Below are 53,007 nucleotides of genomic sequence, written 5' to 3'. Positions count from 1 at the left end.
AGAAAAAAAAATAAAAAAATAAAAAAATACCCTATTTTCCCTAATTTACTTACAAATACGTGCACTGATGATATCAATATCTAGAGTTATGTGGAAAAACAGTGGTGTAAATCACAGTAATTTAGAGAAGAATGGAAGTAGCCACTCAGTTCTATAGCCCCAAGATATTGCTGCAAGGGGCACACCAAGGGCCACTAGACAGTGGTGGTGATCCCTTGTTTTGGCTTCATTTTGAAGTAACTCTTCCAGAGCTAGAGCTTTGGCCAGGTCACAGGGAGAAAAATGCTGTGGTAAGATCTGCCTTACTTGTTTCTAAAACTGTGATTTTACCTCACTGTAAGTAAGACCTGTATATATTACAGAGTTGTTGATTCAAACAAAAACTAAAATGATTCAACACCACCTCACAAAATAACACATGATTAGCTAAAAATATTGCTTCTACCATCACAGCTGAGAGGACAGCAGGTGTTTTGCCAGGATAGCTACCTCCAAGGCCAAAACAGCTGTGTCATCAAAAACTGGTACCACAGACCTGACTAAAGTCTGAATTTCTGTTAGTGAGATAAAATTACAATAAAAACAAAACTTTTTAAAATTTACCATAAGATGAAGACTCTAACCTTAGGGGAAAGCAGTTGATCATACAGTAAACTTAAATATGACTTTTCTCACAGCTTTCACTTCCAACTAGCTTATGAGTGTTATTTATTTCAAGGTTAAAAAGACTAAAAAAAAAGGAACCTAATATCTCAGCATTTAGGTCACCTATTGCATTCTGTATACATATTTTATCTGTCTCCCATGTGTGGATTCTTGTGAAGGTCCTGGCAAAAGGTGTCTAAAAACAGCAAGAACATCATCAACAGGCTACAGTCAGTTATTACAGAAGCTCGCACTGTCCTGGGTTCACCTTAGAAACACGTGTCAATTTGAAAGCTCTTAAAATTACTACTGTAATTTGTAGCTTAACTTTTCTGCTACAGACACACTCGACTGCACATTCAGGTGTTTGCAGAACTGAATACAAGTTTAAGCTCTTTAAAATATTTTACTAAATATGTTAAATTTATTTCAGACTTTGCAACTTTCCAATCCTATAATCATTAAATGATAAATACTAAAAAAAAATACACATCAGCAAAAAACTCATTCTGTGGTCAGGTAATTTGAAAACCATTGCTACCCCATGCTTTTCCCTAGCATAAGAGTAAAAGTTAAAGAATTTGCCTACAACACAAATTTTCTGCTGAATAGACTGTACACCCCCTCGGTTTCATCCATCATTTATGTTGATCCTATGCCAATGTTACTTAACTGGCATAAATCAAATTACTGCTGACTTATATTCCACATAAGGAAAACTCAGTCACTCTTTTAACTCTCACACCATGCACAGCAAGTTTATGCCAACTGGTTTAGAAGCCGCCTAAATCATTAGGATTTGTATTAGAGATCTTCAAGGATAACAGGCTATTACACTGTTTAGTAGCTACTAAATGGTCCTAAATACCAGCTGTAGACCACTGACTGTTAGACTTTGTGTGTATAGTGGAATTCCCAGGGTGTGCACAAGGAAGTAAACTTAAACTAGGAGATACAAAACAAACTAGGGACATTAGCTATCCATGCTTTAACCCAAAATAATCGTGTATATGTCATATGAGTGACCAGAGCTATGAAGGAAATGTCGGGTTCTAGGAATATCTCATCACTTGATATGATGAGGGTCCAACCCGCAGGGAGCAGCTGGCCCTCATGGTGCCCTTACAGCATTTACCTGTAACTAATTAAATTCAAACAAACTATCACCTCCAGAAGGATTTCCAGTCCTGCTCACAACTCTGTAGATTTTATGTGAGCAGACAGGAAAGGGATCCTGTTACATAAGTGTCCTATATAAACATGAAGATAAAAAGCACACATGCTGCATTAATACTTTAGTTTGGGTAACCCCTTCCCAGTATTTGCTTGCTTATACCCCTATTCAGCACTTTTTGCATTGATTGCAACACGCTGGTTGCCAAGTTCTTCTGTCAGCCTGTGTACTACAAACAACAAATATGAACACTTTCACAACTTAGCTAGCTGTCACACATATTTATAGAAAATAACAGGGTCTATTTTCTGTACAGTTCTATTTCCTGCCTGTGTGTCTATCTCAAAGAAGTTTTCATTCCTCATTACTTGTTTTCAAAAATTTGATTTGGCTGAATTGCTGCATTCTTGAAACGCATTATACTTTTCCTAGTGGGAATCCAAGCAGCTCACATCTACTAGTCTACATTTTTTCTTTATTCTTCTCTAATTTTGAGTCAGCTCTTTCCATCCAAAACACAGGGACACAAAGGATCTGACAGTTATAGCTAGAGCTTCTCTCACACCTTGGCTTCCAAACACCCAGACTTCAAGGAATTCTTCCATGCTTGGCAAAGAGCAGGCTTGTCACATTTCACAATACAACACTAAAACTTCTGTAACCTTCGTCCATTTCTGCCAAGGCAGCCCAAATACTACCTTTCACACTTGCCTGCTGTGTATTCTTTGCACAGACCAGGTGTCTTCGATCAGTAGCAACTACAACAAAGGTGCAACAGTAAGGCAAATGTTAAGTGTCCTAATGACACTAATAAGGGTCTTGTCTTGACCAAATTTGTTTTAATACATACTGGAATCTTTACTGGTCTCCCTCATAGCTGATGTCCAGCAAGGAGAGCAAACTGCCCACAGATAGGTCCACATAATCTTCTCCAGTCAGTGTTGTTCTAACAACAAGCTCAGCCTCCTGGAAGCCATCCTCGTTCCACTAACTCTTATCCTACAGCTATTTCTGTACACTTGCAAGTTCAGTGCATTCTAGCTAACACCTTCATTTCCCAACATCAGTGACAGCAACCAGCACCACTACACCAACAAAAAACACCTGAAAAATCAGCAATGATCACATAATCATCCTAAGAACAACAGATCACATATATAAAACCAGCGCAGAAAGAAAGAGCTATCATAAACTTGAAGCTTATGACTACCACTTTCTTAAACTACCTCAGAAGAAGCAAAGGAAAACATCTGTGTATCTCCTCTGAGGTAAGGCTATCACACTTGGGCAGCTGAAGACTGCAGCAATTTAGACTTCACCTGATTTCAACGTTCAGCATTTGAAATACAAAAGTCATACAGGGACACAGGGGACTGAAACGACAGATTTAGAACAGTTAATCTAAATGCAGTTTCCAACCAAAGAGACAAACTTGAAGCACAAACAGTTCTGCATGCAACATTGCCATGCTCACAGATGCTAAGCCTGCACACCAATTTTATGTAGGGTGAATCTACACTGGGTTACCAGTGAAGCATTTGAGGATCTGGAGAACCTAGGATGAAATTCAGGAAAAAGAGATCCTCTGCCTCACATTTAATGTCCATGGTGTTGGACTCAATGCCTGTTCTTTGACACCAGGAAGCCCTCTAGAAGGGCCAAATGATTATGTCAAAGCTGGGGCAACCAGCAAACCGCAAAACAAATTTTGCTTTACTTAAGCTTTTTACAGGTATGGATTGTCAGAGTATGGACTACAGTTATAGGCCAGCATGGAGAAAACAAAATTTCACTCATCTAGTACGTGGCATAATCATGTCTTTTTCATCGCTCACAGAAAACAGAAGTCTGACATACAAGTCAGTGATTCAATTTGGCTTTGAAGTAGAATTATCAGTTGTTCCCCACACAAATCTCTCTGCTTTGCTTAGTCTGTTCTTGCACCACAATAATAAGAGCTCCCTAAGTTCAATACCCTAGTTAGCTCAGTCCTCTCCAAAATCCAGCGTGGTGTTGGACTACAGACATCCTGAAGTCCTTTGTAGCCTGACTGATTTTACAACTCTATAAATTCATCAATCTTGATGAGAACAAGGGGAAGGAGCAACCAACATCACATCACCTGACAGAAAGCTGACTTTCAGTTCTGAGTCATACCACTGAGTCCACATCCATACAGAGCCACATGGTAGGTCTGAGCTGCAGTGACGAGCTGAAACTACAGAGACTCAAGCTTCCCAAGTGATACACAATGCCACACTTTCTCAATCGCTCAGTCTACGCACCTAGCAGGTATATGGCACACACAGCTGATAAATCAGGGAGAAGCCAAGGAGAATCCTGCACTAGAAGTGCCCAAGTTACTCACAGAGAAAGTTACCTGAGTTACCAATAAAGAGATGAGGACTAATCCAAGAGAGCCTGCGTGTATATAATCAAAACCACATATACAGAGAAGGAGTGGGATAGTAAACTAATGCCCATGCAAGCATCAGTAGAACTACATATACTTGCACTTTACATCTGTCCTTCTCTGTTCAGCTTGTATAATTCTAAATATTTATACCATAGGATTTTTAAGGAGAGGTTTAAAAGCAAAACAAGTCCAACTTTCATCCCTTATAGGAATCAAGTGAAGCCAGTGAAGTTCAGATGGCGATTATTAAAATGTTTGACAGCTGGTGCCCCCTTATAGGGTCCCCCCTTAGCAAACTAAGAAACAAAACAGCAGTTCAAATTACACACAGATGCCTCCAGCTTTAAGAACACAAGTCGTATCTTCTGTACTGAGTAAATGTGGAAGTCTAGAAAAAACCACCACTATATGCCAACAATAGTTGTAATTGCTAAAATCTGAAAGCAGAGACCCTAGCTCAATGATTTAATGCTGCAGCTGTCATGTTTGCCTTTTGAGCTTGAATGTAATCAAAACCCTAAACAGAACACCGTGTGAGAAATTATCTCCTGCAACCATCTCATATTTTACCCTGTAAAATGACAGCATGTGCTGCTTCAAGGTCACATATACACTACTACACTGTAATAGAGTCATTGGAAAGAAACACGGTAAGAAAGTAGTATGCAGCCCCAGCCTGACTGTCTGAATTCTACCTTGAACCTTTTACATATACTTAAAATCCTTGTTTAAAGCTCAACATTTAGAAACATTGCCAATTTCACCTTATCTACTCACCTTCCCACCTCCATTCCTGGATGCAATTCACACAGAAACACAAGCTAAATTATCCATTCTCTTAGATTCACTGATTGTATACTTACAAGCTTCAGCTCCTCCACTGTAATAACCTGTTACTGCAATGGCTGCAAATAACAATAATCAAGAAAAATCAGCTGCCTATTCATTATGCCATATAACCTTTTTATTCATTTCTCTCTCACAGCTATAGAGCTTGTCCACTGTCAACTTGAAGTGCAAAAGGTTTTAACAGCTAAAAAGCCTTGCAGACCTAGTTAAGATGATAACTCAGTGTACTGAAAAAAAAAAAAAAAGAATCCTCCAATTCATATGTCAGAGAAGAGAAAGATGACTGAAATTATAAGCAGTATTTGTTGTCTAAACATTGTGTTTAGAATTTTTATTGAGGAAGAAAAACCACTGGGCACTATACAAATAAACCTGGCTCTGCCTCTGATATATTTGTGTTTTTACTGGGAAAGGTAGAGAGAGAAGGAAAGACCAGAGTAACAGAAAAACAGAAAAGTAACAACAACAAAAACCAACCCACAGACAGGACTTAGCAATTAAAAAACCAATTTGCTGCATTTAGCACCTCTGGCTGTATTCATTTAGTTCTACCTTCAGAGCTTCTAGAGCAAGTGACTCTACTCTGTTATTCCACTTCACAAAACCTCCAAACAAACTCCACTTTCCAAAAGCTCTGAACAAATGTTCTTCTCAATCTGGAAATTAATATGACAGTGATACACTGAAGCTGTATGTTGCAGGATTCCAAAATAAGGTCTTTTCCCTGTCTTATGCTTAACAATTCCATTTTATCAACATTCGTCCAGAGTCACAATGTAAGTGTATACCCTGCTGGAAAAAGGCTTCTAAACTTAACCGAAAAATTGAAAATATTTTAAAGGAATTATTAAAATTACAGTTGATTTTTCATAAAGAATTGTATTATGGCTTCAAAGGTTTGCGCTTTAAAAAAAAAAAAAATAGAAAGGTTATTCTCTACTGATTAGTTGCCCAGCTTAATTTTTATGATAGCATAATCTGTGATTGAAATTAAATGTTTTAAAGTAAGTGATACTGAAAAATGAATATAGAAAAGTTTTCCCTTTGCACTGAAATATTATTGGAAATCAATCTGAAGCACAATAAACACACTGAAGAAGAAATCAACTGCAAATTGCATAGAAAAGATTCTATTCTTGCTATCTTTTTATTTCACAGGTATAGACTAGGGTCTTCTGCCATCACACCAGACTTTCCTTTTAATCAGTGTGACTTAAAACAATATCCAGGGAATGTCAGCTGCCACTCTGTGGATGCCATCTTTCACTGAGAGAATAGGCTGCTGAACGCTGCCGATTTATAGCTTTGCATCCCACTGAAAGATGCTGAGAAATCCGCTGTAGATCCCCTTTTAAATGAACAGGAGGAATACCAGGTGACAATTTGTTATTTGTTAATGGCTTAAACAAACCTGTATTGGCATAACAGTGAATTTGTGAGTGATGTCTTTGTGTTTCTTTCTACTTTTGGGTGCCAGAGCGTGCTAAACTGGAAAACTTTTTATTATCATATGGAAAGAAATATCTTATGGAGAAAAACACCAACATGGAAGTATAAATAAGCTTGATCAGCTTAAAATGAAAAAAGGACAGATTTATGTCTATAAAGGTTACCTGTTTAGACCAGTTTATACTCTTAAAAAGCTGTATTCTTATCTAGGGGTAATGGTCTTCTGAATATATTTTCTTGACATTCTAGTTCATGAAAGCCTTTTGAATTAGACCCTGACCATGCAGCCATTAATAATTTACATACTGACTTGTCCCACTGAAGAAAAGCTTTATATATCATAGTCCACCAGAATAAACAGTTGAGAATTTTGAAAATGTGTTCAAAAGTAAATAAATAAAATTCTTAGGAAAATTTGCGCATTTTTACAAAGGTTTCCTCATAAATATTATGCTTTACACTCTTAATTGAGGCAACATTTAAAATAATGATCTTCAGTTAACCAAATGTGTTCTTGTTTGGATTTATAGGGTTAAGGTTCAAGAACAGACTTATCTACCTCAAAGTAAGCAATACAATGCCTACATTTTAGAAATCTGTCATTCAAAGAAAAATCCAAAACCTAAGTTTCTAGAAACTCTGCATATTAATAAGAAAAAGGCATACTTTTCAGAGAGGTGATATTATCTGGCAATAATGAAATTAAACTTGTAACTTAGAGAATATGTGAAGAGTAAGATGGTGCTAGATAGGTCTGGCCTTCAAGATAATGGGAGCTATTTGGGAGATTTACCCTTTATCCAGGATCACGGAAACTGCTGTCCTTGGGATGTGACATGTCCTGAAGCATGGGGGCCTTTTGTAATTACAAATCTTGAAACTTTATTATAATGTGACAACCACACTTCCAGGTACCTGAGACCCCCCTCGAATTAAGACCCCCACCTACTCAGCATGTATAGCAAAATTAAAAAACATTGTACCTTTAAATCCTTAAATCGGGAGAAAAACTAACCAATTGTAGTTAAGAAGATATAAGAATTAACCAAATATAATTAGAGAGATGGGGCAAAGAAGACAAAACTAACATTCTGAACTGTATAAATACAGGGTATGACTGCAACCAGGTATGCTAGCTTTGAGAATTACCACCTAGCATCCATCTCTGCGCAGAAGTGCAATAAAACGATATCTCAACTCTGTGTGGATTGACTTGTTGCACACCGGGTGACAAACTCCAGTTTTAGGACAACAGTGATCAACAAAGCCTTCAGGGTGAACTTAGAGACACCCAAAAATATCAAACGGGAATCACTAAATTCAAACACATATCTAAGTCTTGATTTATTCAGAGCTTAAACATGTGAAACGGGGCTGTAAATAGTCTATTACATACTCCTGTTTTCCAAACACAATTACTAGCAGAGATGATAACACCACGCTGTTTGTGTAACAGCTTACTATACAGTCAATTTTCTACAGTTTATTACACTATAAGCAAGACCACCCAGATTCAATTTGCCTGTCAGGCCCCTTCCCCAGGAGAAAGCCATGCCAGGCCGGACAGTGCCCAAGAGACTTGAGGTGTGGGGCCAGGGAGAGCGGAGAAGAGAAGAGGCAGTGGGAGAAAGAGAAATGCAAAGACACAAAACGGCTCTTGAGGCAACCCACAGGCACAAGCAGTAGCCTAGCAAAAATGGGTGTGTGACAGCTCCAACCTCAGTTTAAAGGAGAAAAGGAGGAAGCTATAATTCCATTTTATGGTAAAACAGATGAATCACATTTGGTGTGAATCCCCCTTCTAGGGAGGGACCCAAAATGGAGGCATGCTTTGTCTTCAGTTCCCTACTTGGTACAGGCAGACAATAGCTGTTCAAATCAAGGTAGTTCTGGGCATGTGCAAAACCAAAAAGCGCAGCTGAAACAACCCAAGGAGATTTCAGGGCTAAGAGCAAAGGAGCCAGGGAGCAGAGGCACTGCTGTGGTTAGGCAGTCAACACAGAGAACAAAAGGGCTAGATAAAATCTACACCATCAAGCCTATCCTTCATTTTTTTTTTTTTTGATATTTTATACCTTTTTCAGTGAATTTTACTTTTTCCAATTAAATAAGTGTTGTATGTTAGGAATAATACATATCTTTATTGACAAAAAATAGTTTAACATTCAGCTCTCAGATTTACCAAATTACTAAAAAATGTAAACACATGGACAACACACCAAAAAGCACATGCGGAATCCTGTAGGAATTCAAATGTATTCAAATTTCATCTCCCTGTATTTTATGATTGTTTTTGAAACGGGCTGCTTTAATTACTTAACATCTGTTACCCAATAACAAAAGGCATGATGTTTCCCTGTGTCATAACAAAAAGATACCTTGTGTTGCTGAATTCAGCACATATGAAGCTAAACAAGGTTAACAACCATGCTGAACCTATAGGATTGAAGGCTTGCTCTGGTCTGAAATTTGCCTCTACCTTCTGGGCCTTCAAAACAACTTCTTCATCAATGGGTGCATTGAGATAGTTCATTGATAATTCATATTTCTATATACAGAGCGGATCAAATCACTGGCAGCATGTGTGACACTCAGCTGTGTTAGTGTCCTCCAAAGTTACAGATGTATGAGTTACCAATGTGGAATGCATGTATTTGTCTTGTGTATATATTAATTTACAGTATACATTTTTCTTTCTTTCCAAAAGCCCCAATTGGGCAAAATTTTGTGTACTTCATTATTTTCATATGCTCTGAATAGTCTCTTGACTTCACTACTCAGTGTCTAGTGTTCATATCTCTTAAGGATTAGACAATAAATATTAAATTGTATAAATTATCATACATATGTTTTGTGATTTCTTCTACAGTAGTTCCTAGTAAATCAACATTTGCCAATAGTCACGTCTATATTATCAACTAATGTGCAGATTTTTCCTCTGATTCAAAGGAAACTAACTGCAACATCCAAAACAGCTCTGTATGGGCAAACCTCCCCGTTATTGCATACATAATGAATTTCATATGCTTTCAAAGTAGGGAAAAAAAATAGATTAAATTTAGAGTGAGAGTAAATAGCAATCTAAAATCAAAATATTTTAAATAATATAGCACAATCCTGAAACAAAGCACTATATAACCTGATAAATCTACTTGTGTTTTAAATTTTTAAATTTAAAGCATGCTAAGGTAAGGAAATACATTTTAATTGCCCTGCAGTTCTGTTTCGAATGTTCTTGACTATGCTGTGTTTTAAATTTCTCAAAATTAGATTAGATTAAATTGATTTTTTTTTTGTCCCTCTTCATGATAACACTATGTAGCAAATTACTAATTGGTGTAATTCACCTCATTTCCTATTAATATAGGTTTTGACACAAGATTTCAATTTTTTATTTTGCGGGCTTTCTTTTGTCATGAAGGTTTACATGTGCATACTAAACGCACTACAACTGTTGCCATTTTATCCTGCACAGGGTTGGAATGATTGGTCAAAATGAGAAAGTTTCCCAAAAGCAAGTGTAAAATCAAGAGTGCACAGAAAACTGGGAAAAGCTACTCAGATTACACAGCCTAATCCTTATTCACCAACCATGTTTGTATTTCTGGCCTTTACACTCTTGGTGTAACACATGTATAACAAGGTTATAGGAAAATATCCCATGTATTTAATATTTCTCATAATATCACTTATAAAAAATTTTACCCCTGGCTCTTCAGAAAGCTGTAGCCAAGACAATCAGTATACAAAAGAAATGCTAATTAAAGTACCTTTGGGAGGAGAAGGAAATGAAAGATATTAATCAAGAAAAAAGACAGGAGGATTTTTAGAAGTGGAAGTAAACAAGAGTGGGTTGTTGTCATTTGGGATGGGATAGAAGATTGATCTGAACTTGCACACAGAATTCAATCTCTTTTCAAGAGTCACCTTTTTTTTAACTCAAGATGGGGGTAGGTGCCTAACTTAAGGAAACTTTGGCTTAATGAAAAAGACTCAACTTGGCACATTTAATGCTACACCTTTTTTTCAGCTCTTTCCTAAACATTGAGACTAAAAATGTGTTTTGTTACTTTGTCTTTCTGTAAGTCTGTTCTATTACTGCAATTCTCTGTCTTTAGTAAATATATTTTTTCATCTTTCAATCTTGTCTAGTAGCAAAGATGCCTCTGAACTACTAACACACAAGACAGCAAGCCTCATCCATGGCTTTGGTTAGTTTTAAAAATAAGACATTGCCATGCTGAGAGCCTTGCTTTCTAACCACTCATCCCAGCCCATACAACAGGCAAAATTAGAAAAGCTGCCTGCAATCATTTTGAGGACAGGAGGTGACATTGAACATCTAAAAAGCTAGGTTGAAAGTCATAATCCCAAGGACAGACAGGTTAAATGAATGTATTCCCACTCTTCTTAATTATAAAAAATGTTTACGATGAATGGTCTATGTTACACGCTCTCAGTGGTCTTCATTCCTCAGCCTCTTTCTCCAGTTTCTTGCCACCTGACAGCAGGTTTCACCTAATGGAGTCTTATGTTCACAAACCTGTCACTACTGCCCACATCCTGGCTCTTCCAGCTTTTGAAAAAGACTGATGATAACTCTTAAACCTGATCTCTGAGGATCAGTAAGTTTGCCGTGATATGTTTGCCAGACATGGGCAGTGCAACCCACTGTTTTCCAGAACTTGTCAGTAACCAACCAAGATGTTTGTACTGGAAAAATAGAGTAAGCCTACTGTAATAAGATGCAAAAAATAAGAAGTCACTTAGTAGATTTGGAAACAATGCAATGAAATAATAAAAAATGTTGTTTACTTCAGCTCAGTTTCAGCCTCAGTTTTGTGTTTCAAATTATTTTTATATTTTTTCTGTGAACAGGAACAGTCACTGTAACATCTTTGACGCATTCTCCTAACTATTGAAAGTTAATGGTCAGCTCATCTGCTGACACAAATTAAAGACACATTCTCCTCTTGAACAGATTTTGCTTTCCCTTCCCCTGGGCCCTTTTTATGACCCAACGTTGTTAGGATGCAAATTACACTCCAGCACCAATCCCACCTGTACCCCATTTTTGCTTCCTTATACATCCTTTTTAATTAACGTTCCTGAAATTTGTCATAAAGTTGTACATCATAGAGTGCTCATGAAAAATTAATAATACTAAAACTTCCCGTTGTACTGATTATTACAATCCTCACAAATATCATGACACCAACAAATCTCACAATAGCATTAAATCTTTCAAGTGGCTAGAGATACTGGTATCACAGGGATGGGGGGAGTGAGATGGGATCCCTGTTTTTTTCCCTGCACTAACTACTCTGCAGTCGATCTGCTGGGGCCTAGGACCCAGTGCTGGGAGGCCTCCCCCAGCAGTGGACACTACAGCAAAAGTAGGGTATTGGCATCTTCCGCTTTTTAAACCACCTTTTGCAGGCATCCCCTGGTGAGAGAAGGGAGACTAAGGCTGTCCCCCAGTCATCACATCCTACTGCTATGGCCAAAGGGCCACCCTGTTAGCCCTGCAGGGTTGGGAAGAAGCTCAGGCAGAGTTGAGGAGGGCTGAGTCAGGCTCAACCCCCAAGGAAATGGCCAAGATTAATTATTAGAGATGGAGCATTTAGTGCTAACACTCACTCACTTGGGTATTGTGGCTATTTAGAATCACAATGCTGCCACAGAATCAGCATATTGCCCATCAAAAGGTTGAAATGAGCTTTAATCAGGTTTAGGGAATCTGCATTTCCCTTTTGAAATGCTGATTTCCACAGGAGAACCTCTTTTGTCTCAAGACTGAGTTGCTGGCTCTCTGAAGTTCCTACCTACCCCGACCTTCCACGCCCTGCCAGTGTGGCAGACCTTAGGGCATACATCATTACTACATTGCAACGTAAGAGCTTTTGTAACAAAAAATACCACATATACAGAATTTCTGACTGTCCTATGATTTGGGTAATGTTGCAGGACTTCTCATAGGCTGGGTTACAGACTATACCAAAATACGACAGAAAACAAAACCAGTGCTTTAGTTTCCCTCCTCTGTTAGATTTTGGGTACAGGGCTGTCACATTCCCTTTTAGCTACTGTTTTCATCATGGCAAGTTCTATCTGTCAGTTCAAGCTCAAAAAATCACCTCTTTCAAAGTAGCCACTCTTTGCCATTGTTGTCAGTGGCAATAACTCCACCATTGCTTCAGGAAGGACGCATATCTCTTAAGATACCAAAATACCAAATCCTTTTGGCCTGACTACCTCGTATTTGAAGCAGAAACTCTGTCTCGGATTCACTCAGTTTATTTCCTGATTGCTCAGTTCATTTCTTAATTGCTTGGACATGAATCTAAACTGATGTGCAGGCTCAGCAAATACTGGAGTATGTGTTTCAGAGAAGAAAATCTGAGTCCGCACTAATGCTAAGTGTAGGTGCAAGCATTTCTAATTCACAGCGGGAAGGAAGGGGACACAGAATTCTGCTTGGCTAAATCTCCCAATTTGCAGTAAAATTATATGACTGATGTCAGCAGCACAAATATCCTGCTGTCCATTATTAATAGGGATTTAACATCTCACAGAACAAAGCTATAAAGAATTTAAAGGCAAATGAACTACAGGTATTCCATTGCCAGCAATAGAGATGTACAAAACTGGTGTCAAAAAACACACAGCGCTCTCTTATTCACCAGCTTCCCCTCTTATACATGCCATCACTGACAACGGTATCTGTAGAATCTCTCAAAATGCTCACTGTTAGTAGGGGTGGCTGAATGTGGCCCACCAACAACAATAAAAAGCATATTACTTTAAAAATGAGAAATTGCAGGAAGCTGCAGGGAGAAGGAGGATTTTCTTTTAATCTTCTTGGGTCAAATAAAAGACTAAATATCAGTTGGGAATAATAATAAAAAAATACACTAAATAATTTTAAATGCCTCCAAACAGAACAAAGACACAACATTTTGCTAGTTTTTATCTTTGTGAGAAATAGAATGCGCATATATTTCATTTCTAAACCTGAGAGAAAGCAGGTCACTGGTAAAAATTTCTAAAAGCCCATTCTAAAATGAATTTTAATGCAAACTAATGATCATATCTATTAGCATACAGTATCAGAGATGCATTTTGTGCCTAGTAGCAGATGCTATAGTAATTTTGGAGAAGATACATTGCATTCTTCATGAATAACAAAGACTATGAATTCTTAAGACTGAAATTCCAATCACCAGGTGTGAAATGTCTCTGTACTAGCCACATGATAAATTCGTCTTTATATATATATTAATGATATCCAATTTATCTCACCTACCAACTCAGACTACTTCTCACTATTTCCAAATGGGTTGTCCAGTCTATATAGGTTATGATATTCCGTAAGAAATGAGCCCCTGAACTTCACTTGGGAGGCTACTTCTTTCCTATTCTGCTGTTGTGTCCTCTTTCCACTTTCTATACTACACCTTTTGCATTCCCTTCATAGAACTGTGAAACATCCTTCTCTAGGTGTCTTTTACGCCTACAGAATGGGTGTTCTTTCTTGCTGAATTATTAACAGCTGCGTTCAAACTGTTCAGATATGAGCATTGCTTTAACACTCTCATAGGTCTTAATTTCCTCCTTTTTAACCACTCCTGTTTATTTTGTCCACATTTTCTACTTAATCAGTATGTGTAACTGACATAAATTTTTTTATAACCAGACCCCAAACCAAGTAAAACTACTCCAGGATTCATCAACAAACAGGATTTTGCTTAACAGTCTCAGAGGAGGACAGGACAGACTTTGGTAGTGCTTCAGTTTAAAGAATGAAGGAAGCACATAGTTGTGGGTAAAGCCTTTAAGAGTCCAAGATTTGCAAACAATTCCTAAATACATCTAAAAACTGAACAAAATAGACACAGCTACAATTCTTTATGGATCTATCTACTCTCTTGTAATTCTGTTGTTGTATACCCTCTTCCAGGTAAAACTGGAAGAAAACTGTATGAATTCCAGATTTTTAGCCATTATTTTTTTTTCTTTTTAAGAAAAACCCCACAACCTGAAAGCTGGGAAGCTTGAGGACGTATGAGCACTTTGAACCCAAGGATCACAAAAACGGTACAAAAACATTTATATTCTCATCACAAAACTGATTCTGTCTATGTGTATCCAGTTATTTAATTTAAAGCATCCAGGTTGCACAGTCCTCTTCTTGGATACCACAGTCTGCTTCTATATGACCTGAATGGCAGGATAAGTTATACTATCCTTTGAGTGGAATTCATCTCTTCAAAGCCATCGCGCTTCAAGCTCACAAAATTAATTACCCACAATGAAAAGCGTCACCTAATAGAATTCAGTCGACTGAAGCTATTTGAGTACTGAATATGTTGTAACACACCTTTACACTTGTTATTAAATATCTCATTATAAACCAAATGTATAGTTTGAAAATCAAATTATCTCTGAAAAAGTAAAGACATTCAAACTGCATTAAAATACCCTGCTGCCAATTAATAATGTTTAGTAAACAAACCCGATTTTTTTTTAAGATTGGCTGAGTTCTTATCTTGATTACTTTCAGCATTTATTGCAAGATACAATATTCACAACAGTCTTAATCACAATTTTTTCACAGGATAACAACTTATCTTCATATACCAGAAGGCATTTTATTCTATGTCATTAAACTATTACTACTAATTCACGTTAATGCACTTAGAATTATAGAATCATAGAATGGTTTGGGTTGGAAGGGACCTTAAAGATCACCTGGTTCCAACCCCCCTGCCATGGGCAGGGACACCTTCCACTAGACCAGGTTGCTCAAAGCCTCGTCCAACCTGGCCTTGAACACCTCCAGGGATGGGGCATCCCCAACTTCTCTGCTACCTACTTGGATTGTACTACTTTTAAAAAAATTATTGTTCAATGCCCAGCTTTTGCAAAGAGAAGCATTTTTAAAATACTCATTAATGAATGTGGTTCCCTATATTCAAACTGAACATATTTGGGAATGCTGTTAATTACTGAGCACACTGTGCAGTAAAAGCCAGATCCTGGAGACCAGACATGGATTTACGGGAAGAAAGGAAGGCTGACAAGCTGTTAAAACCTGTTTCCCACCTTTGTTTGCTTAACCCAGTATTACAACCTCTTTCTCAGTCCCCCACATCATTTCACCAAAAGAAGGGAGCTGAAGAGATGGCATGACATTTGAAGTGGCAGGAAATGTATTCTCATTCCCATCTGCAGCCTTATATTGCAGTCATTTCTGCCTTAGGACCTGGTGAAAGAGGGTCTAGATCTTCTTTTTCACACTGGAGCTGTATTTACTCAGCTGTATAGATAAAGTTGATGTGAAACAGCAATGAGGTGGCGGATACTCCATGCAATTACCAGGATCTATCATAATTAACATATTGGCTATATATACCCAGTAGTAAATAGCGATGTGTAATATGAATGATGAATGTTGAATGAACGACTGAAACACGAATAAATAGACAAGACAAACAGGTGGTGCCAAAAGCCCAGCTTCCGCAGCTATATCTGTTTCAGTGGGATTACTTCAGTCTATGCCTAGCCTGGGCTTACAGATTAGAAACCCATTACTGTTTGGAGGTGCTAGGTGTGCTTCCAGACCACATCTTCCAGCTCAGTTTTGTCTGAAAGGAGTCTAGCTTGCATGCTCCACAAAACAAGATGAAACACAGTAAATGGATATGATATTCACTACAAATGCACGTGTCTAATTTGAACGGAAATCCTGATGTAGACAATGTCCTTTCATGAAAGAATCATGGTTGGATGTTCCACTCAGCAATAATAGCAGAAGAGCAGCTTTGATGTCCATGAGTTTCAATTTTTTTTTTTTTTTACTTTTTGTTTTTATTAACAGTTCTTAGTATACCATTATTCAGCTCAAAGGGGACAGGCTCTGGGAACATTTGGCTAAAATCACGACAGGCAGGCAGGTGCAGGTCCCCAAGCTGCATAAATACATCAGTCACACTTTTTCATTGTCCTGTGAAAGGACCACAAGCATCAAATTAAGGATAGTGTTGTTAGGCCTACTGGGTTGGGGTTATCTGTGGGCTCTTTGAGTTCCTTGCTTCTGGGGACTTGTTTTAGCTGTTTCAAGTGCAGGACACCATCCCTGGTTTTCCCCCACCTTATTTTCCTCTGCCTGAGGTATCTTCCCTTTATGCTCATGCTATGCAGTCTGAGCAGTTGCCGGACGTTCTGTTCTGATTCAGGTGCAGGTCAAGGCCAAGTATGGGCAACACAAAAGACTGTTGATGCCCCACCACCACTCCAAAAAGCAAGCTACATTTCTTCAGCATAAATGTCAAAAACAGCCTCAAGTATCTGACTTTTACAGAATGCTAAAAGTCATATCTAGTATTCTGCTTGGGTTTTAGAGAAAGTTGGGAGCTATGGGAATACAGGAGAAGATCTTCACTTATAATCCCTGTCCTTTTACACACTAGGAGAATGGAATGAAAGGTTCTGAATTTTATTTGTAACTTAGTAACCCACATGAAGAGAAGAGCTCTTTCACTTCCTGTATCAATCTAAATGTGTAGGACTGGACCTCAGTGATAAGCAATGATAGCTAGACCAAATGCCCATTAAAATGAAGATTCAGGAGTGAGTAAAAAACCCATACCTAATCAACTGACAAGAAACTTGCCAATTCGTCAGCATGATGTGACTATTTCAGAGCATCCCTAATTCAGGTAGTTTTGTGCTAATGTGATTACAAAGAGCTGACATAAAACCTGTTTGCAAAGGGGTTGCTAAAAGTATTACTACATCAGGTTTTCTTCTGATACCCCTCCCACACAACAGTATGGGGAATCCTGGGGACTTCTAAGACTTGAGAGATCCTTACTGCAAGGTTTGGTTCCCTCTTGAGTAAATTACAAAATTCCTCAGACTACTATCAGCTGCACCAGGGATTCAAACAATGCTAGGAAACTAAAAACAGAACCCCTAAAATGTGGTTACATATTTCAAAAGGACAAAAAAAAAAAAAAGTAGAAAAGAAAAAAGTAGTTCAACATTACTAAGTACCTTCTTTATCATCATGACGTATGATTGCATCCTGTATCATATCAGCAAGATTAAAACAAACTCGATGGTTCTTTCCATGTTTCAGCTTTTTCACGTAGCCCTCCCGTTTCTGGAAAGCTTTTTCTCGTTCGTAATATGCCTTTATTTGGTCACAGCGCATCCGCTTCACCAGCCGCTGCCGCTGGCCGAGAGGGAGGGACTCCAGCAAGCACTGCTCAATTTCCATCTCATGGGTCCGAAAAATATTACATAGCTGGAAACAGCCTGTAAGAAATTAGACAAACACATTCAGATCATGCAACAGCATGCTTTCAAATGTGCCATGAAACCTGCAACAGTTTTCTTGTTGTCCCTTCTAACCATGCTTAAATCTATCATCTGAGCTTCTCCTACTTGACTCATGCTGACTATAGAGAGTACATCTCATTATAATTTACTTTTTGGAACAAGACATAACTGATTCTATTAAATCACTGATGGAATTAGTTCATGTAAACAAATGTGAATAGAAAGGTCTAAAAGTTCAAATGTGAGATGGGCAAAATATCTAAATAATTCAATATAAATCAAGTGTCTTGCATTTGTTTACAAATAAGAGACTATTATGCAGAGAAATGCCAGTCTGATGCCCCTGCTTCCTTTTTATTCATTTTCATCTTGCTTTAGGTTAGCAAATTCCTGTTATTCAGTGAGAAGAAAAATAATCATATCATAATTCTAATTAGTTCATTAGCATGCAGTGGGTACTCAGGCGACTATCTATTAAAAACATCAAAGTCATTTCAGATTCCTAACTATGTGTATGACTTTTTTTAATTTTTTTTTTTTTTTTTTGCATTGTATAGAGCCATCCAGGTGGAATCTAATGAAACTGTCAGATACCAAAATCTTCTGGAAACCAATCACAAATGTGTCTTTGGTTCAGTTAATCCTAACATTCATACCACTCTCTTTAAGTCAGATTCCTCGTTTGTTGTCACCATTAAATCTGGTATTTTTACTGACATTGCAATAACAGTGACGTTCTTTTCCAGTATGTTCTCTGTTCCACTGAGAGCGAAGTCCGTGAGAGATCAATTGCTGCTAGTTGCTTTTCAGGGGACAGTTCTGTTACAAAAGGAGTGTAGTGGATTGTCAGATAATTTTATTGCCTGAGTCCCTGGATGTAAATCCACATCCGTCAACAATGTACTCACTAACCTACCCTAAGAACCTTTGATGTGGGGTGGCTGGAGACCACCCAATCACTTCTGAGTCTTATGGTCTACTTTATAAACACACTTAAATTTCCTTTATATGGGAGCAAGGTGCCCAAATTTGTAATTTCTGAGCACTGTCAGCAGCCCAGATGAGAGAAGTTTTCTCTCCATAGTTTGATGGAAGAGCTCTTGAAGGGGATGTAGACCCAAGTCACCTTGGCAGTTAAGAAATATCAAAATTAAGCATTACTGTGCAACTTTAATTAGGCCTGCTTTTGTCTACCCATTTTGCTAAATCTGTAATTACATCGTCAAAGGACCCCTTCCTCACTCAGGGCACTAGCCGAGTAGTGCTAAGTGACCACTTTGTTTTCTCCTTGTTGCTTGACATATGTCTAATCTGCTGAATACCATTCAAAGACTGCTCTGAAGGCATCATTAACAATTTCCTGATAGGCTTTTGTAAAGCTCACATCATCATAGCACATAAACGCTTCACAAATATTTATTTTAATTAAAAGAAGAGGGATGAAGGGGCATTCTTATCTACATGATCTACTGAAGAACCAAAAGACAATTATTTTCTTTTTAAATAACTGATTTTGAGTGTCCAATTCAATTATTCTGTATTCTTTTTTTGAAGTTTTTTGTTTTGCTTTAAAGGCATAGTAGTCTATAACTATTACGTATCATAATATCATAATAAAATAGTAACAAAGTGATAGTCCTAGGTCGCATGTCAATCACTCTATAAATTACATCTATTACACGATATATTTGTTATTTTATATTATAAATTATATATTGTATTCTACTATATATTCTATTATATAGTATATGTACTCACTATGAACTAGAACCCAATGTCTCAAACCAGACTTTCCAAAATTGGGGGGCATACATTTATGCAAAAAGTGCCCAGAGTGTCTTGTTTAGAAATGCCATAACAGAAGAATACAATACTACAGGTCAAGTTCAGTCAACTTATTTTAACATATATAAAAAAAAAAAGCTACCCTTTCCCTATAATTTCTGTTCCTTTCTTAGCATGCCCTTCTAGTTAGAAGAAAATGAGTTATCAAACTAAAAAATTGGAAACAATTATTGGCTTGCATTAAGCCAAAACACAAACCCTTTCTTTTTGCACATCAAAAGCCAACAACTCCTTCTCAATAACTTTCTGTATAAAACAAAATTTCCATTTGACCTTTAATGATATGTGTGATTTCTAAACACATCTCAGAAAAGACAAGGAAATGAAAGGGTAGCTCTGTAAAGCTGCAGAAGACGTGACTTTATTCCCTGCTTCAGTCCTAGTGTTCAGAGAATTCAATCAAATAGAAGACCCGCACTCAGACCATCCTTGGGCAACAGCATCTCCTTTCTGTCACAATAGGACTGGGGAATGAGCAAACTTCAAATCTTCCCTATTAGAATTGTTCTGCTTTGTATGAAATATTTCAGTACCCATACCTTAAGCCTACACAGTATTTTTGGCTTGTAAGACTCTAAATCTGTAAGACTTCTAAATCTGGATATAGTGCCTGCCAGCCAGGCTTGCAGCCTCAGAGGGAAATCCAGCTCGCTGTATGAAACCACGTTTGACAATGCAGCTAAGAGTCCAGCTGTACGAGTTTCACCTCTGCTCTGTTCCTTCTCTTTTATTAAGGGAAGAAGGAACAGCCAAGTACTTGGGCTCCAACAGGCTACTACTGAAGTTGCTGTCTATATCTGGAAAACTCAGCTGAGGGTGAGAATTGTTGCTGTTCTAGTCTTAGCTGTCAAACAGCGTTATTTGCTGACAACAGACTTTAACGGTATCTTTGCTTTTCCTCAGCTCAGCTCTGTGTAGCCTCTGCTCTGAGGAGGAACTGTCAGTGTTCACTGCCACACCGCAACTGAGACTGGTGCAAACTGTAGGACACCTTTGCTGTCACAGTGCTCTGCTCCTCCAGGGTGAGAAATCAAACAAATTAGCTCAATGTCTTGGTCAAACAGAGCAGAGCAAAGACGAGCTCATACAGCCACATTCTAGTTTCAGGAAGGATATGGCTGGCTTAGTGACCTCTGCCTCTCCACTGGGTAACTTTCAGCCTGCATGAGTGACAGTTTATTTGCTCCATGAAGAACAAGTCTGGCTTGACTGCCAGATCTGGCCTCACATGGTGGTCTCCAACGTGTGCCCAGAGTCAAATAATTCAGGCAGACTGAGAAGAGGCTCCTAATCCACTTGGGCACTGGTCTCAGCTGAGAAGTAGTAAATTGCAGATGGGATTTCTTCTCTCAGCCCATGTGGAACCTGATACATCCCAGATGAGATCAGTATCTGACTATGGATACAATAGCTGTAGGTCAGCAGCCTTATTAGATTAAGCCTGGATTAAACAACATAGTATAAATGCAGACAAGGAAAACTCTCTGAATTAATCTTTCAGATGCTCACCTTTAAAGCATGCAATGCTCAATCCCACTTGTAGAACCAGGCAGATCTCTGCTCTGACTGTGGTGACCTACTGAGCACTGGGAACTGCTGAGGCACAAGAGGCAGAGCTTCCTGGCTATCACCCCGGACTCAAACCCAGGAGGGTTATAGACATGCTTCTGGAGGAAATTCTGGGGATCGCTTAGTGCCGCTTTAAGCAGGGGGTTAATCAACATCAGATCAGGTAACCGTGTCTTGTCTAACTGAGTTTTGAAAACCTCCATCAGCGGATTCTCCAAATTCTCTGCATAACCTGTTCCACTGCTGCACTGCCTTCTATCAAAAATGCGTTTGGTTTTTTTGGTGGCCATTACCCGTTGTTACAACTCACTACTGAGAAGAGTTCAGCTTTGTCATTTCTGTAATTATGTTGGTAGCCTTCTGCTGCCCTCACTCCACTTCCTCAATGTCTATTTTACACTGGGGGAACCCAGACTACACACATACTTGCAGATGCAGCTTCACTAGCCCCAGGTAGAAGCGATGACTTCCCCTCAGTCTGCTGGCCACTTTCCTACTATAGCCTACTATGTGGTTTGCTTTATTTACAGCCAGCGTGCAGGGCTGGCTCCCATTCAGTTTTGTGTCTGCTGTAACCCCTGCATCCTCTGCAGCAGGGCTGCAGCTCAAGTCAGTCAGTTCCCAGCCTGTAACAATGCATCAGATTAAGCTGTCTCAGGAGTGAAAATATGCACTTCCCTTGTTGAACTGCCCAAAATTTCTGTCAACCCAATCCTCAGGATTAAGCTCTATCATTCAAAGTATGCCAACCACTCTGCCCTAATTGAGCACTGCCAATAACATCAACAGCTTCAGCTGTAAAGGAAACCTCCAGGAAAAGATAGCTGCTAAAATCCACAACTTCATTAGGCGTATGTAAACTGTTACTGTTTAGAGATTGACAACTCAGCTACAGCCAGGCTCAAAAGAGAAGCTATTAGGGCCTCCTAAAGAGTAACACGTGCATCAGGTCTGCCCATCCTTTTCTCTTCCATAAATGAGAAAAGCAGCACAAACCACCATACTGAACTTGTACAAGAATCTTGTATGGGACCCATTCAAATAGCAGAAGTTATATGGAAAACATGATCTCAACCAAAGCACTTTTTGAGTACACTAGTCAGGAGACAGCATGGTAACATGAGGAAAGGTCGTGGGTAGGGAAAAAGGTTGCCTTCTGAATCAATTTGCATAAAAGTTTATATCTCGTCATATGAGATCTCATATTTGAAGATTATTTCACATGGTTCTTGCCTCAGTGTATGACAAATTACACTCATGTACAATGATTCGATAAGGTCACTATGACTGTCATGGTATATTGCACTGGATAACTCATTAGCAGTGTCTCCATCAAAACACTGAAAACGCTTACCAGGCTATTATATATTTAATGAGATGCCCTGGACCGAAACAACTAGAACAAACATGATTGTTGGTATCTGGTTTTAAGATCTGTATTTTCTATATAAGCACACAATATAAAAACCGTTACGAAACACTGAAATATCAAAACCAGAGATCCTTTTATTATGTCACTTTGGTTATAAATTAGCACAGGACAAGAGAAGTCACTACCACCATAATTAACAGCAAAAAAAATAATGTGTCAAGGATGCTTACTAGAGTAGAGCTGCTTCACTGACTGGGGCCACCCTAAACTACTAGAAAGAGAAGAATCATTACTACACAACAACCTGTTCATAAGATTGTAGCAATTCACTCACAATTAGACAGAGTGCCAATTGCATTACAAGACAAATAATGAGCTTGATCCTGCCTGCATAAACAAGAGGCTTTTGAGTAAAGAGGAACTGCTTGCTTTGAATTGTCACCAGTTCTCACTGTGAAGGTGAGAGAAGAAACATTTTGTGGCACTATAAGGACCAGCTCCTGAACAACATGAAGAGCTTATGAAGGGTGATCAGACATAAACAGAGAGGAGGAATGTGACTGCTACAGGCATTTTGTTCCATCTCCTGCAGGTGATTTCAGCCCAAATAACTTTATAGTATATAGGAACATTTTTGCCATACCTCTTTTCAGAAACCATATTGATACAGCTTTCCTTCATATTTCCATTTCTTATGGCTTTATGCCAGTTAACTTTAGTCACTTGCTCTGGCATTTAAATTGGTAGTCTAGTCATCCTAAAAAAAAATGCACCTCAGATGGTAATTCATTGCCAGGGAAAGATTAAGTTCCTATCTAATCTCAATCACGTCAGAAGGCATTTCCAGAATGTGAAGCTGAATGCCATGTTCATTCACACAGGCACTACAAAAAAGTTTGCCATGTACTGTATTTTGAATTTTCAAGTCATATAAATATTTGCTGTTTTGATTCAGAGAATTAAGTACTTCTGGACCCTGGAAATAGTACGTTTTGCAAAGTATGTCAAGTTAAAAAACTTGTCTCTTGATTAAATGCACACACACAACCAAACTGCTGACATTGCTTAATGCAGCAAGCATCTCAAATAAGGTGACACAGAATTATGGTGCATAATGCTTAAAACTGCAAATTTGCAAATACTAAGACACATGCTTACATTTGTTTATGTAAACATTCTTGTTGATTTTGATGATATTTTAAACAATGAATAATTAAGATTTTTGGTGTTTGAAGGACTGTGATTTTTACAGCATAGAAACAAAACGTAGAAGTCTTAAATTACCTGGAAATATGGCAATCTGAGATTCTGAGAATGGATCTGCTTGAGATTGCTAGTACCTAAACAATATTCTTTAAGCACCTTGATCTCATTAAAGGAAAAAGGGTAAAAAAGACTCTTAAACGTACTCTGTTTAGCTTGGGTCCTCTGGCACTGCAGCTCCAATCTTGGTCTGTTCTTGATAAAGATATTATACCAGCCCCTCTTAGTAATTACAATTAAACACCCACATTCATATTTAGATGCCTGAAATTGTCCTGAATTTCAGAAAGATTAAATATTTGAAAATTTCAAAAACTTCAGTGAACCCTTTAAGAGATAAGCATTCACTAAACAACAAAAAAAAGTGTTTTTAAATAAATACTTATTACATGACACTTTCAAAGCTGGCTAGCTAAACATATTCATAGTACTAACAAAGATACGTGGGAAAAGCATGCAGTGAGCAGCAAGTGCTTTGGCACTTACAGACCCAGATACACAGATGGTGTAAATCAGTGTAGCCTCATCCAGTTCAAAAAGCTGCATTAATTTACACTCCATGTTTGATAACAGAAATCAGACCACATACTGACCCTTTCAGTAATGCACTTTGCTGTTATACATAATGACTTTACTATATGTGATGATTTTCTGCTTCCAACAATGTATAATATTTAAATTTATTATATTAAATTAGAAATAATAATTTATCAGTATTTATGAGGCTGAACTGTAACCAGGGATACAAATACAATAGTCTAACTGAAGTTACACTGTCTGAACCACAGATAAATGCATTTTTTAGAGATGCACTCTTCAGAAATCACAAGTTATTATGTATCATCTACTGATCTTCCAGTTTTAAAAAGAAATAGTTCTTACCCACAGAAGGGGCCAGATTAGTTTAAATCCATCTCCAATTGCAATGTTAAGGTCAGTATCAAGATACTTGGATTTGAAAATCCTTTGTTCAGTGCAGGGAAAATTACTTACCATTTGAACAGCCTCTCCATTACGTTTATTAAGCTGTAACTGAAGCGTGGCGCTCATAACCACTCAGCCTGATTTTAACAGCTAAAGTGTTTTCATCAGGTCAGCAGTGCTCTGCTCACTGTAGTGACGGGCTTATTCCTTTTCTTTTTTCTTGGTTCCCCTCCCCACCCCACAAGCAGATAATCATGAGGGAGCAGTATTAATGTAAACTATTCACCTTGTAAAGAATGTAAAGAACTCAATTAATGCCAAGTCTTCAGAGAATAAATTACATTGCAGTAAAGGAGCTGATGTGCTTCTTTCCTTGGCTCCACAGAGCTTCTTTTGGGGGTAATCACAAAGTTAGAGCTCTTAAATTACACAATAGACAAAGCTTCCCTATTTTCTGCTTAACACCCAACTCTGGCTTTGCTGAAGACCAATCCTGGTCACATTCAAGCAACCATCCTCTTATAAAACCCTACTCCTGTATGCTGCTCTTCAAGAGCCTTTCAATGTGACTAGACTGGTAAACAGGAACTGCAATCAATTTCCAGCTTGATACCAAGGAAAAGTTACCCATCAGACACTATTAATCAACTCTACAGGCTTTCTGATAGACTCTATTATCTATCAGCAATTCAGCGAAGTTACAGCAGCATTCTCTAAAAATGTATTATATTTACATCAAAGAATCAGTTTGGGATCTTGCCTTCATAATGATAGAAGAGAGCCTGAATAATAATGAATCAAATACAACAGAGGGCTCTGCATTGTCATTTGTGATTTATGTCATGTAGCAGTCTGTAACATATGGATATTTTATGTTCTAGGTAAAAGTCATTAATTGTGTGCCAGCCTATTCAATGAATGCAGCCCAACTTCCTGCCCATGCATTGCCCTTCAATGTAATAAAACACAGGTTTCAAATACACACATGTAAGGGGTTCTTCCCATTTTTTAGAAACAAAAAAAAAAAAATCATTATTATTTTCTTTTGCCTGTCATGAAGCACAGGGAACTCACAGGTCTGAATGGTCTGAGAGGAACTGTGTACACCCCAAAGCAGTAATCCTCATCTGTGGATCACATCCAGAAGCTCCATGAATGCAAGCAAAACGAACAGACACTCATACCGTTTATTTTGGTAAAGCTGCTGGCTCCACATCCTCTCTACTGTTGTCATCCTTCTATACTCCCTTGGAGGATGAAACAAAGGTGCAGTCTGGATTTCCACAAACCACAGCATACCTCAAGTACTTTCTCCTGCAAACCTCAGAACCTTTTGTAAAGCAAACTAGAACACCACTGTGTGCTCTGAAGCACTGGAGTTTCCAACTGACAAAACTGCATACTCTCAGACAGGAGTAAAACATATTAACCCATTCACCTCTTTTCACATAATATTCCAGATAATTAAGCTTTTAGGAGATGAATCTCTATCCTCAATCTGGAATCACGGCTGTGTTGTAGCATCTCCAAATAATGAGTGTCCAGACAATAGGCTGAAACACTGCCTACTGCTCTTCCAGACTTTAAGGAAGGCTTTTGAGCAATTGGTCCATGAAACCAGGGATCCAGTATCCCCTTACCAAATAGAAAAAAAAAAAAAAAAAAAAAGTTTATTTTGGACAGCTCTATTCTAGTACATAAAAGAAGGGCAGGCAGCAATCTCTGGCTTGCCAGTTAAGCATTATGTACTAGCTCATGTTCACATGGTGAAGGTTCACTCGGAACAAACGAAAAATACTGAGACTGCATAGCACATGGTCCTGATTCTCCTGCAATTATCGCAGTGCTGTTGTGCTGTGAGACACAATTATCTTTTTTTTGTGGTTTCTAAATTTCACAGTGACTGAAGTGGAGACTGCACTGCAACATAGCAAAAAGGAATTTTACAACATAAACCCAAAGGTGTTTGTATATAGCAAGTAGTAGAAGAGTACATGTAGGCAGGGAACAGTACTTGAGGCTACAAAGCCTTTTGAAATAGATGGAAGATTGGACAGGGCATAGAGCACATAATTTGGGGCAGTTTCATCCTTCCTATCTATTGGGAGAGGTCTCTAGATATTGTCCACAGCCTTTGCCATAGAAAGGGCTACTTGGAACTTTTTAAAACTGAGCCAGCAAGCTAAATAACAATCCTGTAGACCATCGGAGGTCCAATGCCTTTCCCTCTTTTTTACGAAGTGTAGACAGGCCCTTTGAAGCTTTTCCTATGAATGCTGTCTAGCCACCTTATCTTTCCTTCTGCTTGCAGCAATGCAAGTGGTGCAAAGGGCAACTCTGCATGGCAATGCATGTCACTCGAGGAAGAAGAAACTTACTTGCAGGAAGCTTAAGTTTCCTTGCAATGTACTTGAGATTACTTGGTATATTCTGTGGTGAGAAATTTAATGGTTATTAAGCGAACCCTGACACCCACATAGCAGAAAAGCAATATTATAATTTCTAACCATAATGAAATAGTCGTACAACATTCCTAGGCAATGCAGTACCAAACACCTCCCACTTCTTTGAATAAATTGTGTCATGGTTCACCTGGTTTTGAAACATTTTCTTGAAACTGGGTAAGGGGTTTGGAAATTATGATGTGAAGAAAAACTAAAAGATGCACACATACACAAGTAACATAATCACACAGTCTTTGTTTCCTTAGGAAGATCAAGGCAAAATATGCTCATGTGTTTCCCAAAGATTAACAATATTATTCCTAAGGCAGCTAATTTTAATTTTTAAATAAATAGTTTAAGTCCTCATGTCAGGATCTGGAGCATTTAAAGTAACCAGAAAGCAACAGTCACCAGATTAAAACTGACTGCACTAACACATTTTTAAAGATGTATCTATATATAGACAAGTTAGAAGAAAAACTAAATTGGCTGTTTGAGCTTTAATGTAATATTTTGTTCATTTTTGGATCTATGAATTTATGTCACTCAATATTTGGTATTTCCAGAAGCAAGCAATGTATATTTGTTAGATTAATATAAAGCACTTAATAAGGCTTGTGATTCGCAAAGCCTTTGAAAAAATAACATCAGCATATTTGGTGATATTTTAACAATTTAAATTGCTATAAATCACACCAACAGCAAGTAAAACTCAAGAAGCTCCAAATCAGAAGGCACAATGAGACCAAAGACAACCTGGGCTTGCCAAATGACAATAAAAAAGATAAGAAGGAAGTCCTCTAGAAAAAAAAAAATAAATCTTTCTAGTCATTGCACAGACCTGGCTGACTTTATTTGGCTGTAAAGCAAAACTTATGAAGTTGCAACTTAGCTGTGAAGATAAGAGTTATTTCCTTACAATGTAGTAAATGGAAATGTAATAATACATTAATCTCTAGCCCACACTTTCAGATACAGGACAGAGAGGAGGGGAGGACATGCATCTGAGAACAGATGCACTGGAAAATTCTTCCTGCCATCACAGTATAATATAAAGGGCTTCTTATGCAGACCAAGGACACTCAGATCACAATAAGCGATGAAAAGCATTAGGACTGTTGCTGATACTTGTAAATCTGCAACTCTGAAGGTGCACAGTGAGGGGAAGCCAAAAATTGCAATTGCTACAACTCAAAGGTACTGAGAAAGTTCAACAGCTGCAGAAACAACCATTTTGCTGTAAATTAATGTCTGAACAAAGAAACAAAAAATCAGATTGTTTCAAAACCTGGGGCAGTTCTTTTAACACAGACATTCTCAGATATCACTATTTAGGCTGCAAATATGCCAAGGATCAAGAGGCCTACAGCATATGAGGATTACAGAAAACACAGGAGTAAAACACATAAATCAAAATTTCCAAAAGCCTGCATTCAGCAAATTTAGTAAAAACAAAAACAGAAAAAGGTGTACGTGGATTAAGACAAAGAGGATATTCAGTATCATACATCACAGATAGTCAAAAGCCAAAAGGGAAACAGTGGTTCATAGACCTAACCATAAGGACTGGCAAGCACACAGGAAAGGGAATCCTGTGCCCAATGGACTGTGGTTCTGCATACAATCTAATAATTTACAGAGATTGCTGTAAAGTAAAAGCAGATGGAAAACTAGTTTACAGTATCGTGGAGTTAACAAAAATTCTGCAGCAGGGCTAATATGTAGGTTTTTGGTCACTGTTCATCAACGGTCTGCCATCTCGGTTTTCAAATAGCGAAAGGATTGGGAACAGACTCTCCTCCTTTCTGCAGAAAGGCAACTGATCTGCAATATTGCATTAAATTCTAGACAATCAAAATGGAACAGTTCAAAAGAAACTACCACAAATGGTTCTGGGGCCTGAGGGACTGATTTATAAGGAAAGATGAAAAGAATTAAATATGCATAGCTGAGCTAAGAAGTGACTAAAGAAAGACAAGTTAAAAAAAAATTGAAGGGTGAAAGGGAAAAAGAAAGGTTATATAGCACAAAAAGGGAATTTGGAACAATAGAATCAATTTAATATAGTGTAAATTTACATAGAGTACCAAGATAAAAATAACACACATGGAGGAGATTAACAGGAAAGACTGCAAGATTTCTTGTTTGTGGTACGGGGTAGACAGCCACAAAAAAGCACCAACCTGGGCACAGCACTACATTTCTGACACTCAGAGCAGCTCAGTCACTCAGCTCTGGCACCTCCAGATGGCCCTGCAAAGTTCTGTAAAAACTATGCTCCAGTAAAGTGGAGAAGCAACCCAGGAGAATTTCTGGCATGCAGAGCTACACCATTGGCATCTGAAAGACTTATCTCCCTTGAGCTGAGGGGACAGTTACTGGGTATGCCCTAGGTCAGCCTGGGCTATGGTTAGAATAGCAAGGATGGTCGCTAGTCTGAGCTGGATCTTCACGGATAAGTGAAAATGAAAGCAGGCTGCGCAGCTGTCCCGACAACAGTGTTTACAATAGTCTGATAAGGTTACCTTCCACATCTACCATCTAGCACTATACTTGTAGTCACATAATACTATAGCACAGCTGTGTGGGCACGTATAACATGAGAAAAAGAAGTGCAGAGAATCACTATCACACTTGCTTCTGAACATGCAAAGCAATATCACTTCTGGGTTAAGTTAAAATGAGGAAATCCAGTTGACCATTTGTCTGAAGAAGAGGAAGAAGAAGAAACTGAACAGCTTCATCTCATCTGAAAAACTGAAAAAAAGTATAGTGTCAATGGATGGTCTTCTAGTCTACATGAAACTTCAAGTTTCTTCACTGAGGAAATAATTAGACAAACATAAAAAATTCTTCAAAGCCACTGAAGAAACTGAAGTAGAAATCAAAGATAAATTATTATTGCAGCTCCAACATTACCACTCACTCACAAGACAGAAAAAGTGTCTCTCTAAGACACGATAAATATATATATTCATTAGTGATTAGGAGGAATTAAGGACATCATTTAGATTGCCTTAAGAGCTATACTTTTCACAACTGTCTGTATGATTTACACATATGACTTCTGTAACTAACACTATTAGTACTGCAGCTAACAAAATTAAATAATTGTGTGCAAAGCCAAGCACCTGAAAAGCAAGGTGTTAATTTCATCTGCAATCTGAATACAAAATTTCTCCAGTTTCACATAATGAACAATACCTCTCTTTCCACAAAGACTGAAAAAAGGGGAAATTTCTACATGCGTGCCTCCCTCCTTCCTTCTCCTCAGCTTAGATGTCAACATTTACAAAACTTTTACAGGAGAAAGCTTTGATTCCTTGTATAGTAAAAGGATCACATTTGAAAGCCATCAATTAGCTTTCAAAATATGACCTTAATAAATCGCTCCATTTTCTGGGGATGTCTTTACAAGGTCCCATATATATTTTATATGTCATATTTCATAACAGGATTTGCACCAAATGGGACCACAGCAGGACTCCACCAGCCTGAGGTGATATGGCCCAGATCTCTTGCCTGTCTACATGCTCTGAATATCACTTCAATCTCTACTGAAAAGCCATACTGCAGAGACATTCATAATAGGATTTAGGGCCAAAGATACCAGACTCCATGTATTCCTTCTTCCCAGGAATAACATTTTCTTTTTTAAAATCAGCTGTGAAGTAAAAGAGAGTAAAACACACTTCCAAGTGTAAACCCTACAGGAAGATCTGTATTCTAGTTGGATAAAAACCCAGTAATAAATAACCAAATGATCTTCCACTTTTGTGCTGTGCCCTCCAGTCCACACTCCTTGCCAGTTCCCACTCTTAGTGGCCAAAGAGATTAAACTGTACTACATACCAGCTCTCTGAATCACCTTACAGATGGGGGGAGCTTGTCAGGGACAGTTGTCTTCTAGTGTACAAGCATGGCACTGGGAAGGAAAACAGAGTTGGCGATACTCCTTGCATTTGTGCTTCTGCAGGTTACAACAGATTGACCCATGTCATCTGTTACTAGAGGGTATGTCCAGCAGTCAAAATACTAGAACGTGAAGATTTCTTTTAGCAGGTCTTATTTTGCTGTCATTTGCACTTCAGGCAGATGCTTGAAAGCAAACAAATGAAAAATAGGCCTTCTAACAAACAATCCAATATTAATTTTTTAAACTGGTGGTGCTCCTTTATGATACATTAGGACAACTCTTTATTTGTTCCCAATCAAACTAAACTTCTGTTGACCTAATTGATTTCCATTTGTTTAAGAACAAATCAGAATTACTTCAACTTAAAACATTATTTGCTTTAAAATAACCATGTTTATACTGTGGCAATTTTGATGCAGTTGTTAATTTAATTATCTCCAAATATTTTCTCTTTGGTTTTACAGATTACCAACTGTGCAAAATTTACCATGATGCAGTATATTAATTTGTCTGAAATGAGAAAGAAAAGGAATTGTGATTACTTGGAGCAAGGAGTTACTTCAGAAGTGAAAATACATTCTTCAGCCTCAAAATTTTCACAAACTTTGTGAGAAAAAGTGGATATATCACTACAATTTCACATGTGTAAACAGAGACGTTTGGGGGTTTTTTGCCATTCTCTGTAATATCAGAATTCTGAAGCTTCATACATGCTGTGCCAATATGGTGAGAAAATATACTTTGACCTTTACAATCTTCTTTCATCTTATTTTCAGCATGGCTAGATTTCTTTGCTGTCGGTAGAATCACTATATTAGAAGAAAAAAGCACTCAAAATACCAAAAATATAAGAGATTGCTACATTATTTCCTTACAAGTTCACAGTAAAGTTTTCCGCAGAAAATGCTGATGCTTCTCTCTGATGACATATTTTTTACAGTGGGAAACCAAATGATAAAATGATGACATAAAAATTATTTTTGGGATGACTGTAATTTCCATGAAAAATATTATAAATAGATCCTATTTTTGTTTGAATACAAAGTTGGAAATCTTGTAGCCTTCAATTGACCATGGTTAATATTGCTCCTCTTGCTGTTATTTCAAAATGCATTTTTCCAAATACCAGTTTATATAAATCTTCATCTTAATATAATTTACAAATGCTATTCTAAGCAGTTGTAATTGTTAGGAAAGTTGTTGTCAATTGTTACTGTTAGGAAAGTTTTATTTACTTGGAGGTACACTTGACAAATTATTAGATGACCACCATTACAAAAGTGCAATGACAATTGGGCTACCGCCAGCCTGAAATATATTTTTCTAAATATCATTCCTCTGTCTAAATGCACAATAAAATACATAATTAAAAATAAATTAAAGGTTCTTTTTACCTCTTTCCTGGCATCCAGTGTCATGATTTCTAACTTTTTGATATTTAGGCAAGGTAGAAAATTAGTCAAATTAAAAAAGTAAAGTTGAGTTTCTGTCATCGTCACGTGAACCCAGGAACTGGAGAAAAAAAATAATTAAATAAATCTAGCATAATAAACTGGTACAGATATACTAGCTTTCATAGGCTGTAAATAATCTCCTTTTTCTGGAAAGTTGGCCTGCACCTACCCTGTGACTGCAGTAAGAGAGACAGAGACACAGAGTTTAACAGGAGTAAAAAGTTCTAGCTATGGCTCTACTTGTATCGAGGTCTGTGAGATAAAAATCACTTGCTCTTGATTGCAGAATTAAAAAGCAGTTTTACCTAATTTTTCAGATATCCTTCATTACATCTGAATTTTCATACTGACTAAACTTTTTTTTTTAAAAATCTGCATTAAATCTCACTGATATATCAGACTCAGATTCAGTCTGTCAAAATAGAGTAAGAAATACTGTGTATTGTATTAGCATTCTTTTTCTGCATTTTACAGTATAACCTTCTCAAACAAATACACTTCACCAAAATCTCTTTATTCCCCCAGAATGGCTTTATGCATCTTCAAGGGATCTAACAACTCCCAAGCAGTGTCTCGTCAGACATAGCTGCTCCTCTCGCTCTTTCTGGGCTCCCAGGGAAGATGACTCCTGTCTCTTCCTCCCAGCCTCATTTTCAGCAGGCAGGGTCTCTCGGTCATGCTAGGCATCTTATTTCAGTAATAATCTTCACCTTATGCCATAGGTCACAGTGTCATAAGTGTGCAAGGAAAAGGATGTTTTCCCTGCAGCCACATTGTGCTTAGCTTTCTTATTGCAGAATTAAACCAAGACACAAGAGTTAGTTGACACCATCATAAAGAACCAACCTAAGGGGACGGCTGTTGAATAAGGACTGGTACAGACATGCTGCTTCTATTTACAGCTCTCCTTCCTACCACCTGCCTAACTTTTACTTTTTTGTGCCTTGTGCTCCTCATCAGTAGCAGAGACATGTCCATGAGCACATGAGAATTCTCTGGGACACCATAAAATGGACCAAATAAATGAATACTACCTGCTGCCCAACCCTGGAACAGAAGAAAACCTGTTCATGGGAAGGAGAAAACACTTTGAAGAATTTGCTAGTTCTTTCACATCACTAGCAGTCCAGTGTGACAGAGCACCTATGTGTCACCGTTACTCGGGTCATCACACATCCTGCACACGCCACCACAGAGGAAAAGCGTTCCTGTATCAAGACCAACTAGGGGTCTCCAATTTTTCATTTCAGGTTCCTCTTATCTTCTTATTCAGTCTAAGCTACAGCAACTCGCTCTACTTAAACACAGACTAAATTTTCACAGGCTGTCTCACAGTAAGAAAGCTGACACAAAGGCATCATGTGTTTCACCCACAGGATTGCCTTTCCATCCATGGGAGAACAAAGTTCACATCCCCATCCTCCGTAAATTAAAACTAATGTATCATATCACATCTTCCCCCACCCCTTTCTAAGTTGCCTAAAATTCAGGTAGAGCTATCACTATAGCACATCTCTGAAGCCTCAGAAGGCTCTGGGGGATGTGAGAATGTCTGAGTCCCTTGGGAAAAGTGCACAGACTGGGTTTAAAGTGCTAAATTAGAGTTTGGGATGATATGCCTCTTTCCTCCGACGTTATCCTGGAACATGCTAGTGCAGTCTGTCCCGTAACCCTGGTGAAAAGGGACAGACACCACCATGGCCGAAATGCTCATCCAACTAGTAATTTAATTGAAACAGAACATGCACCAAAATGGCATGCTATGGAAAAGTGTGGTAAAATTAAATAAAATGGAAATAATAACAATAATCCACAGAATGTACTCTTCTTTCATAAATATGACAGTGATTTTGTTATCAAATACTCTGACTTAGTGTGAAAAATACTCAAGATGGCATTTGTAAATACATTACTGCTGGCTTCAGCCTTTCAAGACAAAGGTCTCTGGCATTGCAGACTGATTTTTTTTTTTTTTTAATATAAGGAAAGACCCCTGTAATATATGGATTTTTTAAATACTATGATTAGGAGGCAGCAAAAAGAAGGAATAAATCAGTACACACTACAAGATATCTGAAGAGGATACAGTAAAATTCAAAGGCCAAGTCTTTCAATGCATCTTCCAGTCTGATTAATTTTCTTCATGGACAATCCTTGCCTTGTATTGAGATGCTGAAGGTAATAAGGGATAGATGTTGGAGAGAAGTATTATATTTCTTTAATATCTTGTTTCAAATCCTGATTTAAATTCACCAATAAACATCCCACATCTTTGTAAGCATTGGTCTGTAACAAAGCACCATTCCATGTTTCATAATTCATACAAAGGAGATAAAGGAATTGGAAACAAGAGATAACCAGAAAGAATGGAAGTAGATTCTGATGTTCAGATTTGATTATCCTAATATTTAGATAAATTCACATAGCTCAGAGTTTCAACTGGTGTGACTATAACTCCTTAGCAAGGTTTTAATTCTGTTTGCATTTATGGGCCTCTACAGCATTTGCAGTGGAAATCAGACTCTTGAGTAATGAATTTTAGCCTCCTGACTAAAGTACCGGTTTTCTTATTTACCTTTGCAGATCCCTCCAAGGAAGTCCAGAGCACAGGTGGAAAACCACAGCCATAACATGTAAATTATTATATTCATGTCATAACTAGATATACAAGGGAGAGAAGATAGCAGCAAGGTGTTTCCTAATTTGCAAAATTACATTCATTTGTACAGTCTGTCACACAAATCATCAAGATAGAATAGCACCCAGCAGCTGGCAGATAACATGTGTACTCGCCTACATACCACTGTTCTCTCTTCTAAGTAGCTTATGCCAGCTGATTGCCAAGGAGAAGCTACCAGCACAGACAGGAACAGCTCTCGGCAGCAACGATACTTGGCTGCAAAAAGAAGATGGGCACTAGTAGTGACAACATGAGCCGCTCAAACAGCCAGACACGCATACAGCTTGTGTTTCAAATGCTGCAGGTGCCAGCTGAAGACAACATGATGGCTGCAGCAGGCCTTATTCCAGAGTATTACTGGGATGAAAGACCTCACTGGGCATGGCCCCAATCAGGTCTGACCATGCAGCTGCCACTGCTTAGAGCAAGAGGGCAGACTGGAGGCCTCTCAAGGTTGGACCCTTCCAACCTGAAAGATCCTATGACAACATACGAGTATGTCTCACGTTCACAACCTCCACTGGGAGCAGTGTACTAAAAAAATGAAAGAATATTAGTAAAATTGTACTAACACCATAGGAGAATAGCTATAGCCCTTCTCAGCCCAGATCTCCACACTTAATCTCTGCAGAGATTAAAAAAGCAAAGTGCAAACACATGCAAAAGCCAGGCACATAGCACTACAGTTCATAAAATACTAGCTTTAAACTACCATTAATTTGTATCTTTTAGATACTTCCCCTCTCCCCAAAGCAGACCACGAGACAGTGCTCTGCAAACACAGAGTTCAATGTCTTTTCCTTCTGATACAGGAATCAGTAGTGAAATGGATTTAAAAAACACAGCAGGGTGTGAAGCGTCACATTCCAACCCTTGTGAGGTTCAGCTGCTCTCAGCAGATCTCAGAACATTGCTGGTGCTGCCACCCTGCATGCAGCCCTGGCCCATATTTGATCCCATCTGTCTGCCAAACACAAACATCAGCAACACTATTGTCATTTTAAGTCAAATGGATGCATGACAGAAGTGTTTCTCCTTCAATAATTACGGGTGGAGATGGAAGCGCTTTTGCCAGTTCTGTATGGAGAAGCACAGGCAGCAAAAAGACCTTGCGGCAGGCTCTAGCCGGCACCCACTGTATTCCAAAGCACACTACTAGGCAGGAAAAATGCTATGTGATAAAATATCCTGATTTTGTGAGAAATTCCTAATTACAAAATTCCAAATTTGTAAAAGAGGAAACAAATAGCATAGCCAAAACTAATGCTGCACATTCACCTTTCCCTCTGTGGTGTTTTAGTCCTCCATCCCTGGCCTCTAACCCATGCAATGAACATCCCCAGTAGTCATAATTCACTTTCTTTTAATAAGAGAACCTCATGGTCATCCTCATCTCTTTCCAATTAAGGAACCTATAGTTTCATTGTAGAGTATACATATTTAATGTACTACTGAACACACACACACCCATATACATTTGCTGCAGTTTCACTTTATGAAAGTAATTCCAAAGTGAATAAAGACCAAACAATACTCTTCTGACATCTTCAAGATAGTTATTATGCCTCAAATTCATCATTTGCATTTATCAAATCTCATGACAAGCTCAAAGACTTATTGTTGGAATGCACCTTTAAAACTATGCAGTAAAACTAATCTGTGCTTCTCTGCATGAACAGGGAATTTAGGCTTTTTAATTCCCCCAATATTAAAAGCAGTTCCATACACAAGTCCAATTGAATTCAGATAAGAGGAAACTATCACAAATCATTTTTCCTTTAATTACTAAAATATTTCCAGGGCACCTTAATTTCATATTAGAACATCAAAGAACCACATCACTCATTTCTTACCTGTAAGACAGTATTTTTAAAATAGTTTAAGAAATGTCCTTGGTACACTTAAGTCATCAAAGACCACAATCTGGAGAGAAAACCTTTTACAGCAATCAGCTATTTATCATGTAAAAACAGTGACATAATACTAGAAGTCTGAAGTTTTCAAAGTCCTGCAGCAAAAAATATCCATGACTAACTACTACTGGCTGTCCAAAACAAGAATCTCAACAATAATTAATTTTTCTGATGTAAACCCAGCAATTTCCACTCAGACCCTGGATGATTTAAAAGGCAAACCCAAAAAGCTTGAAAAATGTGCAGCTAGGAAGACAAGCAGCCTTGATAAGCAGATTAAAAAAAAAAATGCTGCTAGGAATTTGTTCTGCACTGAATCAACACATTTAGCATAGATCCTAATTTAATTCCTTAAGGAGGCAGCCGGCATGATTCAAGGTTAAAAGTTCATTATTATTTTTTAAGTCTGTCACACCGAATAGCTTAATATTCTGATAAGGAGGGGATATGAACATTTGATCTACAACAGATAATGAGATGTGCTCATAATTATGAAGCTATTCTCATTTCCATTACCCTTGTAAAGTGTAAGAGCCATGTCCGAGGTTGTCCTTATAGGCATCTTTAACATAATACTATGAATGACATTTCTTTTTGGATATTATTTTCTTTGGTGATTAATTTAAACAAAAGTTTTAAAAGCTGATCAGTATGAACTTCAGAATGAGAGCTTTATCACACACACAATGAAGTTGCCTCTGAACAGATGAGAAAAAGAAACACTGTGCTCTGCCTGCATATTCACATGCAAAGTAACAACTCCCCGGCTACCACGTTGACATCATGCAGCATCTGCCTTCGACTTTTTGCATATGCATTGAAAAGACACACCTCAGAAAATGAAAAGACAGTTTTAAAATCAAAATAACCATTTTGCTACTTACAGCATTTGATAAAATGGTAATGAGACATTCTTTCATCTCAGGCTGTAGTCTTGCTACAGGTTTCAGCATTCTCTTCTGCTACAACTGTCATGCCCAGAAAATGCATTATTTAGAGCCCTTCCTCAGGTATCCAGTATACCTCAGAATACATTATTTAATGTAGTTTCCTGTTCCAGGATCTTGCAGAGGCTTCCAAGTCATCCTCACCCGACTGCTGGAGTTATGATAAACCTCTGTGCATCTTGAACCATGACTACTGCACGTGCTATTGTAGCACAGTTGATTGACACCGCTCCTAATCCCACATCCCTAGGAATAGAAAGATGTAATTGGTGTGCACTTGCAGCCACATTCTTCCAGCACTGAGGTGTGCTGCTGCACTGCGGCTCTCACAGTCCTGCCAGTTAATGGCTTTTCAATAGCTTTCAAATGGCAGCAAACTAAGCTTGATGAGTGGGCTCAAATGAAACAGCAGAACACGGGAACTCAAATTTTATTTGTGCATGCTGTTCATGTGCCAAATGTAACCAGATTCTTAGCTGGTACTAAAACAGGATTAATTTTAGTTGCCACCAGTTGCTGTGTGAATAGGAAATTGATACAGGTTGCCAAAAATAACCACCTTTTAGCATCAGAGATCATCTTTCTGTATGTTGTAAGGTAAAAATCAGCATAGAGCCCACGGCCATCTTCAGACTCTCCTGGTTCATGCCTGGGTTCATTTAAATTGAGCTAGGAAACAGGCTTGTGTGTACATTCCTTGATATGTTCTTGTTTTGTCATTCCTTTGTATTACATTGCATCTTTTCCCCAGATGGAATATTTTACGTCAGAAGAAAGAAATTGAAAGCTCTGCATGGTTTATATCATGATTACTGCATGTTATCCAATGATATTTTAATCACTGCTTGTAAGACAAAAAGCCCAAGAAAACACACCGCCAAGAACAAGTCCACACAATTATTTATCAGACTGCGGAATAACAAGTCAATGTATACTGACGCATTACCCGGTTTCAGATTAAGGGCACACAAAAGGCAGACCCGCATTGTATTTTAAACACCCAGGCTGCATCATCCTCTCTGCACAATTCCCACATTACTTTTCCAAGAACAGTCACCCAGGAATTTGGTTACTACTTCTTCGAGAAACCTACAGCAGAACTACAGCAAAATATTTTTATAAAATGAAATAATAATTTGAGAAAACTGTGCTCAGAGGAGATTTACATTTGCTTACCATGTGTCATGCTTACCACAGGCATCACTTCACTGAATGAGAGCTCGTGTAAAGGGAAACTGATAGCCCAGCAACATTTAAATATTTTATTAATCTGAAAGGTTCTTACCTACTATTTTGTATACATACCATTTTTAACAGCTACAAAGTGTTAAAGGGACTACAAAGGAAAAAATGTCTAACTCATTAGTGAGGTTGACTAATTCAGATTCTATGAACTATTCTGCAAAGTTCCCACAAAAGCAGAAAGATAAATATATTCACAGGCTTCCAGTGATCCATTAGCAAAACCCTTAGGTGAAATCTCTCAGCTCCTAGCAGACACATATTTCAAATCTGGTTTCAGGCATAATATCCACAACAATAGTTTTACAGAACTAATTATTTAGCTGTTATTTTTTACCGTGAAAACATCATTTTTTCAAAAGAAAGATAAAAAGTATCTAGAAATAACCAGGGGAAAGGGGGATAAATTATATAAACCACAATACAGTAATTACATTAGCATGGAAACTTTTTACTGCAAAGCTCAGTAGTCCAAAGTAACTAAATCTATCCAGGCTTTCTTTCACACCTATACAACACTAGGGCAATTTTGGCCATACGGCTTATAAAATAAACATACAGAGTGTTTTAAGAGGCAATGTTAGTCATAGTTCATGAGCAAGTGTCAAGTAATCTGACAAAAAGCCCTTTGAGCAATACTTTTTGGCGGAGACATTCCTGACAGGTTCATCTCTGGTGGTACTGTCAGGCAGACAGACTGCCGTGTCTAATAACATCACACTTCCACAAATCCATGCTGGTGAAAATCAGGAGGACTCTCAGTAAACACTGGTGAAGAGGAGTAATGGACAAAGGATGTTTTTCTGAAGACAGAGATAAACGGAAGAGGAAACATTTCAGATTTTGGCTTGAACAAAATGTAGAGAAAAAGTATTTAGATCTGTCTCATTTCAGATCATAATAAATATGTCTATCTAGCGAACTGCCATAGTCAAAATTTAGGATAGTGGAACTTGGTAGGATTTATGTGACAAGTTAAACTGCATATTCCATCCTGCAAGGAACGAGAGAGAATTCAACATGGTGTCATGGTTTAACCCCAACCGGTATAAGCACCACACAGGCACTCGCTCACTCCTCCCCAGTGGGATAGGGAAGAGAATCAAAAGAGTAAAAGTGAGAAAACTTATGAGTTGAGATAAAGAAAGTTTAATAGGTAAAGGAAAAGTTGCGCACGCAAGCAAAGCAGAACAAGGAATTAATTCACTACTTCCTATTAGCAGGCGGGTGTTCAGCCATCTCCAGAAAAGCAGGCTTCCATCATGCCTAATGGTTACTGGGGAAGACAAATGCCATCACTCCAAATGTTCCTTCTTGTTGCCCCACGTTTATTTGCTGAGCATTACATCATGTGGTATGGGATATCCTTTTGGTCAGTTGGGGTCAGCTATGAAACTACGAAAGTATATCTGGAAAAGCTCTAAGGGCACTGTAAAACTACTTTCTCTGAAGATAAGGAACATAGGCACGTTTTCACTCACAGCCCCACTGGTTTCAAGAAGACTATGCCATTGCTTAAGTCCTCAAAGAGCCACGAGTGTACTTGGACTGCGGGACAAAGACCGAGCTGGTATTAAACCTGGTGATAAAACATTTAATATTAATATATTTTATTTTGTCCAGCTTATCAAAAATAGAGATAAAATAGAATGAAGGTCAGAAAACAAGATACATTTAGTCCTTCTGGAAAAACGCCTTGCCACTTCTCCCCATGGAAAGAAAACAGCCACTTTCACGCTATGTACAAATCCAGCATTCAGTGAAATTACAGATTTTTTAAACAGAATCTTGGAACTGGTAAGCCATCACTAGGGTAGCTATTTGTCTTAAGATAAACACACATTTACAGATTGTCATCTCAGAGTAGACATTGTTTCCACATCTCAATTTCCAATGCTCAAAGCTTGTCTTAGAAAAAGCATCTATGAAATGTTTACTATAATAACCTAGTAAACAAAAACATTGCTTGAAATAAGGTCTTGCTGCCAAGAACTGACATGCTGTATTGTATTAATGTCATGCAAATATTTTGTTACTCTTCCAGTGTCTTCTGGTATCACAAACAACTGAACGTCTAATACGTTTATCGTCTTAGTATTTTATAATTCACAAATAACTGTAGGATTTGATAGAGAAATACAGAACTATCTGAAAGCAATTTGAATAATGAGAAAAACACCGTAACTACTGGTTTTAAAAACATGACAGATGCTCCCTGTGTATGCCATTTTCATTCAGTGTAACAAAGCTTGCTATATTCCTTCAGCTGTTACAATTTCATTGCATTACTTATGGGTTGAAGACTGCAGACAAAAAGTGGAATGCAGAGTAACATTAACATTGCTCATATATTTTGACAAGTGATACTGCTTAGCAATCAATCCTTGGCCATACCATTCAGCTGCCAGCAAGCCACTCTTCAGATAATATTTGGTAGTTGTACGCTCATCAGGAAGCTAGGGATGAGCCACAGCAGATGTAGATATTTAGCAAGAAGGACTCTATATTAATTTTCTCTACATGCATCACAGCAGAACAAAACACAGCCATTTTTCAAAATAAATTTTCAAGTGAACTGGCCTGTAAGATGGATGCAAGGCTTGCTCCATAGATAGCAGTAACAAACCAAATCTAATCACTTGATCAGAGTGTGGCTGACCCCTAGAGAACCAGACAACTTCTCTTCTCTTCTCTTCTCCCAACCTTTGCACACTTTCCTGTTTTCCCATTTCACTGGAAATGCCTTGATTTTTCAGGAAGTAGGTGATCTTCCTCCCATCCTTCTACCACTGGATCAAAACCCTTACAGAATAAGAAAAGCAAAAAAATCCTTTATCTTCTTCTCCATTTACTGCTATATCTGAATGCACATGGGTGGACTAATCCGCAATTATTTTTTAATGGATTGGAAACAGTCGATTAAAATCACAGGACATTATTACCCAGTACTGATGAAGTTTGCAAAATTACTGATAGAAGTTATGTGTCATTTGAGAGTACTACTTGCTTCCTCCCACACCCAAAATGACCATTTTTAGGCTGTGTGTAGACCTCTCTAGCAGTTCTTTAACTTGACAATATGAAGAAGCTACAATTTGTGGTGGGAGAGCCCAGAAGAGCATAATAACAAGGCAAAACACAAGAAAGAAATCCCAATAGTCTCATATATGGTTAGTACTATCTTTGGCACTGGTAATGACTCAACAATAGATTTCTTCATTACAGTCTGTATATATGTTTTTCTAAATTAGTTTTCTTTCTAGATTTGATGTAAGGATGTTACAGAGAGGAGCTGCAGACTTCTTCTATGAAAATCCCCTTATGAGACTGAAAAGAAACTGTTAAGACACATGTTAAAGTGATAAGCAGAAAAACATGACATCCATTACAACCCCCAGACACAAGAATAAATGAAAAAACAAACACAAATTTCCATGTAAAGAGTTATTATATGATCAGATAGATTTTTTTTTAAAGTTTATAATATTCAGGAAAGAAGTAGACAAATATAAGAATTCAGTTCAACATGAAAAAAGTATTGTTATCCTCCTGATAATCAGACAATGCCATGACTCACTGCATTGTATCCCTACTTTTTTTTCTTTTCTAATTGGTCTGATAGTTTTAAAACCAGGAGACAAATAATGATCACACCAGAGGATGGATAAAAAGCCAAGAATAGAACAGAGGAATTCATGTATCCTTTATCAGGGCAAATGTTACTACAATATAAATCTTTATGTATAAGTAGAGAAAACTTGAAAGGACTGCAGAAGTTATTGAGATAGAAAGTGTTCCTAATTCAGGAAAAAATAACTCAGACAGCTGAAAAAGCTGAAGAAGGAAGGGACAGAATCAGACTCTCCCAGAACTGTAGGACAGCACAGAAGATTGTGTGGTGATTGGTAATCTCAGAGACAACCCTAATATTAGCTGTTCCAAAGGAAAAAAAAAAAAAAAATTGATGTTGAAGATTTACAAGGGCTGGTGAAGTGACAGTATTTTAAATACCCAATCACGGCATCCAAAAAAACAACCAAAACCAAAACCCTTGCACCATATACAAGTGCGATAGACAAAGAACAGAATAAATTTTAGATCTAAGTTTTAACAGAAATTACAAGATACTGAGGGGAGTTCTGTAGATACAAGATGAATATTGGATAGCTTTTATTGTACTGACAATTACGATGTACATAATAGTTTCAGTATAAACACTGTCATCAAAATAGGATATTATTAAATTATATAAAAGCCTGAAAAGCAAGACTAAAATTAGACGCAGCTGGGATGGTCACTCTGATTCTGCACCTTCTCTAGTCTCTGATGGCTGTATTTATTTATTTATTTCCTCTTTTTTCTTTGTTTGCATCAATGCTTAAGGAATTCACCATTCCGATCATAGAGACCAGGTGAGAATCTGAATCTACAAGAATGATAATCAAATCAAAGGGCATGATGATAAGAACTTTTGACATAAGATAACTGTGATATAGCTTGAAGATGACATGGACAAGTAGATAAACTCAGCGAACAAGGGAGAGATGCAGAATTTACTCCACTCAGCATGAACATCATAGAATTACATCTCATACTCAAATCAGAAGAGAATAACTAAGGAGCTGACAAGAATTGTGCAGCTGTTAGGGGAAGGAAACAGGGAATGAGAGAGGTATATAAAGAAGCTAGGAAACAGAGGCATGGTAGGATGATCGTCAAAGGCACCAACTAATAAGGATGTCCAAGCAATGCTGAGAAAGCAGTAGAGCAATATATTTTTAACAAAATTATCTGAGGTCAAATTAAGGGCAGTCAGTGAGGCTATAAACAAGGGCAGTCAGAAAGATGGTGGAAAAGAACTTCTCCCATGTGGGCAATGGACAGGTCACAGCTGACATGCCAGTGAGTAAGAACAGAAAAAGGGAGGATTCCCCAAACACAGACTGAAAACGGTGTGGAGAGTGCTGAGGATTAATCAATAAATATAAGAAGCCTTGATAATCAGTTCCTCCAAACAGAAATAAATTAAATATTCAGGTCAGATTTCTGTGTTTTGTGCAAACATGAAAAATAAAGACAAAATTCCTCAACTCAGCAAGCAGCTGATTTACATACGAACATGAAAAGAGTAAGGCAGCTTTGTACAGTTACTACATGTACCACTATAGCAGCAATAAACGACAGCACACAGCACAATATCTAAATTTAGTGAAAATTCAGATATCTGGAACTCAGCTTTTCTATTTTATAATAAGGTACTTCATGTTACAGCTCATTCCACAATGATTTGGAAACCTGTGAAATCTATTCTTACAGAATAATGGATTTATTTTATTACTGGAATGGCTGGTTGTTCACAACAAACAGAAGATCTTTGCTCTCAAATGAACACTTCTTTCAATCACAACACTGTCTTAGAAAAGTAGTTACTATTATAATACTATTTTCTTGGAAATACAATAGTAATTACCTTTTATTTCAAATAGCAAGGGATACCTGAGAAGGTAACAAAAAAGAAATGCACAAACATAATAGGGTAAAATATGTCTATAAAGAAGAATTAGCCAGTGGGGTAAATCACATCATTCCAACAAATTTATGAGGCTTTTTCTCCTTTCATTTATAGCAGAGTTTTCCTTAAGAAAGAAAAGAAGCATTCAGTACCTTGCTATCCTGGCAGAGGGCAAACTGCATGAGAAGTTATGTCCTTCACCCTTTAGCCAAAATACATTATGGTGAAATCTCGAAGAATTGCCACTCGATGCTGTAAATTCTTAGAAGAAGAGAAAGCCCCACAAGTTGCTGCTGACTATAAATAATTTTTTCAGAATTCTTAGATTTTAACCACTAAATCAGTAGGGGTTCTGTCATTGCCTTCAAAGGGAGCAAAGCTAAACCCTTTAAAATGAATGACCTAAGCTTACTGGAAAATGTCATAAATGAGCTATCTTGGAAAAAAGAATTAGCAATTATGCATAGCACACCAAGACTAATTTGCATAACATCTTTCAAATGCTCCTGTTGAATTTAGTGTTAGCTGAAGACTATGCACATATTCATTTCTCAATATCGTTTTCATTTCAAAAACACTGTTCCATATCATTACCAACATATTTTTGTCACAGCAATAGGTAATGCTAATTTGACTAGAGAAATTAGTGGAATTTTTTTCCCCAACTCTAGGTCTAGTCTTATGGCCTTGGCTGAAGTCAAGAGTGGATAGGGCTCAGCACCTTTTACTATCAATCCTTCTGGGTCTTCCATCTACGTAAATCAAATGTTGTATTAACATAGGTTTACTGAATTCAGTTCCTTATGTTTTAAGGAGAAAAATAATTACAGTTGCTAAAAATTGTTGGCATTTGCTGAACCTAATTATAGTGTCTGAAATTAACCCAAATGTAGAGTGTTTGCTAAAGACGGTTTCATATCAGGATGCATTTACTCATCAGAAGCAAATTTCAAAAGTGGACTTTAAGCATATGAAGAAAGCTGTAAAGGCTTAGCACACAGACATGCAAATAATAATATGGAAAGGTCCAAAGCTTTGTGACAGAATTTTTGTGTGTGTGCCTTTAACTTTTTTCTCCTTTTGATTAAGTTACCATACACAATACAGATGACAAGTTACAGCTGACTTTGTGTAGTTCCATCTAAAATGCATAACCACAGTTAGAAAACCTCCCCCCCCCCAAAAAAAAAAAATAAAATATGGGCACTAAAAGGTGGATTTCCTCACCAGAAAGGGTGCAATCTGATTAATGCAATCTGAGACATAAGGCAAAAAAGCAGTGCCCTTGACCACACATCTCAGGAGACCTTCTGTAGCAACTCAGCTAGATACAAGGAAGGAGGTTTTTCAGATTTCAACTTTCTAGCAACAGATTAATAGTAATTTTTGCTAGTGATCTGTGTTAAATATTTTTATTTACAATTATCTTAAACTACAAGTGATTTCAAGGTAGTTAGACAACATCAAAGCACTTTACGTTAGTAAAACCAATTATGATCTTAATACAGGAGGTAAAAGGACTCTGTAGGGAGCATCAAGGTTACCAGCATAAGCGAACATACTGCTACAAGCCGTAGGTGTCTGATAGCTACCTCACACTATTTCTCAGATGAGCTGGCAGCCCCGGGCTTCCTGGTGATCCTCCACCTGTAAAGTGAGAGCCCTGCAGCTCACCAAGATGCTATCTGAGATGTCACAAACAATGACAATGAGTGGAAAACAGACAATAGTTCAAGACAGCTTTCCTTAAAACAGATACATGAAGGGAGCAAGATGCAGTCAGATGATCTTAGCTATTAAAAGCAGAGTTACTAGCTGCTCTTCTGCAACAAATAATCCACAGGCCACTGCCAGAGATAAAGTTGGAAGCCACCAACCTCTTCACAGACCTTGTTCTTCCCCATACTCACAGAGGTACACAGTGGACAAAGAAATGCTTTCCTCCCCAAAAGTGACTCCCCCTCCTTTCTTCACTGACCTCAGTGTCTGCATAGTTGTTTCTCTCACATCCCACTCCTCTCTCTGCTGCAGGATGCCAGCAATGTTTCCCTCTCTTAAACATGCTACCCCAGAGGTGCTACCACCGTCGCTGACTGGCTTGGCCTTGGCCAGCGGCGGGTCTGACGTGGAGCCAGGGAAGCTTCCAGCAGCTTCTCACAGGAGCCACCCCTGCAGCCCTCCCCCCGTGCTGCTACCAAAACGCCACCACACAGATCCACTGCAGTCCTGCTCTGATGGATACACCACGAGCTGGTCATGAAGGAAGAGAAAGGCAAATCTGCAGCTGTTTGCTCTGTGCCCTCACCAGCTGCTCCAAACATATCAAGGCTGGAGCAACCAAAGAGAATGGCGAAGGGCTGGCTGACAGCTGCAGGGCTCTCAGGAGCACATTCATCAGTCCAGCTCCAGTTGGCCACCTCCCTGTAACTCACAGGCTGGGGCAGCTGCCCTGAAGAGAGCAGAGCCGGGGTCAGCAGCCCTCAGGGGCTGGCCCAGCCCACCCACAGGGTCTCCCAGCACAGCAGCAGCATGGCGAGGGCAGGCAGGGAGGCAAAGCAGAGATCTGCAGCCAGTGGCTTGCTGCCCTGCTCTGTGTTATTGCAGGCAGGTGATAGCTTATCAGTCCCTGCTGATGTTGTTTGTTGAGAATCCTGCTGTAAGATGTAGGAGCAATCCTCCTCCTCATTATCAGACACCTCCTAGGGCAATGGTGAGCTGGAACACTGCAGAAGGCAGGACTGAGTGACTATGAAAAGCCTCAGTGGGCAAGGAGGGTCGGAGTTGTGCCTGACTGCAATGAGATCAGAGCTGGACAGGACAAGAGTGCTACAGCTGGGGAGCTGCAGCAGCAGTGCCTATCTGGGCTGAAAAACTTTTTTTCCTCTCCAGTTAAAATTTTTGGGGGAGGAAGCCAGAGGTTCAATAGCAGTAAGGTGAAGATATTGCTGCTTTGACATGCATAAGCCTAAGTCTCCATTTTGACTCTTTGCATGATATTCCCTTATACATGGTAACGGACCTTTTCTTGCCCAAGCTTCATTTTTGGAAACATCTCTTAAAGATCTTCCAGAGTCACTGGCCGTGACGGCTCCACTCTGATCTTTTACAGGTCTGGTGCCTTTAAGTTGTATTTTTATGCACATCCTACTATACCTCTTAGCCAAAAGAAGGAGGCAGCTCCTCCCTGGTAAGGAACAGCCCTTCCGCTTTGCTGTTCAGCTTCTAACTATGAGGTTGTTTACCAAGAAAGGCACTTGTGGTTTTTTTTGCTGATTAGCACATTACATTAAATAAGAGGCTCTTTTTCTAACAGTAAGCATCTCTACAGATGATTTTCTGGATATCTTTCAGCCTTTTTATAGATATTCATACAAATAAATTAAACATAGAATCACAGAATCATAGAATGGTTTGAGCTGGAAGGGACCTTGAGTTCCAAACCCCACCTGCCATTGGCAGGAATATCTCCCACTAGACCAGGTTGCTCAAAGCCTCACTCAACCTGGCCTTGAACACCTCCAGGGATGGGGCATCCACAACTTCTCTGGGTTCCAGTGCCTCACCACCCCTACAGCAAAGAATTTCTTCCTAATATCTCATGTAAATCTGCCCTCTTTCAGCTTAAAACCATTACCCCTCATTCCAGTACAATCCCTGATAAAGAGTGTTTCCCCATCTCTCCTGTAGGCCCCCTTTACATACTGGAAGGCTGCTATAAGGTCTCCCCAGAGCCTTCTCTTCTCCAGGCTGAACAACCCCAGCTCTCTCAGCCTGTCCTCATATGGGAGGTGCTCCAGCCCTCTGATCATCTTCATAGCCCTCCTCTGGATTTGCTCCAACAAGTCCATCTCTTTCTTGTGCTGGGGGCCCAGAGCTGGATGTCCCTGGTCAGATTTAATTCTATGAGGGCTTTAGCTTTCCTAACCTGATCCCTGGCTGCTTGGACAATTTATCTGTATTCTTCCTAGGCCACCTGTCCTTGCTTCCACCCTCTGTAGGCTTCCTTTTTGGTTTTCAGTTTGTCCAAGAGCAACTTGTTCATCCATGCAGGCCTCCTGCTCCAGGAAACTTTCAAACAAAATTTGAAGACAAAATTTCTTGTGTAACTTGCTAAAACAGTAGGTTTGTTGTGCACAGAGAGGATTTGCTGGCAAACACACACAGGCTACTGTTTGAATAGGTAATGTCATGGTCCATCTACTGCTCTTGGATGACCCAATTGCACTTATCCCCTTGTAGGAACACCACAAAGAACATCAGTGTTCGTTTTTATAATGTATTCAAGAAGAAAATCAGTGTGAGAGCTAAACTATATTCCTTCCAGTTGCTGTTCACATCTACATCTGAGAGGAATAATAACCCATCAACGAAGACAATTTAGCTGTGTTAATACTGAAGTTTTGAAAGGCAGCAGGGAGACTATATAGCTCTCTACGGTATTGCAGCTCTTTGTTAATAAACTAGGTAAGGAAAGCCTGGTTATTTCAGGTGATCCATGTCATTTAACTGCAACCAAGAGATGAAAGACAGGTGTTTAACAAACAAGATTTATATATCAAGGTTTGGCAGTAAACTAGACTGCTCTGAAGGTTGCTTCAGCATTCCCGAGGAAGCTCAATATTCCCTCAGCAGACTGAAGCTGCTGGCAAGTGGGCTCACATTGGGATGTTCTCCTGAGCCCAGGGGCACTAAGGATATGAATAAAGACAGTGTAAGAGGGAATGTACAACATTTGGTCATTTTTCCAGGGAGTGTGTCAGACATGTTCCTTTAAGTCCGAGAGGAGAAGCTGCAGCACAAGTGTTTTTACCCTACTGCAGTGCTCAGAAAATGTACAATTAAAAAAAAAAAATTAAAAGAAACCCAAGAGGAACATGTTCAGTTACAGTTAAAGAAGTGCTGCGGAGATTTCAGAACACAGAAAAACCAACCACTGAAGAAAGATTTTAAAATACATAAGGTTAGAACAATTAGGTTCATCTACCCAACTTCAAAAGTTCATAAACTAGTTTATGAAACTGCATATCCAAAATTTTTGCTGGCCATGTTGGTGAGAAAACGATTCTTGATATTGGTAGGATTTTTATGTGGTTTAAAGGAATGATTTCAAGAGAATATAAAAGTCAAGACAGAAACAAGTCCTGCGTGTATACCCTTGATATATCATCCTATAGTCTTTAAATACAGTGACCAAAAAAAAAAAGCACCCAGAATCCTGATGCCTCTTTACAAAGAATACACAAGGTAAAGATTAAGAAGCAAGTGAGAATGGATTTTAAATATAGCTGCCACAACAAATTATAATTATAGTGTCTTAATGTTAATCTCTCTAGCACAGCAAAGACTAAAGAATCCCATACTTGCTCACTGAAACAATAATTTTCTTTGTCAAATATTCATCACTGATGTCATCTTTCTGAAGTTTGTTTAAAACATGTTGCCAATCACCTTTTTTTTGCAGCAGAAGTTTTAGTCAAATGTCAGTTGGGTATTTTTTCCCCCATCAATCAACAAAATCCATTTCCAACATCCATTTTGGCAAACCATCCCAGCACCACTAAGCATCATAAATGGTTTTCTTTTGGGCTAGAAGCCCCCTCTATAAAGACAATTTCACAAAAGAAAACTACCAGTCTCTGGCACCTTCGTATTTCTTCGGTGGAAAAAAAAAAAAATAAAAAAAAAAAAGTTGCTAGACTACTATACCACCTTTAAAATTTCATTAGCATTTGTGAAAATAAACAAATAAACAAAGAAATATATTACTTTTCTGAAATCCATATCTTGGAGCCTGTTTAAACAAGTTGAGGTCGGACCTCTAACTTCAAGTAGAAGTAGTTTGATGTCTTAAAAAGGGGAAAAAAAAGAAAAAAGAAGAAAAAAAAAAAAGAGGTCATGTAACACCAGAAATACAGAGAAGAGGTAAAAAAGTAGATATGAAGGTTAAATGAGGAAAACTGAGGGTTAGCTTTTGTATGAAAACTTAAGATAGTGTAACAAAGAAGCCATACTTCAGTCTAACAGTGAAGGGTCAGTATTTAGATGCCAGACAGACATATAAGCAAGTACAGAGAGCATAAGACCACAAGCCTTTATCTTCCAATTAATTTCCAAATAGATCAAAAGGGATGTTTTGGAACTGGCAGTTCCCTATGGAGAACTGTGGCTGATGGGCATGCAGCAGCCCATGCTAGGAACAGGTTAAAAAGAAGTCAGGTAGGAATTTGGGCACAGTGCCGATTCACCGAAACCGAAAATTTTGTCAAAACTTCCATATTTAAGTGAATCTCTTTTTGGAAAGGTTTTTAGGTCCTGAAATAGAATTTCTGGTAAAAATACAACAAAACACCAGAACAGACAACAACGCAGTGATCAATATATGACTTGGCAGCAAGAGGAGCAGGTCCTGTCAAAAGCCTGCTAGGTTTCCTGCCAGCTTGGCTGGTGACCTGAAAGCGAACAAAGCTTGCAGTGTCTCCGGGCAGTCCTGCCATCTGGACTGCCTCCACATCATGAATCCTGAGGTCTCTAGGGACTGAAGTTCCAGGAAAGCCTTGCCACAGAGGTGTCTTGCAGGTCACTGTCTCAAGTTCCCTGTGCTGGAGGTCCCAGTTCCCAAGACTGCTTGACTCCTTCTAGAGATGACAGTGAGCAAGTGGCCTGGGGGCATTCGGAGACAAGGGTTGAGCCCCGAACTTTAGTCTTGGGTTTACAGCTTCCTATAGAAACTGAACAAATGATCTTATTCCTAAATAATTTTACCCCTTCTGTGGACTGTCTTGGTTTTGGTTTTTTGTTTTTAGGTTTGGTTTGTTTGGTTTTTTTTTCCTGAAAGATCTGGGGTTTTTTAGAATAATTTCCTGCAAAATAGGGAGTCCAATGGATTAATCTAATTAATTCTAATACAAGCTACATATTGTACTAGGCATCCGTATCATATTGCTTTCAGTATCACTGTGAGAAAGACGGGGGATCATGACAGACGGACAAGGAAATTTTATTTGCATGAATAATACTTTGGCTCCTCATGCAATGCAACAATAGGAAATTATGCCAAGATCAATATACAAATACAATTTAGAAAACTTTTTGGCAACCAAGTACTTACTTTTCACTACAGCCTACTGTTAGCACCATTCTTTCCATTTAGGGTACAAGCATTACAGTCAAAGGTTTTTTTCCTGAGAGTAGTTTCTACAGGATGGATGCAGAATGGACAGGTTTCTGCAGCAGCATGGCTTGGGTTTTTCTTCTTTTTAAAATATAGCCATTGGCTTTCCTAAAGAATCCCAAGCCCAGCTTTTTAGCTTTCATGTTTATTAAGGAAATTAAAAGTTGCAGTAGTCACTTTTGCTTGTACAAATTCTCTCCAACCTGCTGATTTTTCCTATTCTTCCTCACTTCCTGAACAGGATTATCAGGGTGTGAAAGCCTACGGCATTCTCTCACAGAATATAAAAGTCTGTTCAAACTGGAAGATGACATGCTTATTTTCTGATTTATATAACTTTCAGAGTCTAGTGAAATCACACATTCAAATGAAAATCATTGCAAAATTAAAGACAGGGTTTAACTGAAACTTGGGATTGTACACACGTCTGTTTTGTGGGCTGCCTGAAGCCTTTTATTCCTACTGTATCCCATCAGGTGCTTAAGCTTGCAGTCTGCACATCCACTAGAGTTTTATTTTTGCCTGGTAATGATTTCCCCACACCTGTGAGCCTACAAAAATATATTCTAGGTGATAAAATAGAATAGAATAGAATCATTAAGGCTGAAAAAAGACCTCAAGGATCACCAAGTCCAACCATCGACACAACACCACCTAACCCACTAACCCATGTCCCTAAGCACCACATCTACACGTTTCTTGAACGCCTCCAGGGATGGTGACTCCACCACTTCCCTGCACAACCTGTTCTAATGCCTGATCACTCTTTCAGTGAAGACATTTCTTCTAACATCCAGCCTAAACGTCCCCTGGTGCAACTTGAGATCCTGTTGCTGTGACAGAATATTAGAATCATAGAATGCTTTGGGTTGGAAA

General features: G+C 38.4%; 1 protein-coding gene across 1 annotated transcript; it reads right to left on the bottom strand.

The window, feature by feature from the left end:
* Positions 1 to 17,591: 17,591 nt before the first annotated feature.
* LOC104463132 (unconventional myosin-XVI-like) lies at positions 17,592 to 38,408 on the bottom strand (the record flags this gene model as incomplete). The annotated part of the gene is made up of 2 exons (XM_010075345.1): positions 38,144 to 38,408; positions 17,592 to 17,855 (listed from the first exon to the last, which is right to left on the bottom strand). Coding segments are annotated over exons 1-2 (292 nt in total), but the record flags the coding sequence as incomplete, so codon positions are not given.
* Positions 38,409 to 53,007: the final 14,599 nt, after the last annotated feature.

This window comes from Pterocles gutturalis, unplaced genomic scaffold (genome assembly GCF_000699245.1).
Source record: "Pterocles gutturalis isolate BGI_N339 unplaced genomic scaffold, ASM69924v1 scaffold19897, whole genome shotgun sequence".
Taxonomy (NCBI): Eukaryota; Metazoa; Chordata; class Aves; order Pterocliformes; family Pteroclidae; genus Pterocles; species Pterocles gutturalis.
This window is presented reverse-complemented; position numbering and strand designations above follow the sequence as displayed.